The sequence below is a fragment of the Ricinus communis genome, chromosome 9, assembly GCF_019578655.1.
Source record: "Ricinus communis isolate WT05 ecotype wild-type chromosome 9, ASM1957865v1, whole genome shotgun sequence".
NCBI lineage: Eukaryota > Viridiplantae > Streptophyta > Magnoliopsida > Malpighiales > Euphorbiaceae > Ricinus > Ricinus communis.
In genome coordinates, this window is record NC_063264.1 from 25,934,859 (window position 1) to 26,006,947 (window position 72,089).

Below are 72,089 nucleotides of genomic sequence, written 5' to 3' on the forward strand. Positions count from 1 at the left end.
AGGACTTAATTGGAGAATTATTTTTGGATAAGGATTAAAAGTATAATGTTATTTTTTATGGGGTTCTAATAGAAATTTGTGAGTTTGGTATTTTTATAAATAAATATATCGGTCAGGGGTATTTATGTAATTGTGTATTTTCAATAATTTTAATTTGGCCCAAATTGAATAGTTAGGGGCTAAATTGAAAGGCTAAAAGAAAGTTTAGGGGTTAAATTGGAGTTCTGCTGGATGAAATTGTAAGTAATTAAGAAAGTTGAGGGAACAAACTGTAATAAGGAAACGTTCAGGGCAAAATGTCGATATTGAAAGTAAAAGAATTGGGGAAGAAGAGAGGAAGAGAGAGAGAGAGAGAGGGAATTGCTGACGTGTGGCGGGGGCTTAGGCGTCGTTCTCCGGTTCGATCTTGGTGGCGATCGGCTCCCTTCGAAGAGAGCTTTCTTTTGGCAGCAGCGGCAACGCCTATGGTGGCCAGAGACGGAAGATCCGGTGGAAAGAGAAAGTAGGGGGCAGCCGCGTTTTTAGGCTTTTCCGTTGAGCTCCGGCGGAGGATGGGCGATCGGAGGACGTCTCCCGACTCTCCTCAGCTCAAGCTTCGTGATGGCACCGATTTTGTGGCGATCAGGCTTCGTTTGCAAATCAACAGTCGAGATCGTCCGCAAATCTCTCCGGATGATCGGGTGTCAGATCGGAAAATCGGAAGCGGGGATCGTCATCAGCGCGTCATTTCGAGTCCGATGGTGAGTTCGGATCGTCGATCGGACTCCGGCGGCCGGAGGCGAGTCGACCGAGCGATCGAGCGTCTCGGTAATTTTTCTCTGGCCTGTAATTTTGAAAATTCTTGGTTTAATTGTGTGTCTATTGGATTATATTGAGTATTTGATGATATTTGTGAGTCAAAAATAATTGTCGGTCAGTTTGCTTGCCTCGTATTTTGTGTTGTGTGGCGGAGTCGGGAAATAGTGAAGTTTGGGGACCCGACTCCCGTTGTTTGAATTGTTAAATATTTAAAATATTTTTCTGGCAGGTCCTGGACCCGTTTTTATGGGGGGTAATGTCCGTGTTGTAGGGGAGGTTCTGCCGAATTTTCGGTAGAATTCTCCCGAGTCGAGATTCTTAGACAGTCAATCCTAGGAGTCTAGACCTAGGATTAATGATCGATTGTTCAACATAATTATAAATTGTTTTCCGTGATTAGATAATCTGTCTGTTCGGCTCGCTCCAACCGAGGCATCGGAGCAGAGCTAGGAGGTCGCCCAAAACCTGTGAGTTAAAGTCACATAATCTCTACACTATTGCCAGACCTAATTTTGATATGCTAACTTGAAATTCATATTTAATATGATTATTAGTATCGCAATATAAATAATTTTATTTAATTATTATTTGCTGAGATAAATTTTAATATTGTTACTAGTAATATTATATCACTATTTTGATAGTTAATGTTATGTTCACACAATTGTTATTATTAATTTTCCACATATCGCACGTTGTTTCCTCAAAATTCTGATTCTTTATTTCGCTATGTGTTTAATAATTTTGCTAGACCATTATTATTATTATATTTGTTGAATGTGATTTGGGATGAGGCTTTAGTAAAACATGCCACCTGGTGGGTTGCATCAGGACCGCGTGCGCACCGGTAATGATCAAAGACAGGTAATAAGGTTATTATGGATTTGTTTGCCCTGATCGAGCATTGCTCTCTGGGCTGAGTTCAGTTGATTGCCGGAGTTAAGGTCCCTGATCGAGCAATGCTCTCTGGGCGTCGGCTATTTGGAATTCAAGTGTTCAGGCTGGAGGTAAGGACCCTGATCAAGCTTGCTCTCTGGGCGCCAGACCTGTTGGATTAAGAGATCCGAAAGGCTATTAGAATTTGGGGTTAGGGTTCTACTGAGCCACTCGTCCCGTAAAAGAAAAAATATATTTTTATTTATTTATTTATTATGGTATGATTATAGTATGATTGGTATTTATGTGCATGGTTTGATATACTGATTTGAATAATTAATATTTTCTGTGAAGACTGCAATAGTCTCTAGATTATTTGATTTTAACTCACTCTCGAGAGTGACAGTCTCAATTTATTTTATTTTCAGATGCGTGACTGTTAGTCTTCCCGCGACTCTTATTAAGTAACCCGACTCCTTCATCATCGGGTGATGTATTTGATTTGGTATGTAAATTGGTAAATCTTAGATTCTCCGCAGTAGTAATAGTAGATGTATCAGTTGTAAATTTTATGAGTTTCGGGTCTCGCCTAATTTTCTTGGCAGACCGAATTTATTATGTAAAATGTAACTATTAAGATAATTTGTGGCTTTAATAATATTAATTTGAGATGAGATTTGATTGAGTTAGTGAGTTTCAGGCTTACTACGGGATTCGGTGGCCTTAAGCCTACCCATTCCCTAGTGCCGGTCACGGGCCCTCGGGTGGGGTCGTGACAATTTATATATATATATATATATATATTAAAAAATCAACAAATAAAGTACCTGAATTGAATTATGAACTGCCATTTTTATTTGCAATGCAGCCATTTGAGCATTTTTTTCTACACCATCTTGCTTGATTATATTTTTTCTCTATAAGACTTTTCACCCTTTGATTACGTTGACCTTTTACTCTACGAATATGAGGATTTTAAATTTTCTCAATTGAACTTTTATCATAGTCTTTGAAAAAGATAAAACCAATCTCATTCACAATATTACTTTTTGCCTTATCAAAAGCTAACTCACTGTTCTCGAACTTTAACATTATCTTCATTAATTGAAATCAATCTTTGAAATTTTCTAGCCATTTGAATTCTCCAAAGTGAAGCAGTCACACCAGATTTATTTCACGAACATATAGTCATAAGATTATCACTTTCAATAACTTCTTTCCTCCATCTCCTAATTATATATTAATTTAGGATAACTTCAATATAATGAACATTCAATATATGCAAACAATGACAACAAAGCATCTCCACCTCTGAAATCATCTTGCAAGTGCAACATATACTCAAATCATATTGATTGAAATCAACCTCATGTCGAATCACATCAACATTTGGCCGCTAAACATGATATTTAATGTTACTATTATTTAATATCACACATTGTTGATGACATGCAATCCCTTTTATAAATTTCTCTTCAAACAAAAAATAAATTTCTATTATATATATCTCCCTAGCATGTGAAAGGAGCTTCACATGATTCATTACCATAGCTGGTTGATCTACTATGCAACATAAATCTTTCTCATTCTTTTTACTTCTCCATTATAAGACTACATCAATAAATGAATTATAACAATCACAAAGATCGGTAGTCCTAGAAAGTCTTCTAGACACATAATTATTTGTTGTCTCACTCTTTTGCGATGATAAAACACCACCTAAAAAATAGTCTTTACTAAAAGGAGGACATCATTTATCTCTGAACTTGTATAGCTTTTCTATCCAAGGGTTATTGTGACAATGAAATTCTGTAACCAATCTGCATGCCAAAATATTAATAAACATTTTAGATAGAAACAATGTACATTTCAATACTAGATAATAAACATTAAGATAAACACTAATGAAGAATAAAAGAAATAAAATTAGCATGAACATTAATCGAAATGAATATTAATTTCACGAATAATGAATATTTAAGGTAAAAAATATATTTAATATACGATATTTAATTAAATGAATATTATATATCTTTAAAATGCACATTTTAATACATACGAATGAACATAAAGAAAAATTACGTACTTGGTCCAATATAACTCAAACTCAGCTTCCGTATTATTATCTAACAAAAAGTTGAACAAATCTACAAACCCCTTCTGGCTTCTTGAAAATTTAATATTTTTCTTTGATTCTCTCCTATATGCCATATACAAAACCTATGACATGAGTTAGGAAATACTTGAGCAATTGCAGCAATCATGACAGAAGACTGGTCTGTTATTATTGTTTGTGGATGTTTCCTTTCCATAGATCTTTAAAAAGCATTGAAAAGCCAAACGAAATATTTGATTCTCTCATTCAATAAAAAAACTATATCCAAACATAATATTCATACAATAATGATCCATACCTACAAAAGAAGTTACATATTTTACTATAATAATATCAAATGTTCATGATGACTGCAACAATTAAAATGAACATTAAATATATATAAGATATATTAAACATATGAACATTAGAGATATTAGTTATGAACATTATAAGAGACTAAAATGAACATAATATGAAATAAAATTAATTAAGTAATGCTGGTTAATACCTACAAAAGGACCACAAATCATATCATATATGTTTGTACGATATGTGGTATCATGCACTAACAGATCTCCAAACAACTCATAATCTTGTTTCATTTGCCCGTCTCTCCAAAAGAAGCTGCATAATCTTGCTTCACTATCAACCTCAAAATTAAAGAAAAAATCTTTATTGGATTTCTTTTCCTGAAAATTTCAATCAAAGCATTTGAATTACTACCATCAAATTTGTTCATATTTTGTAACGCCAAATGATTATAAGCATCCATTTTGTAAATCCAACCAATGGTGATCCTCCTGATTAGTTTTTTAACAATCTAATCCACTCCAACTACACTTCTTTTTAAATCATAAGATAATCAAACTGGTTTTTTTATAATTTGTGTATAAAAACATATAAGGTGCATTTTACTAGGTGGACATAACTCATGATTATGCTCTTTTTAGTGTTTGCTTACAGTCTAAACTACTCCTTCATCAATATAGAACTCTATGAGAGCTTGACAACCAGTACAGATATCAAGTTTTGAAAAACATTTACTTTCCTTGCCTACCTTTTCCTTTATACTAGCCTTTAAACAAACAAATATTTTCATTGTTAATGATTTGCCATCTGCTCTATACCTTTGCTTACTCTTTCTCACATCAAAACCAGTTCTAAATGTATAATCATTATATAAACAATAAGCTTCATTAGTAAATTTCACAGACATTCCCAATAATTCATCACTAGAAAAATTAGGTTCATAATCAACTGAAAACAAAAAACAAAAAACATTATAACAACAATATATGAACATTGTAACTCGAAATAATGAACATTTACATAGCACATAATGAACATTCATCTTTAAAAAAAAAACTACAAAATAGTAAAATAATTTTACCTGACTTCCTATATAAATCAATACTTTCGACTGGTGATTCATCTATTGATATTATTTATACATTACTCATTTGTAAATTGTTCTCCATTCTCTAAAAGTTTCTTCAATCCAACAATAAAAAATGGAGAAATATGTTTTCACATTAATGAACAATTGCAACAGAAAATAAAATTTCCCAACAAAAGTTTGTAAAGAAGAAAGAGATAATTGCGACAAATGAGGAAAAAAAAAAAGAAAATGAGAAAGACGAATCAAGAAGAAAGCGAAAAGAAAAAAACAAGCTATAAACAGAAGAAGAAAATAGAAATAAAGAAGCAGCAAATAGAAGTTTTTTATTATGGAAATATAAAAATTGAGAAATTAAAGCTTCAACTGTAGTGCATACAATTAGAACTCCACACGTGTGATAACAAGTTTAAAAGAAACAAAACAGCACCGCATGAACTCTAAGCCCATAAAACTACATGAACCCATAAAACTTCATAGACCGGGGTTTATGTTATAATTTGCGATCCAAAATAGCTATAGTTCATGAGTTAACTTAACACAATTACTCCCCCGAACTCTACCCATGTTGGAATTACCCAAGCCCATGTTAGAGATGAACTTTCCCTCATTGGACATAGACGATTAATCACCTTGCTCTAGAAATCCCTCCGAAGTCCATACTAAAACTAATCTCAGAATTTTCCCTGAGCTATTTTTGGACGCTGGAAAAGAAACTTGACCTTTCAATGTAAGTTCCTCAAGTGGGTAGATAAAATGATAAAACAAAATGTTTGCACATTAAGTAAAATAATTAAACTAGTAGAAAAATCAAATACAATGCCAATAAGAAAGATAAAATAAAAAGGTCGCTGTGTTGTAGGATTTATACACTTGTATATTCTAACATTTCCCAGGAATTAAAGCTTTAGGGTGATACACAAACACCCTCCAATGGTCAATGCAGAAAAAGTGAAAGCATATTAGTAGAGTATGCAGTCTGACATTCTCATTTTAGCAGAATGACAAGTAATTGGCAGCAACATAAATAATTGTTGATATTTCCAACAACAATTCTGTGGTTTGATCTTGTTCTCTTGCATTATCAAACCTAATCTTGATCTGATGCTTCCCCTTCAGCGAAACCAAGGTTCCTGTTAAGTTATGCAATTATACATATTATACTAAAATAATTAGCATTGCTATAGACATTTGAGATCTGAAAATACTCTTGCCTTCAAAATCCAGAAACTGGTTCCTGGAACTTTCTTTTACAGAGTGTGAGAGTACACATCACACATCGATGGACAAAAACATCTTTCGCTGCTTCTTCATTGTGTGCCTGAAGATGCAATGGCTAGTTTCCTTAGGAATGATACAACATCATCTGGCGACTGTAGTAGATACCGGGCACTTGTTCGAGTTCGCCCCACAGCACAGGAAAAATAATTATCTCCCTTGAGATCCAGCACATTCCATGAAATCTTTTCTGGAGACTGCCGCCGCACACTCCCGCAGTTGTGATTGTTATTTCTCTTATCAGAATTTGGCGAAGGCCGCGACGTTTTACCTTGAGATGGTTTTGACCCAGTTCTACTTGCTGGAAGTTTCGACGGTCGCCTTTCCCCAGGAGACTTTAATCCATCAGTTTGCTTGGTTCTTGTAATACCTATGCCATCAGAAGGTAACTCTGGCTCAAAGAAGGTGTAGACATCTTCATCCTGGGACAATAGTATAAAGATTCTAATCAAGAGAGTCGAGAAAAGTATAGACCCATGCATACAAATAAATATTAACCACGATAAAAGAGGAGCTAACGAGAATAAACATTATAATTTCTAACATGGTTCGGTCTCTCAATGCAACTATATCAAATCAGATTATAGTTTTGCACGAACAAATTGCAAAGCCCTCTCTCACATGAATATAGTAAATAGTATACTACGTTCCTCTCAATGTTCTACAGACAATCATTTTATTTACTATAATGATAAATACATCTCAAAGGGGTCCTTCACATATTTGGACTATTGCCCCCTACTCAAATTTCTCGCATATAATAAGTAAATAGGCTCTCAATTCTCACTCTCTTCATACTGTCTCTCAAATTTCTCTGTTTCCTTTTCCATGCAAGGTCTAGCCACGATCTACTTCAACTTATAAAACGAACCAATCATAGGCCACTTTGCGATTCTTGGAAGACAAGCATATTAACATTAAACCGAAAAACGTGGCCAGCAAGTATTTTAACATGGTCTTGGGCCAATCTATATGTTTCCCTTAATTCAAGCTAATATAGGCTGGATGGTAACAAACAGCATGACACTGGAAAATTCCATCAGTTATTAAACAAAATTAACGAAAAGCTATCTATATTTGTAACTTTTTTGAGTGTCCAACCACAGATGAAAAACTTCTTGTTCTTGTTCAAGCCCATTTGAAAGCCACTATCAATTATGACTCGATCATAGTGGAGTCCAGAGGAGAATCTGGAGATGACTTGATGTGAATCTAAGTTCAAAGCTTAAAGAGATCCAAGATTCTTCTTGGATTTGGACCTTGTGATTGGGCCTTCTTGTACTATTAATGGATCTTGGATCTCTTTAAGCTTTGAACTTGGATTCACATCATGACTTGTCATCAAGTAGAGTACTAAATGGCTGCTCCTAAAATTTGAATCCATAAGCCATGTTCTTGCAAGCCCAATTGGTATTCCTCCAAGCAAATAGATTTTTGGAAAGGGTAGCAATTGGGTTCCATACTGCTTGAGCCCCATGTAAAAAGATTTATCATGGGACAAAAGTCTCAAGGTTGCTGCCTAATTTCAGATTTGTGAATCATATACCAATGTTAAATACCAGTTCCTTTATGCATTATACTATAGGAATAGATAAAATCATCAATAATTGGCAGGTTGAGATTACATTCCCTTTAAATGATCACAACAGAGAAAAAAAAAAAAAGAAGAAAGGTCAAGAAAAGCCTGCAAGGCAATTAATAAAAGCAGGCTGCGATGGTTGTATTAATTGGAATCTTCAGGCAGGTTCATCGAGATGCTAATATGAAACAAAAGTGCGCTATATATGCTAACCCATATCAGCTTTCTAGTTTTTCACCTCAGTCATCAGTTGAATAATATTGAATTTATTAGACCGAGTAGGAGTCCAATAGAACTAAATCTAATAACCAATGCTAAACTCAAATTGATCACATGTATCTATCTACATAAACTCAGATCCACACTTCGGTCTCACTAGGAATGCAGGTAATATAACAAATAAGTAGAAGGTGCCATGTCAAAAAATTTGTTAAAATTACCTTTCCCAGAAAATGCCCAATGCAGAGAACATAATCAATTGGAGTTGTCACAGATTTACTATGAACAATCTCTCCCAATATTCGATCAATAGCAGCACCCTGAGACATGAGGATGTCAAATATGGAAACAAACTACTCTAATGCTTGTACAATTATAAGAAAAATATCAGGTAAAGTAAGAAGCTGCCAGTGAATCAACTTAGAATTTACCTTTGTAACCCCAACTGGTCGAACCTCAACAGATCGACTACCCTGAACGACATCAACAGATGCATTTGAAATTGGCCCTGTCCAGAGATGCTGCAACATATCCCTAGCTTGAAGTCTTCCAAATTCAACATCTACAGACATAATAAAATGTGAGAATAAATAATGGATATGGGATGAAAGATGAAAATAGCATCTCCTAAAGAGATCAGCCTAGTTCAACCTCCAAAATGAGCAAGTACCTGCATACTTATAATTCCATACAAGTGATGTTTCACGAAGTTCTAAGTGTGATCGGGGCGTTCGATCTTTGAAGTACTCAAATACATGCTGGAAACAAGTCAAATGGGTCATTTATTGTTTGAGACAAGGATGCACAAGCACAAAGAATGCAACTTCAATAGAAGCACCTTCACGCTGTCAACCCATTCCATGTTTAGATGCTCTGGCATTGTCGTCATCCATTCTCCTTTAGTCAGGCGCAAAAACATCCCATGCTCTGCTGCTAACCACATGTCAAACTCCCTAAAATTCTGCAGAGGTAAAACAAAAAACTTGGTGAAACATTCACAGGCTTAGAAAAGGAAGCATATATGAATTTGAGAAGAATACCTCATCTAAGACACCCCGCCCACTCCCACTTAAGACGACAATAGTTGTCTTTGAATCACTACATAATGCTCTCAATGTGTCTTTCAAATCCGGGTGCAACTTGAGTTCCATTTCTTTAATTTGATCAGCTCTTCTCCCAGGAGTATCTACTGGCTCAGTCAATGTTGAATTGAATCCCTATAACATAAACACCCGTGAATAAGGAAAGCAAGCACAAAATATACACTAGTGAAACTCGCCGAAGAAAATACCCATCAATATATGTACAGGAGCTGGTTTTCTTTTCCATTCAATCATGAAATGTGATGTTAAAACGGCTTTTCTAAGTTTTCACAGTTATTGGCACAATTGAAGGACCAAAAGCACACACATTCAGAACAAGTAGGTAACCACATTTAATTACATTCTAACATCATAAATTGATTTAGGAAAGTCACAGGAGATATTGAGCATGAAGGTCTAATTCTCGAGAAATTAATGAAATCACTTGAAAGACCGGGGTTATGTAGCTTTATATGTATGATTGATATGGTAAAGCAAATACTGGTTGAGAGCCTTCTTGTGTGGTTTGAAGCATGGAATAGATATAGCACAAAACATTGAAAAGGATGAATTTGATATCCTAGAGGCTAGTAGGAGCTTACTATTAACAAAAGGGGAAAAGATAAAAAGGAAATCAAATAAATATTTAAATTTAAAAAAATGACAATGCATAAAGAGTTCTAGAATATAACTAAATGAATATAGACTGTAAAAAGAATAGCTATAGCACTCTTTGATGGCAACAAGATGATATAGTTTAGATATCAACAAGAATACAAGTTGGAAACAGAACACACCAGTATGAGCAGCCTATTATTAGACTGCAAAAATCGTTTAATTGCATCTTCCTCTGGAAGCATAGGTGGAACCTGCCTAGTTCGTAGCTGAGCCTCAATGACTGTATCGTTTAATTCGCTGTAATGCAATTGAAGCAAACATTGAATCTTATAAGACAGTAACAGGCATAATATATGGATGACCTGAAGTGCTTATACTTCACCGCTGCACTTATGCAAGTTCAACTAAATTCTGGCTGCAACAATAAGGGGATGGTAACAAACTTCACTGCGTCAATTGCATAATTTTGTATACAGATCCACTTATGATTTGATATTCTTTTTAACACAAGAATTTGATGAGATGCTTTATTCATGTAGTCCAGCACATCAAATGTCATTTATATTTGCTCTCTGATCTTTTATTCACTTGACAGAATAAAAAAAGCCTTTTCTTGCTAGTTGCTACATATGTTATCTATTGGTATATAATACAAAATAAATCTGCAATGCTCGTTCTATCTGAATAGAGTTTTTTAAGTCCAGTGGTTGGCTAATCAAACCATACAAAAAGTTTTAAACTATGCAAACAGTCAAAAGGAACCAGAATACTCCTAATGCAGTCAAAAGTACCTGATAAATAAAATAACCATAATATTCAAATGAATTTGGGTATTCAGACTTATTTCTTGCACTGTCTTTAATGCATGCCTTACCAGGGCGTAACCTTATGAACCAAAAAGGAAAGTTGGCAAACAATATTACAAAGCACAACCCTATATCTCAGAAGGTCAAATATGTAGAAGAACATTACAGGGTGATTCTTTATACCCCGTAAATCTGCCAAAACAAAGTTACATTTTAAATATTTCCAGTAAAAACTGTTCCAATAAAATGATAAACCCAGTAAACGTCTCCAGTACAGAGAATCTCCCGCGTATCATCATAGAAGGCACCAATTGCAACCAATGTAGCCTATAAAAATTTTCTGAGCCCTAAGATTTTGTACTTCCAGTCTGATTTATTAAAGATTTGAGTGGAATAGTACGGATGTGCAAGTTCAAAGAAATAAATTGCTGCAAAGAAAATGATACTCATGCTTATTTCGATTTTAAGCACTGCTGTAGATATACCTCACAAAAGTTTCAGCCCATTGTTGAGCATTGTGGCCTACCACATGCTCAAAGTTATGCCGATGTCGCTTTTCTCTTTCTTCACGTGGCATAGTCAAAGCTTGGCGTATTGAATCAGCAACTTCAGTGATATTCCAAGGGTTCACAAGGATTGCTCCAGCACCCAGAGACTGTGCTGCTCCTGCAAACTATGGTATACAGATACAAGTGCATTTCAAGTTAAAAGAGGATGAAAGCATCAACGTAATATGTGGACAATTATTTTGCCATCAGCAATGTCACCCATAAATTTGTAAAATCCATATAAAAACAAACAATTTAATTTAAATTTAACTATTTAATCAATAAAAATAAATTGTAAGGCCAAAATACGTCACAACTCGAATCATATGCTGCAACTAAAAAATGATAACTTGCAGCCTCTCAATTTCTGTTTCACCCGTTTGGTTTAAGTTAAAAATATGAAATTAGTAGTTCTTGTCTTGATCCTGTTTATAACGTTGTAAAGGAAATTTAAAACTTTCGGTTCTTTAACTATATCAAATTATGGTAAATTTCACCTTAAATTAAAGGTATTTCTGAAGTTGAATAAGTTTTCCACTGAGCAGAAAGAAGAGATTCATGAAATGGCCATTCACACACATAAATGCAGCATATAAGCAAAATCACTGGTGGCTGTTATAATATCATCTGTTTCATTCACAGTATCAGATAGAAAAAAAAGCTCCAGAGCAAACATTTGAACTAACTTTTCATTACCTCACTAAGAATGAGAACACCTTTCTTTGAATCTTGGCATGCCACAAACTCATAACTGACAAGATTCATTCCATCCCTCAAAGAAGTCACAAGAGCAACATCTGCAGAAGCCAAAACAGAAGTGACGGAAAGAAAAAGTATTAAGTACAAAACATGAACAGATTTTATGGACATTCTTACCATATCAACACATGATCATGAGGTTAGTTAATGCAAGAAACGATAGTTAGTGGATCTTAATCTTAACTAGCACAGTCAATTGATACACAATACAAAATTCAATCTTATTCCTTTAGTTTCTACACAAGTTTCAGAAAATGTTAATACTCAAACTCCAATGTTCAAGAGATGTGTTAAAGATGAATTTGTAGAAGTTGATTTACAATTACACTGAGCAAGTTGACAAGCTCTATATTTAGTTCTGGGATTTGACTCCTTTACATTCTTTGATTGTTGGAGGAATCGCTACTTTGAAAAGAAGAAAGAAACCTCAGAAGAAGAGAATAAAGTAATACCTCTCTAAATTAATAAAATCTGCGGCACAATGATTTTTAATTAGCAGAAATTATATGTGTATATATATATATTACACATCTCCAATAAAAAACTAAATGCAAGGATGGTACATATCTCCAACTAAACATTAATGTAAGGAATATGAGACGTTATTAATTATTGGGGGGTACATCTCCAGTAAAAGATTATATGTTTTGATATTTTGTAGTAACTATAAGATATCAGAAATATTAATTATGCCTATAAAACACGGTCGGTTTCAAGAAATTTTATTAAATGTCAAATGTTATTAATTATTGGGTTATCAATTTAGAGAGGTAATACTGTAACATGGAGTACCTAATCAGAATACATCATTTCAAAGTTAAACAGCAGGAAAGGTAAGAAACTATGTAAACACATGCACCATAGATGAATGCAGTATAACACCGGAAAAATGGAAGAAAATGCTTGAACATATTGGATATCGCACTAAAACTTCCGAAATTAAAAAATTTAAATGTGCATGTATAAATTGCATCATAAACCAGTCTAATGTTCTCTATCACACTCCATATCATATATGAAAATATTGCTCTTCCCACAATTTGCTCCTGATCACCTGCCTTAGTAATGTTAAATATGTGCAGAAGCAGGAAATACTAGTAGTTCAAAAACACGAGCATATCATTCTAGAAGCATTCATGCTATACATCTGGTGAAATAAGCACCGTTTCAAATGACAAATGCTTCTGTGTCCTATGTGACACATGCATCTAAACGCTGCAAAAGCATTAAAACAACTTTAAGTAGCAATCTGAATCAGCTCCAAATTTCAGAAGTCATTTCAAGCATCTTCACCGACATTGAATCATCAATAATGTGGTCTAAAGAGCTTATGAAATCATAAAGAAAACATTCTATTTGTTAATTTTACTCTTATATGGAAATTTTACAATGAAAATGGGAAAAAAGATCCAATTTTATTGATTGTCTGGAAAAGGAAAGCAAAAGAAAACATAAAAGAAGAATTAAGTTGAATTAGTAACTCAAGTAAATAAAAATATGGCCCGAAACTAAAATAAAAATATCACAGTGACAAATCGCTTTGTGAACAAATTGCTTTAAAGAAGTGAGGATTTTCCTGAAAGCATGCATAAATAAAGCAAACATTTAAACATAAGAAATTAAAGAAGTGAAGATTTCCCTGAAAGCAATTTAGAAGAAGACTTTCTTTACAAGAAAATAAAAAGGTTAGATCTAAATGTTGGGGCACGTAGAGTAATACCGGTAACAGCATACAGTGCACATAAAGCATGAAAGTCAAGCGAACGATCCTGTAGGCACATAAAAGAAGAAGCATCAGAAAATTAATCAGATGTATTCTGCTTGAAATACAAAATAATGCTCCTACTTGATCATAAGTCCTGGTAAATAGGCATCTTAGAGGGTAAAGCTTAAAATATATAACAATTACCAACATTATGCTTCACTCAATCTAATCTAAAAATCGACAGATTGCTCAAACTTTTGAGGAACTATTAGTTGTTATTGGTACTTTTGTTGAATTAAGAAAAATATATAATAATTATCGTGCGGCACGCGTAGGCTTTAATTGAACTTTTCTCACTGTTTTCCACATCATTCATTTTTTTTACATTATTCAAATGCTAATTTACTATTTATTACATGGATGGCTTAATTATTCAGAGGTCATATCCAACAATGAAACACATAAGTACTCAATTCTAAATAGTGGCAGAATTTCGAAGAAAACTGCATGCTAGTGGAATTATTGGAAGAGTTTTGGCTTCATTAAAAAGAATCCATCTTTCTTTGACTTTGTTAATTTAACTCCAACCATGTGTTCTCTAGGACAATGTTGCCTTTATAATTGCTCTTAGCATATTAATAATTGGAACTTAATATTGGAGAATATAATTCTACAATGGAGAAAATATAAGAAACTATAGTGGAATATAAATTGGGCCATAGGACAAACCTATTGGTTTTATGTGCAAATAAGATTCCGACTCCACATATACCACCATTGTGTGAGTTTGGCCCAAGACTCTTATCACCTACTGAATTGCTGCATGGTATTGGAGCTACTAATCTAGGACTGGCACTCCATTCTACACAATCGTAATAAATTTAAATGTCTCTTCGCCGTGCTTGGATCCATCATCTAATTCCATTATATGTGCTAATCAAGTCATTATGCCACATGCTATTTGGGCCTAACATATGTCAAGAAATCGAGTTAAGAGAATAATTCCCCATGTTGGTAATCTATACAAGAATAAGTGGGCTTAAATACCATTTAGATACTTCCACCTAAAAGCTCAAGCTTTTGGGTTAGATTAATGTCCAACTGTTATATATTCAACCCATTTTCCTTGTATGGTACCAGAGCTAAAGAATGGCCCAATAGTTGAATGATCCAAGGCTCATGTTTGAAAACTTCGAGTTAGGGCTAGCAAAGGAGACAAGATCCTTTTTTGACCTTGGACCTTTAAGAGTAGGGATTGGTTTATTTACTATGGGTCTATGTTGGATAAGTAAAACTGCTCTAAGCCCAATTGCACTTAAAGGGGAAATATTGGAGAGTATATCTCTACATAGGGAATGTTATAAGGAAATAGAGTGGGAAAAGCATGCAATATAAGTGGAGACATGGAATCTGGCTTAGACCCTTTGTTGACCCAGGGAATTCAAGAGTAGGACTAGGTGTAATTTTGATGGGCCTTCAATAGTAGGTCTATGTTTGGAAAGTGACAACTAATCCAAGCCCAGTTGCATTGAGGGCGTGTTGGAAAATACAATTCCACATAAAAATAGTATGAGAAATTAGAGTAGGAAGGTATAGAGAATTAAAAGTGGAAAAGATTCCAACCTCACATTTACGGCCACTATATGAACTCAAGTCAACACTCGCCAACTCATGGTATTTCTACACTTACCTTTTTGGATTGTAGCTACCTCTTTTGATCATTAAAGTAACCCTTGCATTTAGCCAAGCAATTAATTCAATTTTGTTGCCTTATTCATCTTAGATACTATTTAAAATGTTTTTTTTTTGTTGAGCTAGAAAAGTAAGACTCTTGCAACCATTAACATATGCATAGGAATGTAAGAAAATATAATATAAAATAATATATATATATATATATATATATATATATATATATATAAATATATAAATATTGATTCTTAAGAATCAACTTATATCTTTTCAAATAAGTTACAACTAAGTAAATAGAATAGATTCAATGTTGAGAGTTTGCCTTTAAAATTTGAAAAGTCTAAGTTAGGCTTGGTCTTTGTTATCGTTCATATTAAATTCTTACTCCATGACTTTTCTGATTTTTAGTTAGTAGAAATAGTGCTAATGAAATCTGATAGTAGCTAAGAATTTTAGCAATTTCAGTTTGGTTGTAAGCCTATAAATAGGCATTCTCATTTGCGCAACAGATATGTGACTTTCTTCAGTTCTTAACTCTCAAATTATCTATTTCTCCCTACAAGTTCTTGTTTTTTGATATCTGCAGATTTGACAGTATACATTTTCTTAGTAAACCTTGGTGATCTTGCTTGTTTATTGAAAAAATATTAATTTTGTCAAGATTTCGACAATGGTATCATAGCTTACTTCCTACAGGCTGCGAGGCAAAATCTTTTCTATTGACGAGGATGATCATATGATTGATGAACCACCGAAAGATGACTCCAAACAGGTGTGGCTAAGGGAGGATGCTCGATTGTTCCTGCAAATACGAAATTCTATTGACAGTGAGGTAATTGGTGTAATCAATCACTGTGAATTTGTTAAAGATTTAATGGATTATCTAGATTTCTTGTATTTCAGAAAAGGGAATATTTTCCGTACTTATGAGGTGTGCAAAGCTTTTTATCATGCTGAAAAACATGACAAGTCTCTTACAAGTTATTTTATGGATTTCATATGAGAAGCTTAATATGTTGCTGCTGTCATTTAGTCCCATTATGAGGGTTTAGCAAAGTCAAAGGAAGCAAATGGTTGTTATGAGTATTTTAGCTTGCCTGCCTCTTGAATTTGAAATGTATAAGTCTCACATTCTCCAGTTTTGAGATTTCCTCTTTACAATAAGTATTCAGTAGGGTGCGTAGCATAGAAAGTACTCCATATGTTCAATATAGTAGTGCTTTTGTTAGAATAAATAATGATGAGTTAGACAGTCACATTCCAAAAGTGGCACCAAAGAAGGATCAAACAGTTTGGAGCCTTGAGCACATGATTCGGGAGGAATTGTGTGTCATTATTGTCATAAACTAGGCTATATCAAATGGGATTGTAGAATGTTTCAGTACAAGAATCAGGAAAATCACTTGGCCCATATTGCATCTTGTTGGAATAGGAAATATTGACCTAGCTGTAAATATAGGAATTCTAGGCTACATTAAAGGAGATTAGGCAAATCATTAGGCAGATTTCTTATATAGCTGTAATTATGTTCTTTCTTTATTTAGGTGATGTTTATACCTATATATATATATACAATGTAATACATGTAAATTAAGAAGCAATACAACCTATCTTTTCTATTTATTTGCATGGTATCAAAGCCATCCGAAAAAAAAAACCCTAGCCTCCTCAAAGAAAAATCTAGCCACTGCAATTCCACTATGCCTGCAACTCCATTTGATGGGTCAGTCACTAATCCTACTTCTGAAATACCTACTTCATCCAATCAACAAAAAATCTTAGCCACATCTGATTCTCATTCAGTCCAAATAACTACTGTTAGGCTGAATGGAGAGAATTTTCTACACTAGTCTCAGTCTATGCGTATGTATATTCGAGGTAGAGGAAATAGTGGATACTTAACTGGTGAGAGGAAGGAACCAAACATGGATGACCCATCCTATTCTTCTTGGGATGCAGAAAATTCCATGGTTATGACATGGCTAATCAACTCCATGGAGGAAGACATAAGTTCCAATTACATGTGTTATCACACAGCAAAGGAACTTTGGGATAATATCAATTTAATGTATTCAGATCTCGGAAATCAGCCTCAGATATATGAAATCATGCTAAAACTAGGAGAAATCCATCAAGGTGAAGATAGTGTCACCAAATATTTTAATTCTCTGAAACGTCTATGGCAAGACTTGGACTTGTTTAACTTTTATGAATGGAAATCCACTGATGATTGCAATCATTACAAAAAAAAGGTAGAAGATGATCACATTTTCAAATTTCTCATGGGACTTAATGTGGAGTTTGATGAAGTGAGAGGGCGAATCATTGGGAGACAGCCCCTTCCATCTATTGGCGAGATATTTGCTGAGGTTCGACGTGAGGAAAGTCGCAAGCTGGTTATGTTGGGGAAAAAGGCTCAAACAGCAGCACTGAAAATTCTGCATTAGCAATAGCTGAATCCTATGCAAGAAAAGTGAAGAAATTTGATGAAAAGCCCCGTGTTTGGTGTGACCACTGCAACAAACCAAAGCATACACGTGAAAACTGATGGAAACTTCATGTAAAACCAGCTAACTGGAAGGGAAAACATGAAGGCAAGTTCAATCGGACTCCTTTTGCGAATGAAGTTGAAGCTGTCCCCTTCACTCCACAACAAGTTGATCAAATACTAAAGCTGCTGAAATCTAATTTTGGATCATTTGGTACTCCTAATGCTTCCTTGGCACAAACAGGTAGGACAAGTGTCTCAAGTTTATTTCATACTTATATTCCTTGTTCCGGTCATGAAAAAATTCGTATAGCAGATGGTTCTTACACACCAATTGCTGGTAAAGGTACAATCAGTTTGTCAAAAACCTTGACTCTTAAATCTGTCCTCCATATACCTAAACTTGCGTGTAATCTATTATCTGTCAGTAAACTGTCTAAAGATTCCAATTGCTGTGTCATTTTTTGTGACTCCTATTGTGTGTTTCAGGACCAGAATTTGAGGAGGAAGATTGGCAGTGCTAGGATGATAGATGGGCTCTACCATTTTGAAGCTGAAGCCTCCAAAGATGAAAAACCTCATGGACTAAGTAGTGTTAGTTCTATCTCTGTTAAAGATAAAATCATGCTTTGGCATTATAGATTAGGGCATCCTAGTTTTTTCTACCTTAAAAGGTTGTTTCCTACTTTATTTAAAGGAATAGATTGTTCTTGTTTTCATTGTGAATATTGCATTTTATCAAAAAGTCATAAGCACATTTATCATTCAAAGCCTTATCAATCCTCAAGGCCTTTTTATTTAATTCACAGTGATGTGTGGGGTCCCTCACGGATCCATACTTATTCGGAAAAAGAATGGTTTGTCACATTTATCGATGATCATACTCAATTGTGTTGGGTTTTTTTAGTGACTAACAAGTCTGATGTTAAGACAATCTTTCAAAATTTTTACGCTATGATTGAAAATCAATTTCAAACTAAAATCAGTACCCTACATACTGATAATGGTATAGAGTATTTCAATAAAACGCTTGGGAAGTTTTTAAAAGACAAGGGTAGTCAACATAAATCTACTTGTGTTGATACGCCCCAACAAAATGGTATGGCTGAGGGCAAAAATAGACACTTATTGGAAGTGGCTCGTGCTAATATGTTCTCTATGTATGTACCTAAATATTTATGGGGAGAAGCTATTTTAACTGTATCATATTTGATTAATAGAATGCCTACCCGTGTTCTTGATTTTACTACTCCCCTTGAATGTTTTCAACGTTACTTCCCACAACATCGTCTTTCATCCAATTTACCTCTTAAAAGTTTTGGTTGCACAGCCTATATCCATTTATCTAGCAACAAGGATCAATCCAAACTAGATCCAAGGGCTGAGAAATGTGTTTTTGTTGGTTATGCATCAAATAAGAAGGGGTATAAGTTTTTTAATCCCCACAATAAAAAGGTCATAATTTCTATGGATGTTATCTTTCTTGAAATCAGCCTTATTTCAAAAGGAATTTTCTTCAGGGGGAGCACTTCGAGGAAGAAAATAAATGGGACAGCATTGTTTTACCCAAAATTGTGGCTTCTATGCCAAATATTTTTAAAGATAAAACTTCTATTTTGTTAAGCAATATTGAATCTATGACAGAGAAAGAAACACTTCCAAATAATGAGCGTGAGGTTCTTGTTTATACAAGGAGAAAAGATCACAAAAAAGGTAGAGAACTCATCATCTCCTCAGCACCTAGTCAATCCACTACGAATTCAAGTACTCAAGATTCTCCTCAAAATAATGGTTCTTTTGATAATCCTCAAAAATCACATGAATATTGTGATCTTGATGTCCCTATTGCACTTAGAAAAGGAACCCGTTCTTGTACTAATCATCCAATTGCAAATCATTTATCTTATAATAAACTCTCCAAGAGTCATATGGCATTTGTGTCAAAAATCTCAAATCTGTTTATTCCAAGAAATATTCAGGAAGCACTTGATAATCCAAATTGGAGGATGGCAATAATGGAAGAAATGGGTGCGTTGAAAAGGAATGGGACATGGGAAGTGGTAGAATTCCCCAAAGATCAAAAAATTGTTGGTTGCAAATGGGCTTTTACTGTAAAATGTAAAGCAGAAGGCAATGTGGAGCTAGTTAACCTTTGCTCCAGTAGCCAAAATTAACTCTAAACGTGTTTTATTGTCTCTCGCAGTTAATTTCAGTTAGCCACTACACCAACTAGATGTGAAAAATACCTTTCTCAATGGTGATTTAGAAGAGGAAGTGTTCATGAGTCCACCTCCTGGATTTGAAAAATCTATTGGCAAAAACAAAGTTTGCAGACTTAAGAAATCTTTATATGGCCTCAAGCAATCCCCAAGAGTATGGTTTGAACGATTCGGGAAAACAATGAAAAAATATGGATACAATCAAAGTCAAGCAGACCACACCATGTTTTATAAACGTTCTAAGGAAGGTAAAACAGCAGTGTTGGTTGTGTATGTTGATGATATGATTTTAATTGGTGATGATGAGAATGAATTAGCTAGTTTAAAGAAAAAGCTAAGTCAGGATTTTGAGATCAAAGACCTAGGGGCATTAAAGTATTTTCTAGGCATGGAGTTCGCAAGATCACGAGAAGGAATTTCTGTGAATCAAAGGAAATATATCATTGATCTACTAAATGAAACAGGTCTTCTAGGTTGCAAAGCAGCTGAAATTCCAACGGAGGTGAATCTCAAATTAAGTCCTGCAAAGCCAGAGGACATAACTGAAAAGGAGAGGTTGGTGGGCGTGACTTATATATCATCACATACTCGTCCCGATATAGCATTTGCGAGTAAGCATGATTAGCCAATTTATGCACTCACCAGGCCAAGAACACTTTGAAGCTGCCTATAGGATACTTAGATATCTAAAGGGAACACCTGGAAAAGGACTGATGTTTAAAAAATCTGGTCATTTGCAAGTGGAAGTCTATACCGATGCTGATTGGGTAGGTACCACTGCAGATAGAAGGTCAACATCACAGTATTGCACTTTTATTGGAGGAAATCTTGTTTCCTGGAGGAGCAAAAAACAAAATGTTGTAGCACGTAGTAGTACTGAAGCTGAATTCAGATCTCTTGCACATGGAATTTGTGAAGCAATGTGGATTAAAACGTTACTAAAAGATTTGGAACTACCTATTTCCCTCCCCATGAAAGTCTATTGTGACAACAAAGCTGCTTGTTCCATTGCACATAATCCAGTTCATCATGATCGGACTAAGCATGTTGGAGTTGACAAGCACTTTATCAAAGAGAAGATTGAAAGTGGACTGATTTGTATTCCTTATATTCCTACATCTCAACAAATAGCTGATATTTTTACCAAAGGACTACTGAAAAGACAATTTGATTTTCTAGTAAGCAAGCTGTCAATGGGAGATATTTTTCAACCAGCTTGAGGGGGAGTGTTGGAATAGGAAATATTGACCTAGCTGTAAATATAGGAATTCTAGGCTACATTAAAGGAGATTAGGCAAATCATTAGGCAGATTTCTTATATAGCTGTGATTATATTCTTTCTTTATTTAGGTGATGTTTGTACCTATATATATATACAATGTAATACAAGTAAATTAAGAAGCAATACAACCTATCTTTTGTTAGAATAAATAATGATGAGTTGGACAGTCACATTCCAAAGTGGCACCGAAGAAGGATCAAACAGTTTGGAGCCTTGAGCACATGATTTGGGAGGAATTGTGTGTCATTATTGTCATAAACTAGGTTATATCAAATGGGATTGTAGAATGTTTCAATACAAGAATCAGGAAAATCACTTGGCCCATATTGCATCTACTAATGATGCATCTGCGAAGTCAGTTCTTATCTCTGCACATGAATTTGCCAATTTCACTTAGTACTAAGAGTCACTAAAATCTTCATCCACTCTAGCCATTGCTGTTGCTGATTCAGGTAAATTAAATGCAAGTCTTATTCTTCATCCTACAAATGGGTCATTAATTTTGGTGCCACAGACCATATGACAAGTAATTCTAGTCACTTTAATGTTCTTGTCCATACTTCGCGAATTGATAATGCTAAAGAATATGTGCCATTATCTTTTCAAAATTATATGATTTAGAATGGCATCCTTCATCAAATCTCTTGCATTAGTACTCCATCTCAAAATGGAGTAGCAGAACGAAAGAATAGACTGCTTGAAACAGCAAGAGCCTTAATATTTCAAATGAATGTTCCTAAAATTTTTTAGTCTAACGCAGTTTCAGCAACATGGTTCCTGATCAATTGTATGCCTTCATATATTCTTCATGGTGAAACTCCTTATAGTATTTTTTCCCTAATAACTCATTATTTCCTATTGATCCTAAAATATTTGGTAGTACTTGTTCTGTTTGGGATGTCCGTCCTCGTATCACCAAACTACATCCCAAATCTTTAAAAGTGTATATTCCTTGGTTTATTCTTATATTCAAAAAGGATATAGATGTTATTGTCGTAGTTTTAAAAGAAACCTTATCTCTACTGATGTTATTTTCATGGAAGGAACACTGTACTTTCTAACAACTATTCCAATATGTTAGGGAGAGGATGTTGATTTGTTAGTTCATACTATCATATCATTTGAACCCATCTCTGGACCAATTTATGTCAAGCCTCCCATTGATCGGGTTTACTCCATACAACAGCATCCTCCTAATTCATGTCCTGCACTAACTCTAACATTTGATTCGGTTTCCAGTGATGATCTTCCTATTTCTCTATGCAAAATTAAACGTCAATATACTTATCTTGTTTCTTCTTTTGTTTCTTATCAGCATTTGTCACCTCCTTCTTGTTCATTTATTGCCTCCCTGAATTCTATCTCTATTCCAAAAATTGTTCATGAAGCTCTCTCACATCCTAGATGGTATAAAGCAATACTTGAGGAGATGTATGCTTTAGATGACAACGGTATTTGAACTTTGGTTGATTTACCTTCAAGGAGAAAGGACATTGGGTATACATGGGTGTTTACAGTTAAAGTTAATCCTAATAGATCTATTGCTCGACTAAAAAGCTCGTCTTGTTACCAAAGGATATGCTCAGACCTATAGGGTGAATTCTTCGGACACATTTTCTCCTGTTGCAAAATTGACATTTGTCAAGTTATTTATTTCTATACAAGCAACTCATAATTTACATCAGCTAAATATCAAGAATGTTTTTCTTTACAATGAGCTTTAGGAGGATGTGTACATGGAGCAACCTCCCGGATTTGTTGCTTAGTGAGAGTATGGGAAAGTTTGTCGCCTTTGCAATTCCCTATATGGTTTGAGACAAAGTCCTCGTGCTTAATTTAGCAAATTTAGTCAAACTATTGAAAAGTAGCATGATGAAAAGTAAGTCTAATCACTGTGTTGGAAAGTCTGATAATCAGAGATTTGGCTTTGATTCAGCCATATCACAGATATATGCTAGGATTTGTATTCTATGTAAATATAGATAGTCAACTCTATAAATTAGAAAAGATAGGCAGTTGTCCATATTACATTTATTTTTTCCTTTTTCCTATTATTCCTCTCCTTATTTAAAGAGGACATTGTACTCATTCAAAAATCAATCAAGACACTTTTCCTTGAATATTTTCTGAGTCTATGTTTTCTACAAACAATCTGAAGCTGGCATCATTCTTTTATTTGTATGTGTGGATGACATTATCATTACTAGGAGTGATACTATAGGAATCTCATCTCTTCAAGTCTTTTTTTCATTCTCATTTCACACGAAATACTTAGGAATGTTAAAGTAATTCTTGGGCCTTGAGGTTATGAGTAAGACCGGTATCTTCTTATCTCAGAGGAAATATGTGCTTGATTTATTAACTGAGATGAGAAAATTAAGGACAAAGCCAATGCTCTAATGATTCCGAATGTACAATTTACAAAAAATGGTGAATTGTTTGAGGATCCTGAGAAATACAGAAGACTGGTTGGGAAGTTGAAATATCTTACAGTAACTTGTCCAGATATTGCATATTCTATCAGTATGGTGAATTCGTTTGCTCCAACAATTCATCATTAGGCAACTTTAGAATTTGTGTTACTTGAAATGAGCACTAAGACGTGGTATCTTAGATGCAAATCATGAACACACATATATTGAATGTTTTGCAGATGCAGACTGAGTAGGTTCCAAGGTGGATAGAATATCAACATCGGGCTATTGTGTTTTTGTTGGAGGAAACCTAGTCACCTGGAAGTGTAACAAGCAACATCTATCTCGATCCAGTGCGGAAGCAGAATATAGGGCCATGGTACAGTTTGTGTGTGAAATAATATGCATATATCAGCTCCTGATTAAAGTGGGACTTAAGACTTCAATACCAGCGAAGTTATGGTGTAATACCATGTTGCTCTTCATATTGCATCTAATCTCATGTTTCATAAGCGAATTAAACATCTTAAATTGATTGCCATTTCGCTCATAAAAGAATACAGCAAAATTTGATTTCCACAGGATATGTGAAGACTGGGGAACAATTGGGAGATATTTTCACAAATACTCTAAATGGAGTTCGGGTTAATTACCTTTATAACAAACTTGGGGGCATGATTAACATCTATGCTAAATATTGAGAGGGAGTGTTACAACCTATACATATCAGTATAGATTATACGTAATCATAAAAAAATCGTATGATTATACAATAGCTTAATTATAGGGATGTAATCAGTAGTTGACCTTCCTATTTTGGTCAAACTAGCTTGTATATATACATGTAAATTCCTCAATACATATCACTATAAACAATTCCTTTCTTTCTCTGTTTACTCTTGCATTTCAAGTTATAAGCCTATATATTGGCATTCTCATTTGTGAAACAGATATGTGGCTTTCATCAACTCTTACCTCCCAAATTATTATCTCCACAAATTCTTGTATTTTAATCTGCAGATTTGACAATTTAAATTTTCTTAGTAGACCTTGGTGATCTTGCTTGTTCATTGGCAAGAGATTAATTTTGTCAAGATTTCAAAGATTCTTAATACTGAACAGTTTTTCCAAATATATATGCTATTGATTTATAATAATTCTAACTCAAAGCTTCCACAACAGTAATATTTGCTCAGGTGCAATGTTGCCTCTACCCTTCCTCATGAAAATACATATACAGCCTCTAGAACCAAATATGATCTGTCTAAGGCTATATATTCCACGGTGTATAATGGAGATAATGCACTCTCCAGCTAACAATCTAAAGTAACGATTAATTTTTCAATGGGCAATTCATATTAAACAACATGGCCAAGCAGTCAAACACGTACCAAATGATGTATTGGAACAGCAGTCAGTGTTCCAAATCTACCATTAATCCTCCCAACAATCTCATGAACCTGGCTTGTAAGTTTTTGATCTGTGAGCAGTATGACAAAAACATAAATTGGTCAACAATTTTCTTGAAAGAAATATAACCCATATTTACACAGTGATGCAAGGCTAAGTAGCCATTTACTTATAACTACAAGCGCAAGCCCAAAAACTTTCTAAAAGAAAAATTCATAAATACATATGTTGCAGATTAACCAAATTAGAAGCAAGTGTAAACTTAAGGGCACATTGAACCTGTGATTCTCAAGCACTGGGAGTCACTCAACAGGCGGCAAATGAGTGGGCACGGCTTGAACACTTATGACGCGTTTAAAATTTATATAGGTAACTATATCCATTTGACAAAAATTATGCGCAACGCACTCATTTATCAGATTAAAAAAGCATCTTACAAACTTTAAGCAGAAAATAGATAAGATTTCTTTTCCTATTAAGAAAAAAAGATAGAAAAGATTGAATCCTACAATATTTAGGAAACGATCAACCAAAGAAATCTTATTTCCTGGAGGTAATACATTCAAAAACGTATTATTGGCTACCCCACTAGCTAGGCAATTTAATACATTCTAAACAAAATAAAACTTATACACAGAAAAATATTTTGTCTTGCCATCATGTATTTCTTGCTGGTCAAATTATTTCACTTCCTAAATGTGTGTGCACAAGATATTGTACAATCTCCTTTCTAAGTTCCTAGAAATACAAAATCACTAAAACATGACAAAAACTTGTAGTTCTTAAGTAGTAATTTTCAGGGAAGATAAGGATTTGCTCAAACTTAAATAATCAAGTTGATAAATTTAAAAGGTGACCTTCAGTTGATTTTTCATCATTAAATAAAAGCTATAGAACTGAAGCTGTGAAAGAAAATCCTAAAGCAAGAAAAACAGAAAGACAGAAGCTTTTCTTGACCCTCAAAAGGACGCTAAGAAACTAAAGAAAAAGAAAAGAAAATTAACAGAAAATATTTGTTAAGAAAGTACCAAGATAAAAATAAAATAAAATAAAATAAAAAGGGGAGAGATATCACCCCTGTCAGAATATTTAGTATATTTTCACCAATATGGCAAAGAATAACAATTAAATCCCAATATTGTCCTTGTGGTGTATAGCTAAAAATTCCAATCCTTGAATATTGCCATAGCAACAAAGACAACAACCTTTTCTTTCTTACAATTACAATCTACTTTTCTTATACACTTGCTAAATTATTTATATATAATATAAACATTTGGGACTGTTTGTTTTCTCATTTTGTAACTTATCTTGGATAAAATTAACATAGGCACTTTGGAAAGATTTGCTCAAGAACTAAGATAGACCTTTCTCATTTCAGCTTTTGTTATTTAAGCAAGTTAAATAGCAAGCTTCATTAGTGTAGTTATGCCAAGAAACAGATAGATTCTAAAGCAGACAATATAATAATAGCACTGCTCAGTAAACAAGAAGCAAGTTACGAAGCATACACTCTGGAACATCAGTACGTGTTGGTACAGCAATCTGCAGCAGAACAACTTTATCACGCCAGTGAGAGTTTTCCTCGAGAAATTTTTCAAATGCTAGTATCTTCTGTGGAATTCCCTTAATCATATCAAGGCGATCAACACCTAACATTACCTGTTAATTAACAAATTTATAAGCATTGATAACAAACAAAAGGAACAGGGACCTTGACAAATGTAGTAGTAAAAGTAAGAATTCAAGGGTTTCACTAAAGAAACTACAGTGGAGAAGAATCATAAATGTTCTGGTAGATGAATGCAAGCAAGGCTCTTTGTTATTTCTTTACAACTGCTCCAAGTAATAAATAAATCACAAACAACAGCACTTACAATAGTACCTTTTACAATAATTAAAATAAGACTGTAAACAGTCTTAACTTCTGATACACAAACACCCATCCTATTTGTGTCGTCTTGGAAACATAATAAAATGGGCGTCCATCTGTAGAATTTTGAGTTGTTACTCAGTACACAAGGAACATCTTAGTCACTTTAACTAACATGAATGTGAGATTTTATTTTTGGCATCATTTCCATTATAATCTTCAGACCCTAATTTGTTCACATTAAAAGTGGAGTAGGAATGGAAATGAAATGGATGCCTAAGTGTGATAATCTTTGTTCCTCTTCCATTTTCACAATAAACTAAATAGTAAAAAAAAAGTAAATTAGTGAACTCTTATGTATAGCCAGCCAGCCACTAAGGACACACTCATGTGCAGCCAGTCAGCCAATAATGACACATTTACGCATAGCCAACCAGCCATATAGCATTTTCTCAACAAAGAAAGACATGACAAGGAAGCAATCAGACAGAACCCTCCTTATATTCGCAAATGGGAACCAATTTTGTCCGTGATAAATAGGCTTGGGTAGAACTCATTCCCAAAAGCTAGCTCAAAGGAAGAGTGTCTAATCCATTTATATACACTATAACAGCCTAGTAACCAAGCGATGTGGGATAAATACAACATTGAGAGCATAACACACCTCCCATACCTAGACAGATCCCTACAACCATAAAATGATAATAATAATAATAATAATAATAATTAATAATTAAAAGGATTGTTAAAACCACGAGTCTGCTAGAATAAGACATCCAATTTTTTCATTGACAAAGTAGCTTCAACATTAACCATTTAAATGAAAAGTAGGTCATGACATGATCCTCATCCACTATATAAAAGATGACAAGTTTTTACCCACTGCAGACTCCTTGGTCTCAGTTTTTTTACAAAAATGAAGCAACGCAATAGTTCCAGAAACCTCTATGGAAAAAACTGAGTGGCCATATAATAGATGATGCACGATGATATAAAACTCAAGCATGTATAGGCCAAATTGCTTCAGAATGGTAGTCTTGGTGATGCTCACTTGTTGAGACAATGGGGTATCAGAACAGCTGATCTTTAATGATAACCCAAAGCTTAATAGATACAAAAGGTTATTTTATTAAAACGTTTATTCATAAAAGCATATCTTTACGATGCAAGTGCTCAAAATTTTCACATGCAGTTAATAATTCATTCTCCACCAAATAAATCTACCTAGCAATTAACATATAACTTAAAACTCAGCCCCACATGAAAATTGAAACTCCAAAATAAAGCCAGTTGCCAAATCAATTGACTGTTATAAAGGACACATTCAATTTAACGTAGTCTTATAGATGACTTTATATGATGAAACTAAAACCAGTGAGAAATAATGTCGTCGATTCAAGTGGAAACTACACAAACAAAAATAGTTGATGATTCCACGACTAAAAAAGAAAAAACTAAAATCAGTACTTCAAATGATCTCTTATGAAAACAGAAAACCATTTTTCTTGACATGGCTTGCTTTTGCCCTTTAAGCAGGAAAGAAGCTAAAGAGAATTGATTGGCCATAACCGGACAACCAGCAGCATCACCAGTAGATAACAGTAACCACAATTTTTTCAAATTCATAGAACTGTAAAATCAAAAACTTGGACTACATTTATATAAGTCCAAGCATTTTGTTAGTCATACACTGAAAGGATATTGATATTTTCTGAAGTAATCTAAAGCCCAAACTCTAAGAAATGCCAACAAATATTTATGTTGCAATTAATCTGCAAAATATAAGTCATATCTCTGAAAATGTTTTGCCAACAAGTTTAAAAATGACCATATCTACCTTTCGGCCAGCAAATCTTTCTTTTAGTTCTTTGATGTGCTCCTGGACTTGAGGGACCTCTAGTGCTCTTATGAAACGCTCAGAGTCTATCCCAATGGGGAACTGATATTGCCAAAGAAAAAAAACCCTGTATTAGTGCAGATAATAATATGATTGTTAGTTCTTTAATGTAGAACTGTTGAGTTTTCACATGCTTAGTGCAACACCAAAAATATGATGAGTGACTGTGAGATGCAAGGCAATTAATGAATAATTCTGCTTAAACATACAGCAGCAACTCTAGTCAGCCTCCCTTGATCTTCTACTCCTTCGGGGGTGCCCTCAAGTCCAAGAATACGAGTACAAGCACTGACAAAATGCCGTGCATAGTCATAGGTATGAAATCTGGAGAAAGAAAATAAATCATGGTTCAAACTTGCAGTGATATCAATTCCTAGGAAGAGTGCTAAAAGCATTGATAAGTAGTAATCAAGAATAAGCAGTTTAAACAAAACAAGAACTATATCTTGATTAAGTACCAAAATTCTCCTTGCTTTTAAACATGATCCCCCCCCCCCCAAAAAAAAAAAAAAAAAGAAAAATAATAAAACCAATATTTTCATAGATCAGTGGTGAATGTTAAAAGGAGTTGTAAGAATTTGAGAAGTAAAAATTACATGCATGGCAAAGAGAAGAAATTGAAGAGGAATAGAGGGGACTAAATTAACTTAAGATCATCAAATTACAATGAAAAAGGAATGCAGCATTCACCTATAAGAAGCATCAATGTCAATAAATTAACATGCTCTGGCTGTTTTAGCAGAATAATTTATGTGATAGAATGCACGCATGTGTCATTTATGTCTTACCTCAGGGAATGGGTCCAGTTCTAAATCGTAATAGATCAGAAGAGGTGTGCATAGATAATCATAGTCAGATAGAGAAACTTGGATTTGATTTATTAATTATATGTTCATACTTAGATACGTTCACTTCCTCTAAGTGTGCCATAATCTATGTCTAAGACACTCGATACAAGTAATTCCACAGTGATGCACAGAAGTCTCTGAAACCTCCATATATGTCAACGACAACTGGAAGTCACAAACAATTTATGCCATCGGAATGCATAAATGCTCATGTTCATACCCACAAAGCTGTTACTGACTGTAAAGCAGATTTTGGTACCTATCCAGTTAATCAAGGTTTCTTGATCATTGACATAAACAAGCTACAAGTGGTTCCACAAACTAGCTGCTTCTTAGAATGAGTAATGCCAATTTAACACATTAAAAGGAGACAGAATTACATCCCCTGATTATCTGTAATAAATGTCATATGCAAGCATTTAAGCCACTAAAGTGAGCAATAAGTGGATGCAATTACTGAAAATATCAACAGCACCTGAACTGAATATGAATATATTCAAGGACAATAAATATAAGAGAGAAATTTATATGGACATATATATCAACTCAATTAAGCCGTAGTCTCAGTCTAGCTAAAGGTCAGCCATATAGATTTACCTCCACTTTACTCAACTAAGGACTATATATGTAGGAAGGTCTAGTGCTACTAGTCCTTCTTCACTAATTATCTCTGATTCTTCCTTGCACAAGTATATATATATATATATATATGCCAATTTAGAAGAAATTAAGAAATTGGAATGAAGGAAATGCAAAATTGCAAGAACTAATGGAGAACAAAATAATCCTCTTCACTTGGCCTTTCTGCTGAAAAGCATCAAATTAATCAGCCGTGCATTCAAGGAGCAATACCCATGTTTCACTAAGAATGTATAGGAGGTTATTCACCAGCTCATTTGACCAATTTTGAGGTAGTAAAGTTATCAAAGACACGCCTAAGCAAACAAACAAAGACAAAAGGCAGCAGGGACCACAAGGAGCTATAAAAGTAACCACGAGGAGCTAACCTAAACTGCTCTATTAAAACAAGAACAACTCCATAAAATTGCACATCAATGCACCTAACTTATAGTGCAAAGAAGAGAAGGCTTGAGAGAGAAATTCAAAACATACTCGAAGAAGTTCCGCTTTGTTCTTCACATACAATACCTATTCCAAATCTTATGGGTCATTTCTATTTAAGTTCTAGTGCCAATCAATTTTCATATTTATTTTCCTGTTAGAATAGAGCTCAGGTGTATCGTGAGATTTCCACATATGCTGGAACAGACAGATGCCATATCAAGGTTTTATATTTTGTCAGATGGCAAATCTCAAACTAAATATCTCAATGTCAAGCCTATAGTCATTCCTACAGTTGATGGTGTCAAAATTATAAAGATACTGAATGGAATTTGCAGAGTAGCTTATGTGTTATTTATCATTCACATATGTAACATATTTACCAGGCACTAACGTTCTGTCGCTTTTCAGCAACTGTAGTAAATAACAAAGTAAGATAAAGTTCAACGGGAGAATATCAAAACTTAAAGACAACACAAGCTGTCTCTTTGTTTTCAGCATAGGAGCCACTACATCAGCACCTTATCTCCTATCCATACTGCGATAATATTTTGGACAAATTGCAGAAAAATCCCGAGAGACAATGTGAATTCAGAACAGTCAGAAAACCAGATCACTATAGAGAGCATATAGCATAAAATGGAAAGACAATCATAAACTGAAGTATTAAAAGGAAAAAAAATGTCTGCAAGTTTGATCAGCATATAAAACTGCCACAATCTTATACCAACAGCTTCATGGTATTATTTCAACCATGAAAAGCAGAAGGGAGAGACCATATAATTTAACAGAGAGACATACATGACAAGTGAAGCTTACCCAACCAAATCAGCAGCAAGAACTGAATGCAGTAGCTCCGATCGAGATGGAAGTGTCCTATGGATTTCAGAAGAAGGAAAGGGTGTATGAAGAAACCAACCAACTTTCATATTACTATTGTATTCTTTCAAACATTTTGGTAGGAACATTAGATGGTAATCATGGCACCAAACAACATCACCCTCTTCATAATGCTTATTGACCACATCAGCAAACATTTGATTAGCCTTTTTATATGCAGCAAACTGAGACTGGAAGCTTCTAGTTGTGGCAAGGCGATCTTCTTGCGGAAGTCCAAGGTAATGAAAAAGAGGCCATAAGATGTTGTTGCAGTAGCCATTATAATATTGATGGACAATCTCTTCATCAAGAAATACTGGTATGCACCTCTGACAAAATTGAAAGGATGGGAGAGGTCAGCAGATTAAAAAGTGAATAGTGAAATCAAGATATCCATGTCAGGCATAGGTAACATTCATGATTCAATAAAATTCAATAAAAAAAATTCTGGAAGCATAGAATTTTACTTTTTCAGCCAAAGCTTTAGTAAGTGCCTTCTGGCCAATCTCATCTGGCACATTTACCCCAGCCCAGCCAATCCATCTTGCCTCAAAATCCTTCACACCTTGGATGATAGCCAAAATGCATTAGATTCCTCGTTGTTAAATATAATCAACGAAAGGCATATAATAATCTTTTTATGACACAAAGCAGAATGATGCCGATGGCCAAAAAGATAAATGCAAACTTACAAGAGAACTAAACTCAGCTTAGCCACATTAGATGATAATACAATGCATAGAAGAAGATACTTACCTAGAAGAGCACTAACCAGGCCTCCAGCACTTATCTCTAAAGACCATGAATCTTCACCTCTTCTAACAGCAGAGACGGGTAGCCTATTGGCCACCACCAACAGGCGTTGCCTTATAGGCTTTATACCATCATTCTTTTCACATCCCTCAGGAAGTTCCCTTGAAGCTGCAACTGCCCCTTCTAGGTATTGCTCAATATATGAATTGTTTGAGTTGTCACCTTCTCTCGAACGCACATCATATTCACATGGTTCAGTCACCTCATTTGATGAATGTGAAGAAGCCTTGTAAATTTTCTTTAGCTCTATTTCTCGCAACAGCCGTTGTACACGACTTGAGTAGGGTGTTGGGTTACCGTTGTACTGGTTTCCAGGCATGCGCTCACTTTACAAGCCCAACCTCCACAACCACCAATTGAATGACCCTCTCAGGTTGTCCTTAATACCAAATTTATGTCCTACATTTTATCAAAAGGTGAATCAACTTTTATTCAATGGGACTGTAAACCACATAAACTTCTTAAAGCTTCCCAAGTTGGGTATTACCAAGAGAGCACAAATCACAATTATAAAAGTACACATATTTCTACTGCAGTATTTTTTTGAAAAAAATAAAATAAAATCATGAATGAATTTAAAACGCATAAGCAGCATTTTTTAGTATATTCATCAAACAAGCCACCAACAAAGTGACAGAAGCGAGCTAAAAGAAAAAGATAACAAAGATAATGGGATCCACAGAATTGCACTCACACGAGGCAACAAAATGGGGTCTATATAAAATCCTGATTATCCAAGCCCAAAATATTAAAGACCCACATCCAAACAAAAAAAAAAAATTTAAAAACAGACATTGGAAAAGCATCGCCACCACTACCACCACCACCACGCTTGAAAATAAAGACTTAAAAAACAGAACGGGCAGACAGCAGACAACAATAACCATGACATTCACACACGCACAAGTCGACTGTTACTTTCACTGAGATTAGAAAACGAACACATTGCTTGAAAATATCAATAAGCAAATAAGTTTTATATTAAACTCAAGAAAGATACAACAAAAACAAATCCAAATAACTCCAACTTTTACTTAATGGTATTGGAGCCGTCTCAAGAACTGTGAGCCAAGGAATTAGAACTCTTGTCGGAGTCTATTTTTATTTTCTTTTTAGAACAAAAAAATTGACTAACTTACAAAAGGGCACACATGAAACAGATTGGCAGCAGACCCTTGAAGCAAAAACAAGAATTCCCGCCCAATCTTTGTATGATTACTTCTACGATTGAGCATGAACAAGTTGATAGATAGAAGGGGCGAGAGAGTGAAAGAGAAAAGGGAAAAGGACAAAGGAAGCAGCGAGATACTCGTGTAAGCTTTATAGGATGCATAAGGACTCAAAGCCATGCAGCCAGGTAGTGACAGACAAAAAGATTTTGTTTTGAAAAGGGAAAGAAAAAGTAAAGGAAACAAAATCAAATGGGTCTGATTTTGTAAACCCCATGCTAAAGCTAATAATACCTTTTAAGTTTCTCAGTAGCATTAGCTTGTAAACTGGACTCTCTTTTCTTTTCTTTTCTGTTTTTTAAAGCAAAATTTTGTTATTATTTTTTTAATAAGATTTAGTGCTATAGAAGTTAGGTGAGATCATTTAGATGCAATGATGCCCATATTGGTGAAAGATTTCTTTCCATTTTTTAAGGAAATATATTTATTCTTTTCCTTTTAGCCACATTTCTATTTTTTTTTTCTCCCATTAAAAGTCCTTTCTGGGATTCCATTTGGTCAATTTTTTTAAAAATAAAATTTAGATATTTTGAGTTTTAAAAGCTAGTTCTCAAGAGATATTTCTCTAAAAGTATGTTATAAAAAAGCTTAACAATTAATTAAATTAAGAGTATTTTTAATATTTGTTTAACTCTTAATAGCAATTTTGAATGTGATTAGGTGTTTTGCACTTAATGATTAACTGTTTATCTTTTATTTTTTACTCTATGTTCATGAAAATAAAAGGAGAAGAATGTCAGGAAAAAATAGAGAAAATATTAGATAAAATTTAGCTTCGTTTTCATGCTTCCATAGACAAATTAATATGGAATATTTCCTCTTTGAATATTTAAATTTCTATTTTTGTACTACTTATTAATTATTATAGGAGTAAAGTAGTAATTTAAAGAGTATCCATCCTACTTTTTCTTTATTTTGGATAGAATATGATTGTGTGGTCCACTAATTATTTTATCTTTTTTCATTCTTTTTCTAATTTTCTTTTCGCTGGAGGAAGATAACATTTTATTTTATTTTTTCTTCTCTTTTTTCTTTTTTCAACAAAAGAGGGCATCTTCAATTTTATTTTTATTCATTTCAATATTCTCCTAACCCATATTATAATTTTTTTTAATAATATGATATTAAAGATAAAATGAATTTCAAAATTATTTGTTAAGTAATTTACTATCAAAATAACTACTAGAGTATAAATTATTTTTTGTATTCCTAATAAAACTTCTATATTGATTTTTTATTTTCAAATTTATGTTAAACCACTTGAAAAATGATTATATTATTAAAAATATGTATTAATTTTAATAAAAATAATTCAGTTTTCATTAATCGAAAACTTAGCTATTTTACTTATCTATTATTAAAAACACTTTACTAGTAAAGTACAAGTAAATAAAAATAGTAGTAATGATGATAATAATATTTACACAACAATAAAAAATAATAATACAATAAAAATAATAATAATAATAATAATAATTAAGTATATAGCATATATATATATATATATATATATATTATAACATATAATACAGTATATATGTAAAAACGATTTTTACCACAACTAAAATTGAAAAATGGATATCAAAAATTTAAAATTGAAAGAAAAAATTTATTATTTGTTCAATTATCCTTTTTTATTTTATTTGATTTAATCTGATTTCTAAAATTATGAATTTTATTCCGACCACCATTTCAAGTTTATTATTATAATGAGATATTTCGATATTGAAATATCTTGGCATCTGTTTCAAACTATTTTAGATTATATATATATTTAAAATTTAAAAAATTTAAAATATACTTTTTAAACATCCAACATCAATTTTAAAACACTTGAAATAAAATTGATGAAAGTAGATGATCAAAACTTACTAATCAATATTTACTAGCATTTTTATTTCTTAATTCTAGTTTTTCTTTTGCAAAATTTAGAATGCTTCTCTGAACAATAATTAGACAATATTTAAAAAGCATCAAATTTTTATATTTTTCCTAAGTTGTAAAAAAACATGTATATTTCTTAAAAGATTAAATATTTAAAAATAAATATCGTATCATTATATAATATTTCAAAATCAAATAGAGAAATCACATAAAAAATTAATATTCAAGTTTTGATCTCGATAATCAATTAAGAAATATAATATTTTATCTGAGTATTTTTCTTATAAAATTCTCAGTTCTTAATATTTAAAGTCTTTTATACTTAGAAATAAAAAGTGCTATCCAAATTGCGAACGCGACTTATGCAAACTTTAAAGGACTTTAAGTGAGTAGCGACCTCAATTGAAGCTCACGACCGTAGAATTGTGACAAATAGTTATAGAAAGTTTTGCAACATAATTGGCAACCGTGATATAACATGCGAATCAATTTTAAAAAAGAACAGTAGGAACTACGACTACGCTCAAGGAATCATGACCACAATATTTTTATAGCAGTTTCCAAGTTGTCAATGGTCACATTAAGGACTAATACTAAAGCACCATGTGTCACTAGTAATTGGACACTTTTAAGATTCGTGACGGTAATTCTAGAATTGCGATTGCTATTTTCTTATAGCAACTGTGACTGCATTCTGACAATATAGAGCTAGTGCAAGGGTTATAGACTAAAGTTCTTTTATAATAGTTGCTTAGAGGTTTAAGGCTATAAATACCTCCTCTAAAAGCCATTTAGTGGCAATGGACAACCTCATTTCAAGCAAATTATAGCACTTTGACTCCTCCATCCTTTATATTGCATTGAAATCTCTTAATGTCGCGGTAATTAATAAATTAGTTTTTAATTATGTAATAATTTTTTATTTTAAAATTATGTTAATTTTATATAATTAATAAATTAAGATATAAAATTTTGATATATATATTTATTCTGACAAATTAGTATTATATTAATGATGAATATTTATATTTATTATATAGTAAGTATTTTTTAATTCTAAAGATAGTATTTTAATTATATTAACTAATAAATTAATTTTCTAGAATGATTTCTAATCCTAAAAAATAATATGTCAACTATATTTATAGCATCAATTTAATTAAGAAATTCTATTAAGAAAGATTAAAATATTTTAAATTATTATTATTTTAAAATGTGACAAATAATTATAAAATATTAAAAAATTATTATTTTTTATAAATTTATTATTATTTTTTGTAGTCAAAATAATAATAACAGTCATGAAAAACGTTCGGATAAATAATTAATTTAATTTTCTCGCCTTTTCCTATAACTAGTAGTTGTAATTGCCAAATAATAATCTGTTCAAATATCCCATTGAAGATTGACACATGACAATTTCTTTGTTATCCTAGACACTCTCTTATCTAAAAGCATCCTTAATAATACTTTCTATCTTTTTTTATTAAATTATAAAAATATTAATTTTCTACTTTAGTTTATCTCAAAATACGTGTACGTTTCAAAACATTTCTATTTCACCCTCTAATTAATTCTTTATTAATAACAAAAAAATAAAGTTTAATTCTTAAGAAAATAAAAAAAATACATATAATATTTTAAGAGTCATTTTCTTCAAAAAAAAGAGAATATATTTCTCATAAGTTTTAAACAAAATAATGAATCAGGAATTATAAATTTTAGATGTACTTTCTGTAACATTGCTATAATCATTCCAAGGAAAAATGTTAGTTCCTTTTCCCTTTGTCTTCCTATTCGTTATCCTTTTTCCCAAAATGCTATAAAATTAATAAAACTCGCGGCTTAATAATAATAATAATAATATAGCATATATTAAATGAAAGCAGTTGCATGTAAAGTTGGTGGACAAATACGTAATCCAGCAAATCTAATAACTCAAAAGTATCATTGTCCAGTAAGTGCACTAATTTAATTAATTAAACCATTGACCCCATAATGGACCCAAGAAAAAGGCAATGACAATGAAAGTCCTTTGGCAGCCCCAATTGTTGCTATACTAAGTGGATACATTCCATTCAATCCACTCACCAATTTCCCGTGCCACCCAATGCTATAGAAGAAAAACTAGATTGCATGAAAATAAAAATCGGAAATTAGATCATAATATTATCTAATATATTTTTTAGAAAGAAAAGTTAGTCACAAAACATTGGAGAAACCTTTTATGTAAGAATATATAATTTTATATTTATAAATATAAAATATAGTATAAATATATTAATATTTATATTATAAACTCAAGTAAAAAGAATTTAAAAATTATTTAATTCTACATCTAGTAGAAAAGTTAACTAAATATTAAAATTTAAAAAAATGCTTAAATACGTTCTTTTGTTTATTTTTCGTTTCGATATTTCTAATTATTTTTATTTCATTTTTTAAAAGAAATTTTGATTAGTAAATAAATAAACTCTTTTCAAAGTTTTCAAAATGATCCTTAAAATGTTCAAAGAGTTTTGTGTCCAGCATGTATCCAATATGGGAACATTACTCCTACTGTTTTGGAAGTTTTGATGCAACCTAAGAGGAAAAGGAAATATGTGGGATAGAAAGGGGGCATTTTTCTATTATCTAGTGACATATAAAGAAAATCTTAGGGAAAATAGTAAAGTTTTCAACTCTCACTATATATTGATTCAACTTTTTAATTTTATGTGTAATCCTCCAAAATGATTTATTTGGTTCAAATTGATTTCTCATCTAACCTCTATGAGAAAGATTGATTAAGAATAATAACTAATCATTTGTTTTTGGTTATTATTAGCACCCATCTCATCCAATAAATGGAAGACCATGATATTACCTTCTAACTAATTTTTACACAGACAAAAATCTAATAGTTCCAACTTCCAAGAATAGATGGATGTGTATTTTGAGTGCTTTGAATAATTTGATATATCCTGTTGTCAATCATTTTATAATTAATATATTTGTTAGATTAAAAAATTATTAAATTTTAATTTATTAAGTTTAATTATTTTTTAAAAAATAAACCTAATTCCTTAAAAAATTATTAATTAATAGATATTATTAATTTATTAAACACTAAATATAAAAAAAAAGTCGACTATATTATAATTATTTAATGCTAAAAATTATGTGTCAAATATTTATGAGATTATTTATAAATATTACCCCAATAGGTAAATATTTTCTATGCTTGTAAATGCTTTTCTTTTAATAGAATGTAAGATATGAGATTTAAGTACATGGAGTTTACTGGGGAACAAAATCCTAAGGAATGGGACAGAGAAAAAGTAATTAGAAATTATTATGACTCAATGAGAAGAGATATATACCTTAGAAAGCTAATGAACGCAAATAAAATATACAGCTTATATTGTAACTACAAAACAAAGCTAAACCTTATACTATATATTTTTGTACCCTTTTCCTAAAATTAAATAAGGTATCCCAGTAGCATATAATATTGTATTTTTCATGGGAAAAATATATAATTAAAACAGTTGATTGTGCAAAACATAAATGGGTTTTGGACACAGGGCGACATTAATATTTAGTTTAGCCATCACACTACACCTATTAATACCCTCAAAAGTATCATTGTTAATTATAAAATTTGAATTTTAAGGAAGTCTAAGATTCAAGGAATGCAGTTCAGAATGCTTTTTCAAGTGGGGGTTAAATGTCTAAGAACTTGACTAGAAAAGACCCCTTTTTAGGATATAATCTGTACCATCTTAATCACACAACTGATGTTATCTCATAAATTGAACTGCCAGCTGTTGAATTAATACCTATGATTAGACTTAGTTTCCTGCTTACAATTGGCAGCATATAGTTTGCCTTTCTTTTTTCTATTCACACATCTTCATCTTTATTTACCAGAAAAAAAGATCGAATTAATCTAAACACATCATTATTTAAATTTATTTTAATAAAATTATATAAATAACTGTAATCAATTTAAATTTAAAATATTTTAATAAATCTAGACGAGTTAAAAAATAATTTAAATACGAATTAAATTTAAAGCATTTAGAATAAAATTTGTTCAGCTTTTTTACTTGTTTTTATTATATAAATCAAAATAAATAAATAAGTAAATTTTATTATATTGAGTTGATTGTTAAAACAACCAAAGTATCTTACTTTAAAACACTAAATAAAAGTAAAAGTTCTTTAAAACTCTAAATAAAAGTATCTTACTCTACTAAAAATAAAATATAAATATTTTTTTAACAAAAAATTTTAAATTTATTATCATATAAGATAGTAAAAGATTTATTTGATGCTATCTTTATTATTAACAAATAAAATATATATTTTGGAAACATAATACTTATCATATTTATTATAGATAAATCTATATTAATTCAATTATAAATAAAAATAAAAAATTCAATATAAATAAAAACTCAGAGACTCAAGAATAGAATAAAATTGAAAAGTACCAATTTTAACAGAAAATGACATACATGCATTTACTTATTTGGAGAAAAACAGGTGCATTTGAGCCAAAAATGTAAAATTTTATGGTAAAAGAAAAAGTTTAATTTTGAGGGATTGAATTAGATTTTATTCCAAGAAAAACCAAAAAACATTGATAGAAATCACTGGCAAGTAAAGATTTGTTGTTTTCTCTGCTATACCAGTGCAAGTGTTGTTCTTATTATTTATTCAAAAAAAAAAAAAAAAACGAAAGAAAGAAGGAAAAGAAAAAAGAAAAAGAAAAGGAAAAGGTATTGTTGGTATAATTGGCATTGGTAGAATGAGAGAATCCCGCGATTCTAGAGTAGGAGAGGCCCGTGATTGGGTAAATAAGGAGGGGTAGCTGGGGAATTTGCAGCCATAAGTCATCAATTTGTCACACATGCAAAGAAAAGGCGACTACTAACTTCTCGTGGGTCCTTATTCTATGGTATATATATATATATATATATACAAGTTAGATGAGATAAATGATATTTTGATAAAACATGAAGCTATAAACAATCACATAACTAGTTCAGCAGTAGATATATAATCGAACCGAGCTGACTCAAATTTTAACTAGTTTAAAGTTAGTTTGTTCATAATCAAGCGAGTCTAAAGGCTCAAGTTTTCTTTCTTTCCAAGATAGTTAGATAGGGTTCCTTACAGTCACATGATTTTGAAGGTTCCTTAAGAGTATTCCAGTTTTGAAGTGAAGAAAGAAAGGGATCTGTTTAGTTTAAGATTGGAAAAAAAAATAAAATTAAAAAAGACGGACATATGAAGGATTATATATTATATGTTATTTGATTTAGTATGAAATGGAAGTCGAATTTATTTGTTATTGATATTAATATAATATTTAATTATAATAAAAATAATAATATATGTAATAAATATATAAAATTATTTTATTTATTTAATTATTTATAATTGATTTCACTTGATTTTTATAAAAATAATTTGATTTGTTAATTCTATTCCATTCCGATATGAACTAAACACCAATATTAAAAATTATTTATTTATATTCTCATTCTACCCCATTTTTTCATGAAACAAACAATCCCTAAATATATACCACTCTTCTAACAGGAGATCAACAATCTAACACTGACTTTAGTGCAAAGATAGTTGCTTCCAATTAGCTCCTAATTTCTCTCTTTTCAGGGTATCCATGCACTAGTGTGAGTTCACATGCTTTCTGGAAGTGCTTTTAGCTTTACTATTACAAAAACATGGACATTAATGGTCATATCATCTTGAATAAATTATATGTACTAATTATAAGAATGAATTTTTAATCAATTTTTTATTTACCAAAATGAAAGCCAATTGGTTATCAGTCCGGAAATGTAATTACAAACATAAAACATCTTTTCACTTTAAGTGTTTGTTTGGTATATTTTTATTTTTTTCATTTTTTATTTATATCAAAAGAAAGAACTAGTTCATTTTTTTCCATTTGCTGCCTTTTCAAACAATTCTTTTATTCAATTTCACACATGTGATAAAAAGGAAAGACAATAAAGAGACAATAAAGAAAGAGATTAGACATGGAGAGAAAATTAAGAGTTAAAGAAATGAATAAATTCAAGAGAATGTGAAAAGAAAGTAAAAAATAAAATTATAAGTTTAGTATTCTTTTCATTTTTGTTTTTTTACTTATAGAAAATTAATAATTGTTTAATTTTTTTATTTGTTTTTTTTTCTCAAAATAGTTTTTTTTAATTCATTTTCACATAAAAACATGAAGAAAATAAAAGGCAAAAAAATGTAGAGAAAAAATGTAGGAAAAATAGGAATATAAGAGATTATTAAACACAAGAGAATATGAAAATAGAAAATAGAAAATAAAAAATAAAATTTATAAAACAATATTTAGTGGTGTATTGAGAATAAATATTGTTAAAATATATGTAAAAAGTCTAAAAAGAAAAAACAAAAAAAAAATCAAAAAACAAATCTATTGTTTTCTTATTTAAAGATATAAATAACTTATATAAAATAAAAGGGCTTTGCAAAAGTACCATTATAATATTCTAACATCTTAAAGTTTATTTTAGTTATAGACAATAAATAGGCATTATTTATAATATTTCTTTTAGTCTTATATGTCTTTTTACTAATTTAAATTGTCGATAAATTAGTTATTGACCTATAACAATTGATATTATTTTAATTTTTAAAATTTATTTATATAATTAAATGCTAGATTAATCGATTATTTAATATATATATATACTAAAATTTGAGATATGAATATTTTTATCATGTGCCTAATAATTTTTATTTTAATATATGTATTTATTTTAGATACATGAAATTTAAATTTAAATATAATTTTATAATTTTTATATTAAACTATTGACTAATAAATTATATTCCTAATTAAACAATAATTTTGATTCTAAAAAATAATATTTTAAATAATATTTTAAATATTATATTAATTAATAAATTAATATTTTAATTATATAATAATTTCTAATTCAAAAAATAATAATATCCATCATAACTATAGTATTACTTTATATAATACTAGAAATCATAAATGTTCTTGAATGAAAACATGAATATGAAATTAACAGTATCAATATAACTATTCTTTAACATGCCTAAAGTTTTTGTATTTTAATGAGATAAAAAAATTTAGAAAAGTTTTGTTAAACATTAAGATTAAATCAACTTAAATTTTTTAAAACTATCTTAATTTAATAGAAAATTATTTAGTATACAATATAATATTAAATTCAAGTTTATTAAACATTTTGATTAGGTTGATTAATAATAAAATTTAATATAAAATAAAAGTATTGATAGAATTAAAATTTAATTACTTTCTAATAATTAAAAATAAGAAAAGTGTTGATATAATAAGACTGATTTTCTTTTATTATAGTTGCATAAAAATGTCATATGATAGCTCACACAAATAATTATGTATATTCTTCATTCAAGATAGCTAATGTACCATTTTTGACATGTTGAAAATATGTCTTTCTACAGGAATTGTAATTTATATAATAATTTTTCTTTAATATTTCTCCTTTTTTAACCACTCACTCTTCCCAAGGCCTTAAAAATCTACATCCCCCAACTCCAATAAAGTTCCAAATTCTATATGGTTATACTTTAGAGCTAGCTTGGCTTTTTGCACCCCACACAAAAAGCATCTAATTCCATTAACACTGCTGTTTAAACTAATAAATATATAATTTTCATATATGTCATTCATTGTAAAGATCAAATTTTAAATAATAAATAAAATTCAAATTGAAGACCAAGATTATGAAATAAAAGGGTGTTTGTAGTTCAGAATTAAAGTTTTTATCACTTATTATCTTTTAAGATGGTATGATAACATGATATTATCATTTTAATTAAGTCAAAAGCACTTAAAATGGTAAGTCAAAGTATTAAGTTATTGACTTTTTAATTATTTTTTTAATGGAGTGATTTTTAAACCCTTAATATATATTTGATATTATCACTAATATATAAATTGGGAATTATTTGGATATATATTTGATATTATCACTAATATATAAATTGGGAATTATTTAGATTTTATGTCCTTTATGTTTCCATTCTTTTTATATTTATGAAAAATTATTTTTAATATATGATTTTATTTTCTAAATTTTTGTTTTTAATTTAATTTCAAATATATGTTTTATGGCTAAATATTACATATTTAAATTATTTTTAATAATTTACAGTAATTATAATTATTAAATAGATTGGTTTGATTCGATACTTAAGAAACTTAATAACATATGTGTACGTTTAGTTATTCTAAATTCTAAATAAAAATTAATATTCATTTATATAATTATGTATGATTTCTTAAAAGAATTATCAAGCTTAATTTGAATATTTCAAAAATATATTGAAAATATAATTCTTTAAATTGAGGAATCTATTCTCTTGCCATCCCATACCAGACATGGCCCTTAACAATCCCTAATAACAGATTAAGTTTCTTCTAAAATCAACTATAACGATTTGAAAAACGAAATAATAATGATAATAATAACAAAAGATATCTAGAGAGACAGCAAGAGGCAGCTGTCTTATGACTGTAACAACAAAAAATAGGCAAAACAAATACACAGAGAGAGAGGAAGAGAGAATTAAAGAGAAATGGCTAACCTGGAGGAGAAGGATCAGTTTCTGCGGTTCTCTTACGCTCAGCCTCTGCTTTAGTGATCGACGGAGAGAGAGAGAGAGAGAGAGAGAATCTGTGGCTGGTGCAGTTGTAAGAATAAAGCAAAATTTATAGAGAGAGTGAGAAAGAGGAAATTATTTAATTCTTTTAATTTTTTTTTGGCGCGTAAATAACAGAAAGGGAGAAAAAGGGAGGAGACTGGAGAATGTGCCTTTTTGGGTTTTGGCTTTGAGTGTTGCCCAATCATTTGGAGGGAATTTGTTCTTCTTTTATTTTTATTTTGGCTTAGACGCCTGAACTTTTAATAATTTTTCATTTTGACCCTTTATTTTATGGCTTTTTTTTTTTTTATTAAGAAGAAAGGAAAACCTGTATGTATGTATGTTTTAAATTTTTTACTTTTATTTTTCTTTTATTTACATTTCTTGCTAGGTTTTGTTTATAGATAGACTTGAAATCAAAGTTTTTCTAAGTTCAAAAAACTCAATTCCAATTATTTCTAATTTTTTTTAGAGATTATTACAATGAATTTAGCAGTATTTCAAAAAATTATAATAAAAAAATAACTTTATATTAAATTTAACTAGTTTTAATATAAATATGTATTTAAAAAAATCTAAAAAAATACATAATTTATAATAAGATGATATATACTTGGCAAAAATAACTTTAATGTGGATGCTTATTATATTAAGTATTAATTATGATATTAAATGCTAATATAAATAAGATCAATATATATATATGACTTACTTAAAGTAAAATTCTTATATAAGTATAACATTTATTTTAGTTACTATACAATAATAGATTATCTTAATTTTCTAAGAAAATTTATGTTTTGGTCTTCAATTTTCTCCTTCTTTGCGACTTTGATCCCTAAACTCAGATTTTGCTCAAACTAATTCTAAAAAGTGACAACTACATCCAAGTGACCTAGTTGATGTTAAATTCACCAAACTAAATATAGAATACAACTAATTGAGTCTTAAAAATCTGTAATATGCTATAAATAATTTAAACTGATCAAATATCTCTTACACTTGAATTTTTACTTATCCTTAAATAATTAGCAACTAGAATTAGATTTTGCAAAATCTTAAATAAAAGACCATCATGCTAAGCTTTAATTTACTATTTAAAATAATCTAACTAATGCATTATGTGAGTTGAACAATAGAAAATATTGACCCTTAATGAAATCCCAATTAGCAATATGCTTATGATGACATAATTTAATTTTTTCTTTGTAGATCTAGCATTTTCAAAAGCTTGCAAGCAAATTTTCTTAAGTTCATTCGATTGAAGATTTCTATTTTTTATTAATTGATTTCAAATAAAAAATTAAGGACCTTAATTGCCCTATATGCCTTATCTTTAAGCTCCACGAAAAGTTGACAAGATTTTTAATACACCAATCTATATGGAGACATGTTTAATAAGAGTTTTAAAAGCGGTCCTATAAGCCCAAAGTGCATCATCATATTTTGTAGACAATTCCTTTCTACTGTTGTTAATTGTTCTTTTTAATATGTGCTTCATTTCTCGATTAGAGATTTCCACTTGCTTACTTATTTGAGAATGATATGAAGTCACAATCTTGTTCTATCATATTTCTTCAATAAGGCATCAAATTAGCGATTCCAAAAGTGAGTACCATCATCTCTTATTATCGCCCTTGGAACTAGATCTTGAAAAGATGTTCTTTTGAATAAACCTAGTTAGTTACTACCTTACCATGATTATAAGTTGTTTCTATTGCTTCAACCCACTTAGACACATAAATAACTATAATCAAATATATTAATCTTCAAATGATGATGAATATGAAATCAATTCCCCACACATCAAACAAATCCACTCCTAAAATAGAATTGAGGGGCATTTAATGTTTTTGAGAGATTTTTTGGTCATTCACGAGCGGTCACATTTAACAACAAAACTTTGAATATCTAGAAATAGAGTAGGCCAATAGAAAGTTGATTGGAAAACCTTAGCAACTTTCTTTAAAGTACTAAAACGACCTCCATATGGTATAAAATGACAATGCTCAAATATCTCCTTTATCTCATCTTCTGACTCACATCTCTTTATTATCCCATCCGAACAATGCTTATAAAGAAAAGATTCCTCCTAAAAATTAATATCTTCGATCCGAGGCTGCCATAATTGGTGTTAAGATAAGCTTCTTCTTAATCTTATTAAATGCATCCAAACACTCTTCATTAAAATTATATAGTACATCTTTAATAATAAAGCACAAAGAGATTTATTTTAAAGAAATGATTGATGATCGAAAATAAAACCTAATATGACCAAAAAAACTCCTCAAACCCTTGATTGAAATTGGTGGTGGTAATTTCTAAATTACTCCCACTTTGGAATTCTGGTGCCCCAAAATAATATCTTCCTACACCATGAAATAACACTTTTTTCCATTTTGGTTTCCTCAAAATATTGTAAAACTTGATCAAGAATAGTAAACAAGCATCAAAAGAAGAACCATAGACAAAAAAATCCATAAAAGCTTCTATGGTCTTTTTAATAAAATTAAAAAATATAGCCATCATGCAACATTGAAAAGTAGTAGGTGCATTACATAAACCAAAAGATATTCCCCTATATGCATAGGTATCATAAAGATATGCGAAAGTAGTCTTATCTTAGTCTTCAGGAAAATTAGAATCTGATTATACCCTGAATAAATCAATACATATTCTTAAACCTATAATAATTCTAGTGGAAATTAATTCATTATTTCCATTAGCAATTACCCTTCTTAGATACCACTTGTACATGACTTATCCATCAACTATCTAATATAGAATATCAATATCTAACAACTTAATTACTATAGTTTTAACCATTTCTTTCATGTTAGGATTTAGTATCCTTTGGTTTTCAACACTAGGTTTATGACTCTCCTCCATTAATATTTTATGCATATAAGAGTTTAGGCCTCTAATATCAGCAATACTCCAACCTATGGTTCTAACATGTTTCTTCAATATCCCAATCAACTTTTTTTTCTTAGGGATCATTCAAATAAGCAGAAATAATAACAAGAAGAGTACTATCCTTACCAAGAAAATATACTTGAGATGAAAGGACAGTGATTTTAATTTTAAATTCAGTGTTTCCTCAATAAAAGGTGGAATTTTTGCTTGCTTTTTGAATATTGTATGCCTTTGCTTCATTAATCATGGTAATGCTTCAATGCATACTGAGCTATCTCCTTATCTTCATCTTGTGGTCTTGCATCATGAATCAAACATGCCTAAAGAGGATCTTCATGTTGTTCCTTATTACTTCTCTCTTTGGTCAACTCATCAAGCATACATACTCTGCAAGAACTATCCATGAAGGATGGATAATCTGCAGTTTTATTGATATTAAATTCCACCACTTTATCACTAATTTGTAGAGTCAATCTATCATTCTTGACATCAATAGCAGCTATAATAGTTGCCAAGAAAAGTCTTTCTAAAATAAGAGAGCTATCATTACCATCTTCTTTATCTAACACTATAAAACTCTTAGCCACTATAAATTTGCCTACTTTAATCAACATATTTTCAATCACACCCTTTGAATATGTGATCAAATGATCCGCTAATTATAAGAAAACTGAAGTTGGATGGAGCTCATTAAGTCCTAAAACAAGCTAAGTCTCTTTTAGTTTACATGTATTTTTAGTGTGAATTAACACCAAATGAACTGCTTTTATTTATATGTATTGCAAAAAATATGATAAAGTTATCCTATAGTATATATGTTGTTGCATATAATAAAAATAAATAAAAAAGTATATGAATGTTAACTTAGAAGATTATATAGAAATTTAAATTAAATGATTGAACAAACATACAATAAGATGCTTGGAAAAATAAAATTTAAAGTGATTGATAATGACTATATTAATTTTAATTGACAATAGTTTTATTTATAATAGCATTGAGCTCAATCAAAAAGTTATGAACTACCTTAAAGTAATGTATTTATGAATATAATGAACCACATCCGATACAATTAAATATATATTATAAATAGATTAATTAGTTTTCAAAGATAAAATTTAGACGAGCTGATTATATTTTAAAGGTTATGTAGTTTATTAATATTAAAATTATTTATTATTTTAAATTTAGTAATTATTTGATTTTTTATTATAAATAACTAACGAATTCAATTACTAATATTCACGTGTAACGCACATGAGTAAAGAATTAATATATATAAAAGTAAGAAATATAGAATAAATTTTTAAATTAGCTAAAAAACTCTTAGAATTAATCAGTAATCACTAATTTCATCTTAATTCTATATGTAATTAATTAAATTTAATATACTCCTAATTCTAATATAATTAATTAGTAATTAATCTAATTTAATCATATAATCCTATTATTATTTCATATACATTCCAAATCCTATAAGAAATTGATGAGTTATTACATCACACTATATATACATATAATAGAGTTCAAATAGTGTAACATATTTTCGCAAAAATTAAAGACAAAAAGTTAGGAAAAAAAGATAAGATACTTTTAATTTTATTTTATTGATATATTAATTCACGTGCCATTGTTATTATAATTCACTTCTAATTGAAATCAAGGAACCCAATCTTACTTTATTGTTATTGAATCCGATGCAACATATCAAACAACACACGAAAAATTATTTAAATTATTTAATATTTTATGTTAATCTTTTCCTCCTTTTTATTATTGAAATTTAAAATTCATCTCTTTTTATATTTTTTTTATTATTACCTTTCTATGAAAATAAAAATTCTATTTTTATTTAATTATAATAACATTACTATTAAAAGTATTATATTATAATATTTAAGATTTTAAGAAAAATGTTAAAATTAAAATATTGAAACGTTTATATTTCTTTCTTTATTAACATGGAGCTATTATCTTAATATTTTTTATTAAATAACTTTTTTAATAATATAATTAAATTATTTTAAGAAAATATTTATTATATAATTATTTTATATAAAATATTTAGAGTCTAATAATCTATTAAGTTTGTAAAATATATAAGAACATATGAGTTTCTATTATATGACAAAAATCTCATAAAATAGTTAAAAATGTTTAATAGATATTATATTATATACTAATTTTAAAAATATCTTTATATTATAATCTTTATAATAATAACTTACACTAGGTCGTAACGAGCAAAACTAGTATATATAGAGTTTATTCATATTTTGTTATTTATTCTATTAAATCAATAAAGTTTTCACATATATCATATTTTTTTCAGGTAAAATTTATTTATCTAATTGTTTTATTTTAATTTATTATTAATAATTTTAACTTTAACACACATATATGAATTTCCATTGGTTTAGACGACCTGGTAGAGAGGAGAAGCACGAAAACTCCTATCGTGATTGCACATGCCCGTGCAAGGTTATAGATGGTGACACTGCAGGCCCGCATGACCTGGCGCGACTGTCAGCATCCACTTTTTCGATGTAAATATCGAGAAAATTATGAAAAATCTAAGGATTAAATTTACTGTTTTTTCGAGTCTCGAGAAGGTAAAGGCAGGCGAATCCCAATTAGAGTTGTGAGTAATCGAGTTTTCTGAAACTAATTTGGACTAAAATGACAGAAAAAATTTAAGTTTGAGGGTGAAATTGCAGATTTAAAAAATACAAGGACTAAAATGCAAGAAATTTTAAAACTTATTGGCCCTTGAGCCAATCGGTTCTGTGTATAGTTGAATCGGCTCAACATAGAGCCAGTGGGCTCTGTGTAGAGCCGATTAGCTCTACCAAATCTCGATGGTTCCCTGTTTTGATTTTCAAAATCGTTTTATATATTCATCTGATTTAAAACACCAAAATGCATCTTCTAGAAGCTATTATTGATAATAGTTTAAATTTCAAATGATTTTATTTTAATATTTATCAAACAGAATATCTAATAAATCAAAAATAATTTCTTTCTAAATACCGATATTATCAAGTTTCTTAGGATTTTTCCTATTTTTGTTTGCTAGAAATAGAAAGTTAGGCTCTAGGTTTACAGTTAGCAACTCTTAGTGATTATTAGTTATTACTGGCAATTATTTGATAATCATTAGTAATCGATAGAAAATAAGACCAAAAGACATTGTGACTAGGAACTCCTATTTTCTAGAAACTTTTATAGAACGACAATAGGTTTTTCAAAATCCTTTCAAAAATTCAAACACCAAAAACAAACCTAAAAACTTTGGATTCATATCCCATATTTGATTCTACCTTCTTCTTATTACTAACGACTTGAGGATCAGTGTAATACCGTGACAATCTGAGGGTTTCCAAATCCAACATCCTCTAGTCTTTTTGTTAATTTTATGTTATTGGAAACATAGTAGAGTTTATTCATGATTATTTTTAATGTTTTATGCGATTTGAGCATTTAGATCTAGGGCTTTAGTAATCTCACATGCTTTTGTAATATGTACGCCTGTTGAATTTTGAATCTAATAATGTGTTCTTCATTAGATTTTGAATCTGATGAATTATGTGAATAGGGTAATATGGTGGATTTGTTTTTCCATTATGATAATCCATTGCATGTTTAGATTTGGTTTTAGGGTTATAGAAATTGCCATAAAAAGATTTCTCTCTTCTGTAAGTTTTATTTTTGGTAATTCTATATGTTCTTGCTCTAAAGTTAATTGCTTTATGTATTTATTTTGTGCCTTTTATATATTCTAATCATATTTGGTACATTCTATGTATGTAAATCAGTTTCTGGGCGAGGGAAGAATCAAAACTAAGCAAAATCGATATGAGCAGGAGCCTAGAGCCGATCGGCCCAACACACAGCTGGGTGAGGAAAATTTAAAACTAAGCAAAATCGATCTGAGTAGGAGCCCAGAGCCAATCAGCTCAGTGCATCGCCAATTAGCTCTGTTCATAGTTGATCGGCTGTGCCTTGAGCCGATTGAATGTGCATTGAGTCGATCGGCTCAATATCACCTAATCGGCAGCTTGTTGAAGATGCCCTATTTTTTAAATTTTTTACCCCTTTTGGTGATTTTTGCATTTCTTGACCTAAATTAGTTTTTTTAGTTTATTAATTATATGAAAAGTTGTAATAGTTAGATTTATCTGCTTTCTTTATTTTCTGCTTTATTTTGGATGTATGGCAAATATTTGATTACTTAATTGTTAATAAAAATTGGACATCTAGACTTAGGCCTTAAAATTAGACTTTGAGATGAAATTTTTAGTCCATTAGGTTAAAAAAATAGTAAATTGGAATTAAATTAAAACCCATATAGATTTAGCTGGCCTTTGCCATGTTTTAAATCAATTAATAGACTTGCTTATAATAGAATCACTTAATTGAGTCTTGAAATGTAAAAGAGTAGTCCGTTAGATTAAAAATTTGATAATTAAGAAATAATTTGTAATTGGGCTAGACTAAGTGGGTCCTTTCTGTATAACCAAATAGTAAAATAGGCTAACAAAATAAACGGATATTGGGCCTAACTAAAATGGGTTAGACTTAGATGGACTTCGCATGTTATAGTGGTTATTTGTAAAGATTTAATTTAAGAAATAGCCCGTTAAAAATAAAATTAAAAATAAAGATAAACAAATAAGGAAGTTGTCTTCTGGATCTATCTCTAAATATGGCGAAGCTTCCTTATGGAATCGAGAAATGCCACTCAATTAGTAAAAATGTCTTAGAGAATTACCCTGATGGCTACTCTCCATCTATGCGCTAGTCTTTGTGACTAATTAGTATGTTCCCTATTAGGTTGAAAAGTCTTGTAGTGCCCTAATCGCTATAGACACTTGGGTACACACCAGAAACTGTCGCTCATTGCGACCTGCATAACCTAGCACATATTCTTTTCTTAGTATGATTTTAGAATAATTTGGTAATTTTTCATATTTTAGTTAGGGTTTGTAAATAAAGTAGTATATATAGATAAATTTAAAGGATATTTTAGAAGAGAAGAAAGGAAGAGAAGAAAGCTAAAAACAAGATTTGAAGGAGCAACTCAAGATCAAAATTGTTGAAATCCTGTCAACTTTCTAGAGTTGTTTTTCTCTTGTTGTTCTATTTTCTTATTTCTTATTTCAATAATTTCAATTACTTTTGTTATAATTGGTTACATTATGAGTAGCTAAGTTTATTTTTTAGGGTTTGGTAAAAATCTATTTACTTTATTTATGATTTAATTTAATATAATTTTTTTATTTTTGTTTCAATTATCTTGATTAATAGTTTTGTGCTGAATTTTACTCTAAATATTAGAATCAATGCAACACAATAAAGTATTAGACAAAACAACAAAAATTGAAGTTTAATATTAGTTCAAAAAATATTAAGCAAGAACTACTAAAACTTAGAGATAAAGTTTAGATTCTTTAGATTGTTTACAATTTGCCTTAGTACTTAAAGAGTTTAGATTAATAAAATTGACTACGACATTAGACAAGGAATTAAATGAATACGGTGAGCATGACTTAAAAGGGCATATTTGCTAGAATTAGAATAAATTATCTACAAGATTAATTGAACTAGATTAAAGAAATAATTAATCAAATTATAAAATGGTTGGTATGGTGAAAACTTAACCTTAGAATTTTATTTCCATTGACTTCTTCTATTACAATTATTTTAGTTTTAATAAAATTTTTTTTTGAACTTAAGTAATTATTTTAATCTAGCTAGTATAAAGCTATAATATATTTTGATACTAAATACAATAAATCTTCGTGGGATAATAATTATATTTCATATTCATATATTACTTTTGTGACAACTGTGTACTTACAAATTTTTTCACAATAATAATCACTCAATATTGTCATTGTATTTTATTAGCATTTAATATTATAACTTATTTATATGTAGTTAGTAGTTAATGTCATATGATAAATTTTTATGCAATCCACATTAAAATCATATGAATCTTTTCTATTGAGAATTTATATAATATGACATTATAAGTAGAGTTTTATAAGAAGATTTTATCTACTTTATTAAAGATTATAGATCTTAGATTGTAAATTATAGATGCTATATGACACAACTTTATAAAATATTGCCAAGTAGAGTTTTAAAAAAAATAACTTATACATATATTCATACATGTATATACAAGAAAAAAGCACCACATTCTCTTATATAAGTAAATAAGAAGAGAAAATACAAAAAAAAAAAAAAGTAAATTAAAGACCTATAGACATTCTATTTATCTTGGATTGATTTCAAGTGAATTTGTAAAAGAAATAAGTCATTTAAGTTGTGATTATAATTTTCTAGTTCATTATATTTCATATAATAGGATTAGATTGAAGAATTTTATATATTTTTTATTAATATTTGGGCGAATTCATGTTAATTATATTTTAATAACATATATTTAAAAAATCCAACATATTATATCCTCAAGCTAAATTCCAACTTAAAAATCTCAATCTAGAATTCTATTCGGATGAGTTGAGGGACTTAAGTGGTAAATGATGCAAAATTAATGAACCTAGTATAAAACTCAAATGACTCCACCATTATATTAGTTCAAAAAGTGTAGTCAAATTTGAAATTGCTAATAAAAGGATGGGTAGAATAGTTTTTCTAATAACAATTTTAAAATGGCATCAGTCTACTTTCCATGAAGCTTTTGTCTTTCAACACTACTTTCATGTTCTCTTTATGAATATCGTTTAACAAGTGAAAATATTACATCATTTTTTATTTATAAAAATGGTAATTTGACCACCCACAATTTAATCTAATAATAATTATATATTAGTTTGAATAAAATTTTTAAATAAAATATCTGTTATAGAAAAAATAATTTAAAGAAAAAATATCTGTTAACATATATATATATATATATATATATATATATATATATATATATATATAAATTTTTTGATATATGACTATATTTTAATATTTAAAATTTTTATTTGATATATATATTTATTTTTTACACATAAAATTTAAATTTATATATAATTTTATTTTTATATTAATCTATTAATTAACAGATTATATTTTAAATTTAAAAATAACTATAATATTAAAAATAGTATTTTAATTATATTTTAAATTTAAAAATAACTATAATATTAAAAATAGTATTTTAATTATATTTTAAATATTATATTAATTAAAAATTAATTTTAATTAAATAATAATTTAAAGTTAATAGTTTAAATATTTTTATTAATTAATTTTTAATTATACAGTAGTTTATAGTCTCAATTATACCAGTAAAGTTTTCTAGAAACTAAAGGTATTTTAAAAATTAAAAACTAAAAATATTTAATTTATATGTAATTTTTTATTATTTTTAAAAATATTTTAAATGATTAATCAAATATCAAATATTATATATTAATTTTATTTCTAAAATTAATTATATTATTATTTATAATTAAAATAATCATAACCCCATTACAGACACAGCTACATAGCCATTAATGATTCTTTTAACTAGAGGCTAAAGGTGAGGCATCCATGATACCATCTTTAATAAGAATCTTTTACTGTGCTAGATAGATAATTGGTCCTATTAAAGTTCATTGTCGGTCAGCCTTATATATGTACTATCTATGGTGTTTATATATTTTTGACAAAATATATATTTAAAAATCTAAAAATTTAATTATGTAATCACTTTAATAAATTAATTTTAATTTAATTTAATAATATTTAGATTTTATTTATATATTTTTTAAATTTTAATTTAATTTAATATATATCTAAATTTTATTTTTTATAATATTTAAATAAAGTCACATCTTAATAAGTTATAAAATTTTAAAATTTAGAATGTTATATAAAAAATGTGAGAAGTGACTGAACTTACTATTTGGATGGAGATTTTTCAGAATTTTTAAAGATTTAATAAAATTTTAAAATTTTAAATTTCTGTATGGAAAGGAAATATAATTAGGAAGTAAGATTTTTTAAAATTTCTTTCAAATTTCAACTTATGAAATCGATGGATTGAAAAAATTATAGTTCTAAAAGTTTTATATTATATTCTAAAATTTTCATTTACTATTCGTTTATTCCAAACAAAATGAAATTAAAAATCTTATTTACAAAATGAAATTAAATAGTTTATTTTATCTCTATTTATTTTATTAAATTTTATTTTATCTTACCTTTAATTTTACCCAACATAAGCTAGTCTAACTAGCAATAGCTTTTGTATTTTAGAGTGTGAGAATTCTCGTTCGCACTAGATGAGTTTTTTCTTTTACAACGAATATAAAAAACGATTATTCCATATTATATAGTCGAACATAAAATATATAAAAAAATAAAAAATAAAAACTTTTCGGTCATATAAAGTGCAAATATGTAAATATGCATTTAGTAATAAATTTTTTGCACTAATATATACTAATAAGATGTCTAATAGAAAAATGAAAAGATTGAAGTGTTGGAAGTGGAGGAGCTAAGTGAGATCTCTAGCAGATTTCTTAACCTTATATGCATGGTGAAGAGGCAAACATATATATATATATATATATATTGTTTAATGTTTTGCATAGGAAGAGGCCAACATGATTATTAAAGCCTTTATGCCTTTGTTTCTCATCTTTGTTTGGCTGTCATGTGAGTTCACATCCTAAAGCAAAGCATCCACTTTTTCTTTGTGCCTTTTTCTTGTCTCTGACGGCAAATATAATTAAAATACACAATTAGCTTTTCCTCCTGCTGCCTGCCTTTGCCAAAAGCCTGTTGTCTTGCTTTTCTCAGATTCCAATTATTTGTTTTTGGAAAACTAATAAACAAAAATAAAAAGGAATATGCTTCTTGTAACAGTAGAGGTCGATTTTGATTCGGACAAACAATCAAATATCTCTCTCATTTTGTATTTTCTTTTTAAAAAATAATTTAATTTTAATTATTCTAATAAATAAAATTATAATCTTTATATAAAAATTAAATAAATCTAAATTTTAATTAATATTAATGACAATCAAGTTTAGGGTTTCATGACAAAAATAGTTGGGCAAAACCAGAATTACTAGTGAAATATAGATGAAGTCGGTAATTTTAAATTTTTAGATAAATAATTTTTTATATATAAAATTTAAAATTTAAAATCTTAATATGTAATATTAAAAATCAAGAATTTGTTTGCTTTTTATTTATTTAAGGAGTATGAATAAATATATTTATAATTTTTCAAAATTTAAATCTATTTACTCGTTAAGTAGAAGTTTTTGGTCTATTTAATAAATATAAAATTACATTCGTTTGGCTCTGAGTTAAAGTTTAAGAAGATATTTGACACTTTACCTCTTTGATCCTCTCATAAAGGGATATGGCCTTTTATTTTGAGAAATTATTATTATTATTATATATTTTTTAACATATTTAATAAATATTTATTTTATTTTATACACATGTCTTATTCTTAAAATATTCTAAAAAGTAATAAAATCAAAAGACTAATACTTGATTCTTTAATTATTACATTATTTACAAAGATCTCTTTTTAAAAAATTTAATAATATTTTTACTTTCAAATTAAATGAGTTTGGAGAAATATTTTTCATTTGTAAAATAATTTTTTCTTTCAAAATACTAATAAATTTATAAAAAAATACTAATATTTTTTTTTAAAATATGATATGACATGATGTATAACCGTTCGCTAAAAGATAAAAAGTATAATAAAAATATTTTTTTTATATTTTTCTTATAATTTTTTTCATTACTAATTTTCTTTAATAAAATTCTAAAAATTGTATCCTACATTATAAATGTAATTATATTATTTTTAGGGTCAAATGCTATTTACTTTCTGATATTTAATCTTTTTGAAAAGCTTTTGTATGATACATGAGTCAGTCTCTATATTTTTATTATATAAAAAACCCCTTAAACTTAAAATAAAACTAACTATTACCATATTCTAATTTAGTCGAAGAAGTAAACAGATAATTTAAGATTATGATTTGATTTTTAAATTTATTTTTAAGTATTAAACTCGTCCAAAATTAATTTTATTATCAAATTGGAGTAAAATTTTATTTTTAAGCACAAATTAGTTTCAGTTTCTAATTAAAATAATGATTTTAATATTCTTTTTCTAACTCTAATTTTTTGTTTTTAATACAATTTTATTCAAGCATATTTAAACATCTTAAAACTACTTATATTTACAATAAGATTTTAATAAATTTTTATGTAATTTAACTTTAGTTATTAATAAAAATTAAATATTTCTAGTTAAAAATATTATTCTACTATTATTTTTATTATATAATATAGTTAAACTATTTTAAAATTAAAAATTAAATTTAACAATTATGTCTTAATCTAACAAAACAATCTAGATACTAAATTGACGAGTCTCCTATCAATGAAAAAGATCATATGATAATTTTGAATATTAAAATGAAACTTTTTATTAACCATTCAAATGAGATTAATACGAGTAAAATTTTCATTTTTAATATAGTTTAACTTTAATATCTAATAAAAATAAAAGAATTTAACTATTTATTTATTTAAAAATTTAAAATTAAATTACATAGTAATCTAATAATATTAATACGTTTAAATTTTTTAAGATTAAATTATGCTAAAAAAGATATAAATAAGTAAAAGAATATTAAGTTTATTATTTTAATTAGATACTAAAACTAATTTGTGCTAAAAATAAGAATTTACTCTAATTTGATAATAAAATTAATTTTGTACAAGTTTGATATTTGATAATAAGTTCAATGACCAAATTGTAACATTCAATTACTAGTTTAGTTATTCAACTAACAAAGAAGGAGTAGTAGTTAGTTTTAAAAATAAAATTCAATTTGGCAACTCACCTTATCGTACGAGATCAATTTTGCCATTTTTTAAATTTATAGACTTTTTAACCCAAACCTTTGTATATTTAGATTAAATTAAATTTATTTTGAAAAAAAATGTCACTCTTTTTTAGAAATAAGAATAATTAAGAAACTTATAATATTTTTTAAAAAATATTTTATACTTTTAGTACAATTAATATAATTAGACAATAAATAGCTATTACTATCATTATTCTCACTAAAATCGCTCTCACATTTATTACCCTAGGCACCACCATCACTGTAAATGTCTCATTCACCGTCATTATTAAGCTAAAAAGTTAGAACATTGTAGCAATATTTGATTTTTATTGTGCTTTGTTTAAATATCAACATATATTTTTAAATTTAAATAATTTAGTGTAAGAAATTAATATTTTATTATTGTATTCGCACTCTTTCTATAGAGTGTGTAACTCATTCTCTCATTTTTTTTAAAAAAATAGAGCTAATTTGAGCTAAATATGCAAAGATTTAGGCTAAAATAAAAAAGTCTAAACTGAACCCGAGAAATAATGTTAATGGCCAAATTGGACTGTAATTATTAGTTTTATTAGAACTTAAAGGGATTCTGATGTAATAAAAAATATAAAAACTGACTTGTATATTATATAAAACCTTAGAAGATAAATAGTATATAACTCTGATCTTAATTAGCCTATATTTTTAGTTAACTAAAACATACATTTGATATCTGAATGCTCTAAAATTACCACGGTGAAATGCTTTTGAAATTCTTTCTATAATTCACTTATTTATTGAATTAAGAATCTAAGCAAATATCTTTCCAAATTGAAAGATTAAATTGTGAAGTAATGGCGTCCCATATTTTTGCATTTTGGAAAAATATGATAATCTATATAGTAGCTAATCATTTTTTCTTTATCATTATTTAATTATTATTATATTTCGATTTATGAATTATTTTACACTTATTTACCTTCATAATTTAAGTTATATAAGAATTACATTTATTATAAATTGTTATGAGAATCTTATATTTTTCTAAAAATAAAATAAAATATTATCTTAAAATATAAACATCTTTAAATAAGAGAATAATATAAAATTAATAGCCTGGTATATATTTTGTTACTTTTTTAATTGGAAGCATTTTTTCAATTAATTATAAAATTAGCTACATTATGTTGTAATTTTTTTTATAGATAATGTTTCACATTTTGATGCTAATAGTATGAAAAATTTATGATATCACTTTTTAATGCAATAATGACTTCAATATTTTTGTTTGTTTTATGTCTCAACAAAACAAATAAAAAAAGCCATAATTAAACACAATGTAAGGTAAATCTAAAAACTAAAAAGGAAAACATCAATAAAAACTAATTTCTAAATTTTGATTCTTTTTCAATATGTAAATAATTGTTCAAAAAAAGTTAAAATATTTTTTCTTAAATATAAAAATCAACCAAATATCAATAAAATCATTTTATTAAGAAAACCTAAAACAAAGAGAGAAAGCATAAATTAGCATAAATGAATTATAATAAAACTATAAATATAGCTAAAATTTTAGAAGACTTTAACACACCCACACATGCATATATAATTTGACATACTTTTCTTTATTACATAAAGTTTTTTAAAAAATTAAACTTTTTACATAGAATTTTTTTTTTAAAAAAAAATCTCAAACTGACCATATATTTTTTTTATATAAGAAAGAGAATTGAAATGAAAGAGATCAACGAAAGAAAGAAACAAAAAAGAAATTGAGACTCAAATGAAAAAAATAACAGTTCAAGGAAAGAAATTAAAAATAACTTTTTATAGATCTTCATTCGAGTCACCGTCTAAGTCAATGGCTGCAGAGCTGGTGCTTGAAGAGGATGATGAGGCTTTAGACTTTCCTTTAGAGGAAGCAGTTTCTGACAACTGTTTGATTAGTTGTAGAAAATCTTCTTCTATTTGAGCCGCTGCCAGTTTTGGAAGTATAAAAGACTTCTGCGCTAGGAAAGTAGTTTGTTCTTTAGGTGCTAGCAAAAAGTTGTTCTTTGTAAGGAAATTTTGGACCATCTTTGTAGATAGCTTTTGTTGGTGGTTGAATTTGTCCCACCACTTTACTTTGAATCTACGGGTAAGAATGACTTATCCATCTGCTGCTTGATTGAAATGGAGATACCACAAACATACCCAATGGAGGAAGAAGTTTAAACAAAATAGAAGCAAGAGGAAATTGTCTTTCTATTTTGTTCGGTTTGTAATGAGCTTTGAAGAGGCTAATAAGGGGAGTACTTCAGGTATTATGGTTTTCGAAACATTACTATTGTAACAGTCTGGCCTGGAGAAGCAGTCCGACGAGGCCGGAAAGTGGATGCCGGGGTAAAGATAAGATGTCTGGACAAGAAGTGGCTTCTGGCACGCTTCTAGGATGGCAGCACTCTAAGGTACAAAGGTACATGAATGAATCGAATTGCATATTGAAATGGGACGGGGAATGGTTGATAACATATATAAAAAGAGTTGGAACTAATCACATGAGGCGCCTTTTGGTTGTTTGTAAGGAAATTTTGGACCATCTTTGTAGATAGCTTTTCTTGATCATTGAATTTGTCCCACCAATTTACTTTGAATCTACAGATAAGAATGACTTCTCCATCCGCTGCTTGATTAAAATGGAAATACCACACACATACCTAAAGGAGGAAGAAGTTTGAATAAAATAGAAGCAAGGGGGGAGTTGTCTTTCTATTTTATTCGATTTGTAATGAGCTTTGAAAAGGCTAATAAGAGGAGTACTTCAGGTATTATGGTTTCTGGAACATTACCATTGTGACAGCCTGGCCTGGAGAAGCGATCTGACAAGGCCGGAAAGTGGACGCCAAGGCAAAGATAAGATGCCTGGACAAAGAGTGGCTTCTGGCAGGCTTCTAGGATAGCAACACTCTAAGGTGTGGGGGTACATGAATGAATCGATTTGCACATTGAAATGAGGCGGGAAATGGTTGATAACATATATGAAAAGAGTTGGAACTAAACACATGAGGTGCTTTTTGGTTGTTTGGCTGTGGAGTTGTAGGAACTCCAAAATTAAACGTGCTTAGTTTAGAGAAATTCCAAGATGGGGGACCTCCTGGGAAGTTCTCGAACCCACTAAAGGGACAAAACTATGAGGCCAGTGGGGGGCAACACGAACAATATCTCATGAGACATGGTTCCGAGTCGTTATAAATGGTATTAGAGCAAGACCCCTCTAGTAGATATGTGGTTCGATGACAAACCAGGCGGAAGCTGGTGGGCATATGACAGCCTGGCCTAAAGCAGCAGTCCGATGAGGCTGTGGCAAAGATAAGATGCCTGGACAAAGAGCGACTTCTGGCAGGCTTCTAGGATGACAATACTCGAACCCGCCAAAGTGACAAAACTGTGAAGCCAGTGGGGGCCAACGCGGATAATATCTCATGTGATCTGGTTCTGAATTGTTACAACCATAATAGTTCCACCATTATTTAAACTGGTAAGGGATTTTTGAGGTTTGGATCGTACTAGTATCGAAGTAGAAAAGCCAAGAATGGCTTTGTCCTTCATATTGAACCGGGCTTGCTGGTGATCCTAGTAATTAAAGGTGATATTGAGACTTGAGTGATAGGTGTTTTGAAGGGTAGTTGGAAAAGATCTTAAAGAATGCAATTCTATTCCCCAATCTAAAGGATGAAGGATTCATTGAATAGTACAAGTAGAATAGGCTGGGTCTTTATGGTCTTTATATTTTTTGAAATATTTAAACTTTGCAGAGGCAGTCGTCGCTAATATAGACTCGTAATAAGACTAAGGTTTAGCCTTATTCTAAGGTTTAAAATACTATCTTGGAGGGAAAACTTTTGAAACTAATTTTGAGGGGCTTTTTGTACAGAATCCTTCCTCAACAGTTAAAATTCTTTTAAAATTTTATTTTTCTATATATTCATTAGCTTTAAAAAGTTTCATTTGAGACAAAACTATTTCTTGAGAATTTGATTTTGAAATGCTTCGAGAGTTGTAAGATAGATTTTGTGAGAAAATTACTATCTTAGGCTTTGAAAGAGGGATAGGGAGTATACCTTTACCCTTAGTTGAAGAAGATGATGACTTTGGAGAAATCTCTAGCTGAACGTCAACCACAGGCTTTGTCTTTGAATATTTCTGGACCATTTCCAAAAATTCAAGAGGTTATTGTGCAAGCCACTCGTGTATTTGAAATTGCTTATTGGTAGGTTCTTCTTTGTGAGAAAGTATTTTTTTCCTGGATGATTTTTATCCAGGTTCTGATTGGCTTTAAAGAGGAGGAAGTTATCTCATTCTTTGGGCTTTGTACTGATTTTGAACTTGCTTCTGTCTTTTCTTCTTTATCTTTTATTTTTCGAGGTATTGTTCACTCCTGTTTTTAAAGGAACTCTCTGGTTAGAAAGTCTGGTATTGAATTTGAATCTCCTTTTATGTATTCAATTTCAAAATCAAAAAAACAAAAAGAATAGCTTGCTATCTGGAAAAAAATTTACTTTGAAGCTATGTTTTGAATATCTTTTTGTAATACTTCTTTTGCAGATTTGCAATTAATTTTTAAAAGAAATTTTTGATTTAAAAGATCACTTTGAAACTTTAAAATCCATATAACTATTGAAAGAATTTCTTTTTTGATGATTGAATAATTTTTTTGAGTATCATTCCAGTGTGCAGAGGTAAACTGGATAATGCATTCTTTATTGCTTTGAATTTGTTTAAGAATTAAATCATAACCTAAATCTGATGCATCAGTTTCAACTATTTTCAATGCATATGGATCAGGTAGATGCAAACATGAAATTTCAGAAACTTGTTTTTTGATTCTTTGAACAATCTTTGTATGCTCATCAGATTATGCAGTGGGGTTTTTCTTCAACCTATTATGGAGAGGCTTTGCTAAGCAGTTTAAATTTGGATAAAAATCCATAACATAATTTAAACTGCCAAGAAATCTTTGTAATTGAGTTTTTTTTTTTAATTTTATCAGGAAACTTTGAAGTAAAGGCTAGAGATCTTTCAATTGAGGTAATAGTTCCCCGGGAGATGTAGTGCCCAAGAAATCTAATCTTTGTTTGGAATAAAGAGATTTTGGATTTTGAAACAACTAAACTATTTTTCTTAACAACATAGAAAAATGTCTCTAAATGTTTAAAATGCTATTCAAGAGAATTTTAAAAAATTAGTACATCATCAATGTACACGATGCAGAACTTTGAATAGGAGTTAAAAATGTCATTCATAATTCTTTGAAATTTAGAAGGAGCATTTTTTAAACCAAATGGCATTACATCCCATTCATACTAGCCAAATGGAATTGTAAATGCAGTTTTGTAACGATCTCTAGGATGAATTTGGATTTGCCAAAATCCTGACTTCATATCAAACTTTGAAAAAATGAAAGCAGAACGAAGCTTTTGAAGAAGATCTTTTTGTTTGGAATAAGATATCTAATCCACTTAAGAGCTTTATTTAAAGGTTTGTAGTTAATTACTAACCTAGGGGTACCTCTTTCTTTTCACTATTTCTCTAAGTCTTGGATTTCTATCCTGCAATGATTTTCTAAGCCCCCATGCATTTGGATAGGCCTGGCTTTGGTAGGGATTTGTCCTTCACTAAATTCTTTTTTATATGGTAAATCTACCATATGTTGTTTTCTTTTCCAAAAAGCATTTGGAAGATCTAAACAAACTTCTCTTTTAATTTTTTCTTAGAAATCAGAAATCCTTTTTTGAATAAAATCATTTTGCAATTGGCGCTGAATTCTTTTTAAACCCTTGTTTCAAAGGGAATAACCGAGTTTATTTTCCTTTAATTAAAGTATTTATCTCAAAATTATAAATCGAGTGAGCTTTTATAAGATTGAGATTCTGTTCTTAGGTTTTTCTAAAAAAGAAAAAGCGACTTTTGAATTCTTAGCTTTGAAAATGATACCATTTGTAGTTACTTTGAAGGGAGTAATCAAATTAATGAAAGGAGTCTCCAAAATAACTTTTTGACGTAAATCTTTTGTAAGAATGAAAAGATTTTTTAAAGCAATGTCTTTGTTTAAAATTGCAGCTTTGTTTTTCCGACAATTTTAATCTTTGAATTATTAGTACAGGTGAGTCTTTCATTTGTCTCTTGATGATACCTTCTAGGAACTAACTCATAATTGATACAGTTGAGGTCTGCTCCGGTATCAAACAAGGTTATAGTTTCTATTTGAAAATCATAAGGGAAAATGCGTTTTATCTGAATTTGATATTTTCTTAAGGTTATTTCTTTTAAAACATCAATGAAATTTTCTAGAACGTTTTCAAAAACTTCATGATTTTGAAAATTATTTTCTTCATCAGAACCTGATTCGCTGTTTTGCTTTAAAGTCAAGCTTTAGAGTAGAACAAAATTATTTTGTTGCTTTTTTTTTAAATTTTTTGAGTTTTGTTTTAATAGTTTTAATTTATTTTTGGAGTTCTTGGATAGTAGGAAGGGGATGCTTTTGCCTCTTCCATTTTTTCAAAATTGTAGTAAGATCGTAGATGTTCCTACTAGATAAAGGGATAAGGGTTTCGGTTTTTAAAATTTCATTTAAAACTTATTTTTGAATTTGGGAGTCATTAATATGCTTAACAGCTTCAAGAAGAGCTTTTTGTTACCTAGTGAGCATATTAATAGTTTTTAGAATCTTATCTGAATCTGATTCAGAGCATTCAAATGAGGTTTTAATTTTATCAATTTGGAATTCTTCCTCGTTATTAGAGGGATTAGAAAACTCTGATTTAGAGGTTTCAACCAGAAGCTGAATTGTTGTTTAAAATTTCTTCTTCTATTTGAAGCTCCTGAAGTTTTTTAGAAAATTTACAATACTTTGAAGTATAGCCTTTCTTGCCACACTTGTAGCAAGTAATTTTGCTAAAATCTTTTTATGCTTCTGTTTTGAATATACTTTTGAAGAAGATGATCTTTTGTAGAAACTTTATTTGTTCTTTGGCACCTTCCTATTTTTGTGAAAACGTTTTTTCTTATAAGATTTTGAAAAATCTTCCTTACACTTTCCTTTGCAGGCATGGGAAGGCTCTATGGGATTATACTCAAACTGGTTACAAAAACTACCTAATTCTGGCTTAGTTTTCTTCATTTCCCATTTGAGCTATCTTTGAAGCTTAAGATCACGACAAATTTTTAGTCCTTCCTTTTGAGTAAGACTAACTAATTCACCATAAGAATAAAGATTATAAGTGATTTGGCCACTATGGGCTTCTTTGATAATATTCCTAACTTTCTCACCTAGTGTTTTAGGTAAACCAGCTAAGAATTTCTCTTTCTAGAATAGTTGATTTGAGTCTTCCCTAAGCATTACTCTAGTTAGGAAAGTGTCTTTATAGGCTTGAAAATTGCTAAATCTTTTACAGGTCAGATTGCTGAGAAGTTCATCATTCTTTTCTTTGAGGTGAGATGGATCTCCTATGAAATGGAGGGAAATCGTAAGGATTAGGGTTGACATAGCATCCTCAATTGGATTTCCTAATTCATTTTGGATAGGGGTTCCTTCTATTGTGGTTTGTATAACACCTAGGATTTGTAGCTGTTGTGCTTGAGTGAGATGGTAATCCTACCATCCTTTAAGCTGACCTGAAAACCCGGCCATAAGGAGTTCAACTATGCTCTATCAGAGGTACCGCTTTGGGTTTTGTAGGCATTTACCGCCATGGTCATCTGTTGTAAGAGACCAAGAATTTTATACTCAGGCATTCCATCTATATTCCATTCATAGACGGAAGAGGCATCGAATCTAGACTGGGTAAGGACATTATTCTTGTTTTCTATGCTTAAGTCAGGGACAGTAGTCCTAGGAGTATGCCAAGTCAATCTAGGGGCTTGCCATTCCAATCTATTGATCTATGAGGGTTCTTCACTAACACTTTTTGGTCCTAAATCATTAGATTCATTGCTTTGGGCTTGCTCTATAGCACTAATATTCCTATTGGATTGAGGAGTATCTAGTACTACATTTTTTGAAGACTCGGAAGTGGTTAACTTGACAAGATGTTCTCTGACTGCTCTGTTTGCTTTTGAAATTGGTCTTGACTAGGCTTTAAAATCTGATAGGGTTTGAAGACAGGGTTTTTAAATTTCTCTATTTGACTCTTTTCCTCTGGATGACCAGTATTAGAGACTACAGAGGTCAAGACTGTAGCAGGTCTTTGAATCTGACTTTCTATCCTAACCACCTGTTTTCTTATCGTGTTAAGACAGGTATTTGAAAAATTATTCTATTGAAAAATATTTTTGATAATCTTTTTAAAATTCTCTCCTTCTGGCTTATAAGGTGTGGCTTCAATTTCCTTTTCTCCATAAGGAATAGTTATCTTCCTAAGAGGAGGATGTTCAGACTGGATGGTTTGGTTTTCTCCGACCTTCTATTATGAGGCTTTGTTCCTAATGGTAACAAGACTATTGACCTTATCTTTGAAAGAGTATGAAATACCATTTTCTTTGCAATAAATTTGAAACCAATCAAAAAATGTGTTTGGACTTTATTTTGTAAACAAGATTCATAGTATCTTTCTTGGATACTATCTTTTTCTTTTAATTTTTTTTAAAAACTAGAGTTTTTTGGAATGGTTTTTCTATGAGTAGAAATCTTCATGTAAAAGCTTTTTATTAATTTGAAACTCTTTTAAAATCATATTGATTTCTGCTTCTAGATTTTGGGTTATTGCTGACGGTGATGGTGAAGAGGGGATAGAGATGGATTCCCTGTCATCTTCTTTCTTTGGCTGGCTTTCATTGTAAACAGGTCTTGAGAAATTGCTTTGGTAATCAACATTTTGTAATGTGGTATTTGGGCTTGACAAATCTGATGTTGAAAATTTTGGCAAGCTTTGTGTTGGAATAGGTTCTTTGTAAGGGACATAGGTGACATAGGGTATGTTTGAAACCCTCCCTATATCTACGGTTGAAGTGGAAGAAGTATCATCAGAAAATCTAGAGGAAGTTGATACTGTGTTGAATGTGAGCTTTACTTTCCCATCTGGAAACTGAGTTATGTTTCTAAGGTTTGTGTTTAGCTTCGTCTGCTGTGGAGATTCAGGTCGGGTTACTCCTTCGAGTATCTATTCTTCTAAAAGTGTGATGTATTTCCATTGAATGGTCTTTGGGATAGTTACGTTGGCTTTAGAGAAGTCTGTTTGGAGGAATAAGGTTTCTCCTTTTGGTGAATGAAGCTTGTGTTTTGAACCAAAAGCAGAAATCATGGCTTTGCAATGTATTATGAAATTCAAAGCTATCGAGATAGATCATTCAAGCATTTTGTAATTATGCGTTTTAATATGGAGAACAATACTCTTCAAAATATTTTTATCATTTAAAGAACTATAATGTTTGGGAAACAATTAAAACTGATAGGTCCTATGTTAAGATTTGACTCAAAAATGCCTAACAGAGAATCATAAAAATTTGTAAACCTAGCATCCCTAAGGACTACTAAAATAAAAGTATCTAACCCTTCTCTGGTAAGGGGTTTTATTCCTACTTAGACAAGACCTATGTGAATGTATTTGTATTTTTTTTTTATATTTCTAAAGGATTTTTGGATTTATAAGATAGATTTTCTCGAAAGGCTTTAAAATTTGGATATCCCTTTCTTCAGTTTTGATGCTAAAATCGATTTTGAAGATAGAAAACTTTCAAAACTCATAAATTTGCATCTTTTGAATCTTAGATATTTTCCAATCAGTAATATGCTTTATAAAATCTTAAATAGTGATTTCTTCACTATTTATCAAACTTTTGGATCTTAAGGAGTCAGAGGTAGAAGAGTTTAAAAAAGAAGACGATATACAAAAAAGTGGTTCTAAATTCATTTTAGAACAAGATAAAATAACTTTATTTTAAACAAACATGAATCAAGCCACCAATTTTACTGCACTTATCTCAAAAAATGAGTCTTACTACTGTACATAAATGAACAAGTTTGCTCAACAATGATATGATGCAGTTATTTAAAACGAGTTTAAAATACTTTTGATGTAAATAACCTTCTCCTTCTAAGGACCTTGTAGGCTATGATACCAGTATAGTGAATGACAAGTAAGTACAAGTTTTTGATGTATAGGATCCTCAGACGAGGCAACCACAAAGTATACATTTGTTACTTGTTATGAAAATAAACAAGTTTTTGATGTGCAGGATCCTCAGACGAGGTAAGCACAAAACATACACTTGTTATAGAATTATGCACAAAGAGTAGAAGAAAATAACAAGTTTTTATTTAATAAACAAATATACAAGCTTTGAAATTAAAGTTTTGGAAAGAAATATAACTTATAAGAGTTATAGAATATAAGAGGAAAGGTTTTCTCTCTAATCACAATACTCTTTTCTCACTATATTTCTGCTGATGTGCAGAGAACTTGAAGAATACAAAGACTTTCTTGTGATTTTTCAGTCTGCTTTCTTCTTTGAAATCTTCTCTATTTATAGAGGTCTTCAACCTTTAGCTTCAACAATTCTTTCTTTAGATGCTAATGGAGTAAGTGGCTTCATTATTTTTCTGAAATGGAGCAGAAGTTGTCTGCCACGCTTCGAAATAATGGTGTCTTTTTCTTTTCAGAAATAATAGTGCATAATCTTGTCTTCTTTTTCTTTTGAAAATATTTTTTTTAAATGGATTTTTTAGCCCATTACAAAAAGTTACCGTAGGCCGCCATTCCTGGTTTTCAGCCCAATGGCTTTACAAGGCTTTTTAACATTTTATTTTATGAGCTTGAATATCCCAAAACAATCTTCATTTGAGTCACCATCTAAGTCAATGGTTGTAGAGCTAGTGCTTGAAGAGGATGATGAGGCCTTAGACTTTTCTTTAGAGGAAACAGTTTGATTAGTTATAGAAAATCTTCTTCTATTTGAGCCGCCACCAGTTTTGGAAGTATAAAAGACTTTTGTGCCAGGAAGGTAGTTTGTTCTTTAGGTGCTGGCAAGAAGCCGTTCTTTGTAAGGAAATTTTGGACCATCTTTGTAGATAGCTTTTGTTGGTGGTTGAATTTGTATCACCACTTTACTTTGAATCTGCGGGTAAGTATGACTTCTCCATTCGCTGCTTGATTGAAATGAAAATACCACACACGTACCTAAGGAAGGAAAAAGTTTGAGCAAAATAGAAGCAAGGGGGGAAATTGTCTTTCTATTTTGTTCGGTTTGTAATGAGCTTTGAAGAGGTTAAACAAAGTGAATACTTCAGGTATTTTGGTTTCTGAAACATTACCATAATAGTTCCACCATTATTTAAACCAGTAAGGGATCTTTGAGGTTTGGATCGTGCTATTATCGAAGTAGAAAAGCCAAGAATGGCTTTGTTCTTCATTTTGCAAGAGAATAGTATTGAACTAGGCTTATTGGTAATCCCAGTAATTAAAGATGGTACTGAGACTTAAGGGATAGGTGTTTTGAAGGGTAGTTGGGAAAGATCTTGAAAAATACAATTCCATTCCCCAATTTTAAGGGTGAAGGATTCTTTGAATAGTACAAGTAGAATAGGCTGGGTCTTTGGATATCCCTTTCTTCAGTTTTGATGGTAAAATCTGTTTTGAAGATAGAAAACTTTGAAAACTCATAATTTTTTTTTTTTTTGAATCTTGGGTATTTCCCAATCATCAATATACTTTGTAAAATCTTCAATAGTAATTTTTTCACTATTTACCAAATCTTTGGATCTTGAGGAGTCAGAGGTAGAAGAGTTTGAAAAAAAAGACGATCTATAGAAAAATAGTTCTAAATTCATTTTAGAAAAAGGCAAAATAACTTTATTTTAAACAAACATGAATCAAGCCACCAGTTTTACTGCTTTTATCTTAAAAAACAAGTCTTACTACTGTGTATAAATAAACAAATTTGCTTAATAAAGATATGATGCAGTTGTTTGAAACGAGTTTAAAATACTTTTGATGCTTAAATTCATTTTAGAAAATAAAACTAGATTATAAAAAATTAAAATTAAACTGATTAATAATTAATTTAAAACCAAAAATAGATTATATAATAATTTTTTAAAAACTATTTTTTATCACTATTTTATCTTATCTTATATTACTAGAGAACTATATATACTATAAATATTAAGAAGATATAAAAAAATTGATTATTATGAAAATTTTGGTGAGATCTTTTATAGAACTTTGGCTTTTATCATCATCACCAATTCAATCACCTAAGTTTACATACTAATTTTTTTTTTAAAATTTAATTGTTCAGCACGTTTTTCATAATACTAATTTACAGGTTGTGATTTGTGACTCTTTATCTATTTTGATTGTAATTTTTTTTCTTTTTTTAATTTTTGTTGATTTTTCATTAAAAAATTTCATGAGGTAATTTTAAAAGAACTAATGTTTATAGTCTACTTTTAAATAAATAAATTTATTTTCCAAAAAGAATCATGGTTAATTAATCTTAAATCTTCGTGCTAAAACACTAAAAAACTTATATATGTTCAAGTTCCAATCAGTTTTGACAATTTTTTTTTAAAAAGATAGAGATTCTAAATATATTTTATTATCAAAATAAAATAAAATAAAATATAATATAATATAAACATAAGCGGAAAATAATGTTTGGACATGAATACAAAAATAAATTGATTATGAAAAATTTACTAAAATAATATTTTTCATTATATACCAGCTATATATTAAATCACATGAATTATAATTTATAACTAACATACAAATTTAATAATAATATGAGACTAAATTAAAAGTATGCATCAGAATTTAAATTTAGGAATTTTTATAAAAAAATCAGATAGTAGAGTGCATGAAGCAATTTAAATGATGGTGTAATGTAAGAAAGAATATCTTCCGGTGGATCATCATGCAACAAGTCTAATGTCACCGCCACAACCCAAAAACACAAACCAAAACAAAACCATCCATTATTTCCATTTTCCTCTCTCTCCCCACTACTGGTCAAATCTTTCCCAACCTAATGAATAATTAATTTAGAATTCAACCCAACCTATTCGAATGTTCTAATTTAAATCAAACACAACAACTCAAGTCAATTAATTCAAAATATTTGAGTTTATGAATTGGAGTGGATTAGATTGATTAATTTGGATGGGTTGGCGTAAGCACCCATTTTTCGAATCTAGATATTAGAAAAATTTTAAAAACTCTAATGATGAAACTTGCTACTTCTCTTGAGTCTCACTGAATTGAGGAAAACTGAAAGCCCGGTTAGAGTTACGAGTAATTGTACTAAATATTACTTTTTGAAATCAAATTGGACTAAATTGAAAAAAATTAAATTTAAGATCAAAATTGAACAAATCATAAAATTTAGGGACTAAATTAAAAAAAAATCTCTAAATTTGCCAATCCAAAACCAATCGGCTCAGCTCTACACAATACCGATTACAAAACTTTGATTTTCACGTTGTTTTTTGGTGTTCTCCGATTTTAAACGTTAATAATTATTACAATGCGCTTTTTAGAAGATTTTTATTAATAATTATCTAGCTTTTAATTATTTTTTATAATTAAATAAATTTTATTCATAATTATTTCAAATATCTTAAAGACCTGTATTTATTAATCAAAAAGAGTTTTGATAAATCCCTTTAATTATTGATAATTTCAAAGAATTATTAATAATTAAATGGATGATTATCCTAGCATTTAGGGTTTCCTCCACTTCCTCTATGAGAATATTCTAGAAAGATTCTATAATTTATTAAAATAGACACAAAGTCTATAAACTTTATTATTACATTTATTTGTAGATTAGTCAAGCTACCCTTAGATTTGAAAAGCGATATT

At 29.9% G+C, this 72,089-nt stretch overlaps 1 protein-coding gene across 3 annotated transcripts; it reads right to left on the reverse strand.

Moving 5' to 3' along the window:
- Nucleotides 1–5,983: 5,983 nt before the first annotated feature.
- LOC8269054 (alpha,alpha-trehalose-phosphate synthase [UDP-forming] 1) lies at nucleotides 5,984–44,813 on the reverse strand. Of its 3 annotated transcripts, XR_007217299.1 has the most exons (19): nucleotides 44,405–44,812; nucleotides 32,583–33,038; nucleotides 32,294–32,391; nucleotides 31,767–32,155; nucleotides 29,247–29,361; nucleotides 28,978–29,079; nucleotides 26,779–26,929; nucleotides 25,249–25,337; nucleotides 13,778–13,826; nucleotides 11,995–12,095; nucleotides 11,236–11,423; nucleotides 10,124–10,241; nucleotides 9,285–9,461; nucleotides 9,083–9,205; nucleotides 8,915–9,002; nucleotides 8,676–8,806; nucleotides 8,466–8,564; nucleotides 6,383–6,868; nucleotides 5,984–6,301 (listed from the first exon to the last, which is right to left on the reverse strand). XR_007217299.1 is itself a non-coding variant. In XM_048379060.1 (18 exons), exons 2-18 carry the CDS (start codon nucleotides 32,956–32,958, stop codon nucleotides 6,479–6,481), a joined length of 2,784 nt encoding a protein of 927 aa, XP_048235017.1. In that variant the 5' UTR covers nucleotides 32,959–33,038; nucleotides 44,405–44,813; the 3' UTR covers nucleotides 5,984–6,478. The 3 variants fall into 3 exon arrangements, 2 of the variants coding, with proteins under 2 accessions (XP_048235017.1, XP_025015230.2); XM_048379060.1 differs by having other exon boundaries at nucleotides 5,984–6,868; nucleotides 44,405–44,813; XM_025159462.2 differs by lacking the exon at nucleotides 44,405–44,812 and adding an exon at nucleotides 33,779–34,017 and having other exon boundaries at nucleotides 5,984–6,868.
- Between the last annotated feature and the right edge of the window lie 27,276 nt (nucleotides 44,814–72,089).

What these genes read in the sequence shown, in the direction of transcription:
- LOC8269054 (XM_048379060.1), bottom strand. Translation starts at nt 32,958, where the DNA reads ATGCCTGGAAACCAGTACAACGGTAACCCAACACCCTACTCAAGTCGT. An exon ending in CTAAAGCTTTGGCTGAAAAA is followed by an intron (nt 32,156 to 32,293) that starts GTAAAATTCTAT and finishes CAATTTTGTCAG; the next exon opens with AGGTGCATACCAGTATTTCT. An exon ending in TGCACTGTATGCTGTTACCG is followed by an intron (nt 12,096 to 13,777) that starts GTATTACTCTAC and finishes TGGCTTCTGCAG; the next exon opens with ATGTTGCTCTTGTGACTTCT.